The 72,089-nt window shown below is 35.0% G+C and overlaps 2 protein-coding genes across 2 annotated transcripts; both read left to right on the forward strand.

Annotated features, from left to right (window-relative positions):
- Positions 1 to 9,217: 9,217 nt before the first annotated feature.
- RNPC3 (RNA binding region (RNP1, RRM) containing 3) lies at positions 9,218 to 34,912 on the forward strand. The gene is made up of 15 exons (XM_044672176.1): positions 9,218 to 9,488; positions 11,028 to 11,075; positions 12,684 to 12,802; positions 14,580 to 14,663; positions 15,290 to 15,401; positions 18,247 to 18,315; positions 22,127 to 22,269; positions 25,925 to 26,050; positions 26,872 to 27,008; positions 27,515 to 27,673; positions 28,720 to 28,814; positions 28,907 to 28,965; positions 30,658 to 30,790; positions 32,279 to 32,351; positions 34,705 to 34,912. The coding sequence occupies exons 1-14, from the start codon at positions 9,297 to 9,299 to the stop codon at positions 32,336 to 32,338; spliced, it is 1,536 nt and encodes a 511-aa protein (XP_044528111.1). The 5' UTR covers positions 9,218 to 9,296; the 3' UTR covers positions 32,339 to 32,351; positions 34,705 to 34,912.
- A 17,725-nt stretch (positions 34,913 to 52,637) lies between these two features.
- LOC123247098 (pancreatic alpha-amylase) lies at positions 52,638 to 71,363 on the forward strand. The gene is made up of 11 exons (XM_044675899.1): positions 52,638 to 53,822; positions 59,490 to 59,703; positions 60,508 to 60,654; positions 63,161 to 63,358; positions 64,702 to 64,932; positions 65,311 to 65,444; positions 66,158 to 66,280; positions 66,387 to 66,486; positions 68,825 to 68,943; positions 69,165 to 69,290; positions 70,948 to 71,363. Exons 2-11 carry the CDS (start codon positions 59,536 to 59,538, stop codon positions 71,135 to 71,137), a joined length of 1,536 nt encoding a protein of 511 aa, XP_044531834.1. The 5' UTR covers positions 52,638 to 53,822; positions 59,490 to 59,535; the 3' UTR covers positions 71,138 to 71,363.
- The last annotated feature ends 726 nt before the right edge of the window (positions 71,364 to 72,089 follow it).

The raw sequence follows: 72,089 nt of genomic DNA on the forward strand, positions 1-72,089 counted from the left end.
CTATCCACAGCACCTTCTATCTGCCTCTGGGTATTGTGGGGAAACAAAGAAAGAAAGTATTCAACCTTGTTCTTAAGGAGCTAACAGACTAGTGATAGGACCAGTACAAAAATAACCAACACAAAATGGAAAATAAAAAGTATAAAGGTATAGTGGCTAAGAATGCTAAGAAAGATCACCTGGAGAATGAGATAAGAACTGATATGAGGAAGAATAGAATGACTGGCTTGTTTCTGTGAGAGTCCAGATGAGATTAGATAACATGTATTTATGAAGGATGTAGTCAACTAGGTTTTGTAACTTCCCCAGCTCCATTCATCAGTAGATGTGAAGGAGTAAGGGCAGATTATTAGAATAATATAGATTGGGGTTTGCCTAGGCATGGTAGGGAAAGGGGGCAAAAAAAAAATCACAGTAGAAGATAGGACAAAGTTGAATTTGAATCACTAAGGGAATGGAAAAGGAAAATAGTATAGCCAGTGAATGGGGTGATGAGCTAGAAAAGAATTAAGGATGAAAAATAAGAAGTTGTGATAAGACAGAAGAAAAAATGAAATAAAAAAAAGATTACAATCGCATCATGACTCCTTGTGACCCTCTGGAACATAGCACACCAATACTGTCCATGAGGCTGTCTTGGTAAAGATACTGGTTTGCCATTTTCTTCTCCAGTGGATTAAGGCAAACAGACATTAATTGACTAGCTCAGGGTCACATAGTTAGTAAGAGTCTGAGACTTGATTTAAACTCATCTCTTTCTGACTATAGGCACAGTGCTCCATCCACTGAGCCACCTAAATGTCTCCTAGAGGTCCTTGAATATGGAAGTGGAACATGATTGCAAGACTATGAGAAAGATCTCTATTTATCGCTGAGGTCAATTGTAAAGTAGGGCAAGGCACTGAGGAACTGGGAAGTTATGGAAACTGAGGGAATCAGTATGTATACTGAAATTCCATAGTATAAAGACAGGGATTAAGATATATAGAGCACTAGCTCTATATTTTTGGGGGTCCTGAGTGGCATTTAGTGGCGTCGGAAACAGGAAACAGAAACTGAGAACAGCCAGACTAGTGGTTAGCCTATAGCTGCTCCAACTTCATGGAGTTTTGAGTTTATTTTATACTGGTTTCAAACAAAGAACACAAAGAGTCACAGCTATGAAGGGGTTACAAATCATGCAAAACCCATTAAAGTCTAAAAAGTAGAGAGATAGGTCCAGGGTCAAAGGCCAAATTCCAACCACCAATTAGTAGGGGGTTAATTCTGGGAGCAGAAATATATTTCATAGAGTTTTTTACTAATTGAGTCCTGTCCAGGACTGCACCTGGTCAGATAAAGTCTTGTCTCTTGTCTGTCTCTGGCCTTATCTAAGTAATATATTTTTTAGAGTTCAGGCTTCTTAATTATCAAGGAGAAAAATGGTTAACTCAGTAGCTGCTGGTCTGCTAAGGAATCAAAGCTTTCCAATAAGAATATTAAGAAAAGGTGGGGATCTGAAAATGAGTCAAAAGAAGAGTCTCAGATTTTTAGCTTAGATGGCCCATTCTGTCTGCATCCTGACATGCAGTGCAGAAAAAATCATACACACAGTTTTACTTGCCGATGATTTTGTAATGGGATCCAGATAAAATATCTATTACAGACTCTATTTCTCTAAATGACTTCCAATAGCCTCCTGGAGGGGTCAAGTTGTTTTTTGGATTAACCAGCCTGCTGGTACCAGAGCTTTTCAGGGCTCAGGTGACCAGGACCAAACACAAAGACTGCCTCAGCCTGGATTGGTCATGTAGGGAATCCAGATAACAGGCCCTATTTTGGCCCTATTTCTCAAATAGGCCTTCTACAAGGATAGTGTGAACTGGGCACTAAACTTATAGAAGACGGAAGAAGAATGTTAAGTGGAGGAGAGATCAGTAGATACTGGCAACTACTAGGATATATATTGATTGGTAAATCTGGGGAGTGTAAACCTCAAAGGAAAGATGGTGATAGTCTAGTGGCAAAAGGAAGAAGTATTGACTTTCCAAATATGAACAGTGAGTTAGGGATATGACAGAAAGCATAGCCAGTATTGAAAGGGTGGCAACAGATGCTAGATTAACAGGAAGGGGCAAGATCTCAGAGAATTCCAGAAGACAAAAGAAATGAGAGATGAGATTTCAGATGGGAAAAAGTTTGTTTATTTTTGTAAACTTCTTAGGCTAAATCCCATTCCCCTTTAAAAAGTTAATATTTCTACTGTGTGAAATTGATGATTAATTGTTTAGTGTTTTAGTGAATCACTGTAACTAATATTTACAGATCAGATTTTAATTTAAATATATAGGCCTTAGTAGAAGAGTATGTAAAAGCTTAAGTACTCAAATCTTAAGAGCTATAAGCTGCTCCTATTTCTTTAGGGAGATAAGGAAGATGAGTGACAGATGAGTCAATTTGATCAGATGTTTTGCCTAGCACTGGATCTCTCTGGTAGTGCTCATTATGGGACTTTCCAAATAATATTACCTCAACTCTTATGTTTTCCCTGTTGCTATGGACTTTGGAGACCCCTATTGCCAGATGATGTGATATTTAGCCACTCTTCCCTTTCTTATGGACTAATCAATCTTAGTTTCTGTAACTGAACTTTATGTAACCACTGAACTATAAAAAAACTATTCTGATTATAAGGTGTGCTCCTTGACATTGAGGAGCCATTGACCTCTCTCATTGGCAACTACTAGCCTTGCTAATAGATTATGCTCAGAATTTTGTGCCTCAAATTCAATTTACTGCAGATTTTTATCATTACTACTATATATGTGCTTCCTTTTATAAGAATTAAAATCCTGAGACTGGCCTTAAATTAGTAGTTTATTAGAATCTCTTAGATAGCTAAAAGATAAGAAATAAGTAGAAAAGTAAGAGTAAAATAGTCTCTAACTACCATGTGAGTATTCTCAGCCTGACATCCAGGAGCAGTCACCTTGGTTGGTCACCAGATAGAGAACACTTCCTCAATCTTCCCTTTTATCCTCTCTTACTTCCAGGTTAAATTCAGTCATGTTCAGAACCAAAAAACTGCTGGTTCTTATTTTCCATATATGTATGATAGTCAAGAGTTGAAATTGGATTTAGGAAAATAATTTAAATCTTGTTTCAGGTACTAATAGTATGATTAAATCATATAACTTCTCAGTCACAATTTTGTCATCAATACAGTGAGGATAACCATTGGTTAAGTGATAAGGAACAAATAAGATGTCTGTAAAGTAGTGTGAATACATTAAAGCATATTAGCTATTATTACTTACTACTATTGGCATTTTCCTCTTCCTTATGGACCATATCCAAGACCACCAATTATTTATTTCCCCTACACCAGGGAGCATTTTTATTCTCGCTCCAATTTAATTGTAGAAAAAACATTTTCATAGGCTGACAATTAGTAGCATAGTATTCTGACTCTCTCTTCAACTGCAACTATACTAAACTATCAATATTTCTTCCTTATTCTGATATTCTAAAACTAAAACTTTTTTTTCAGTCTTAACTTCCCATTATTACTAAAATACCGTTACGTATATCTGGTTTGCAGGAATGGATTCTTTTACATTACTTTTAAAAATTCAATCCTTGGCTAAAATATTTGTAAAATCTACAATTCTCCCACTGTGGTCCCTTCTCCTTGTTATAGGCAACGCTTCTACATGTACTTAACCCCATCTTTCCCAGCAGATGCCACCCTCATTCCAACTCTTTTTTTGCAATCTATCCTTAGCTATTGGATCATTCCTAGTTGTTTAAAAATATTCCCATTTTCAATCCTTAAAATCCCCTTACTTGATGGGGTCATCCCCACAAGCTACTATACTCTCTTCCCATTTACAATTGAAATTGAGAAAGCTATACTGGATACATCACTTTCTTTTCTCTTATGCTCTTTCAAACCCTTTAAGGTTTGGCTCCTGGTATCATCATTCAATTAAAACTGTTCTCTTCAAAGTTACCAATGATTCTTAAATGAAAAATCTAATGGGATTTTCTCAGTTGTTTTTTTTTCCCCTTGATCTCTCTATACCATTTGACACTTATTAACAGACCTCCAGTTTGTTACCAGGTTCATGCTTGGAGTCTTTCTAGCCAAAAGATCTTGCATTCTGCTAGCTTAGCCTTCAAGAATCCCAATTTCAACAGCAGGGAAAATAATCACCATAATTAATCAAATAAAAAACACATAAATTACATTAATGATTACACAATTACATCAATAGGTGCAGAAAAGGCCTCTGGCAAATATATAATATTCATTTATTCATAAATAAAGAATTTTTTTAAACAAAGAATAAGTTTAGAAGGGCATTTTCTTAAGATGTTCACAAGCATTCATCAAAAACTTGCTAATGCTATTTATAGTTTACCTATACACAGGTGGTCTGATGTATATTAGTCTTCTTGACCTCCTAGGCTGATAGGAGAAAAAAAGTGCACTTTACCTTTGTGACCTTGGGAAAGTCACAACTTCTTTGGTCCTCATTTTCCTCTAATGTAAAAGGGAAATACTAAACAGTGATAAGCTCGGATAAGAAGGAAACATGGAAAGGTAATGATAGAGGTCTTTTTTGCACTTCTCCTGCTTTCATCCTACCCTGGTTCTCTTGTACTTTGCCATTAGGACAATCAAACCAGACAAGTTGGTGGCAGTAGTTCATTCTCTAATATATGATCTGTAATTCTGCTTGTATCTGAAAATAAGCATTTTAGAAAGTAAACATTTACCAGGGTTAAGAAAGAAAAACACTTTTATTGCCTTTCTTCTGAGATTACTTTCCATTTGAATTCCATATGTCCTGCAAGTACAATTTTTCTCATGTTATCCTTTCCATTACAGTGTAAGCCCCATGAGGTCAAGGACCTTGGTTTTGTTTTTCTATGTAAACCCAACACTTGGAACAGTGCCTAATGCTCTTTAAATGCTTGTGACTAAGTGCTTGAATGATAGCCTTAAATATCCTCAAAGATGATAGAGGAATAAGCTTTCTTCAGAGTGCCTTCTGCACTAGAAAAGTTAGCTATAGTAGTAAGAGAGGAAAATGTGTGAAAGGATTAATCATTGGTAACATTATCTCTATTTAAAGACAACTTGGTTTATTTAGAAAACTAATGAATCAATTAAGAAATTAATTAACAATATTCTAGAGTCAGCAAAGTCACAGAATGTAAAATAAAACTTTAAAATTCAGCCATTTCTGTATATTTTGCATATATTCATGAATGAGATAAAATTCACTGTGTCCTCTTCAAGGTAAAGCATCCGTCTTGTCCCACCCCCCCTTCCTAATCAGGAATGAAATATATAAATAAGTATGTTTTTAGTTTCAAGGCTGTCTAGTTATTTTAGGACCAGACCTTTTAATCTCAATTCAAGGGCATCGTCAGGGCTCAAGAAGCAAGGAGAACAAAGTCACTTAGCCCAGCTGCAGCTGCCTCCTTATCTCTTCTTACCCTTGAAAATTTAGGGTGGTACTCTTACCCTTACCCCTCTCATATAATGAGCTCATAGTATACTATGTGTCTTGCTATTTTCTGATTGGGGTAGACTTCATACCTAGATTGTAAGTCCTGGGAGGATGAGACAGAGGAGGGTGTGGGGGAAGTTTTGCATGAGGAACCTATAAAATGTTTGTGTTTGCACCCATGCCTGGCATTTCTACCTCACTTGGGGGGGGTGCCCTTTTTCATGAAAAAGAATATATTTCTGTCTCTTTTCTCTCACTTTCTGATTCCAGGTTTGTTTGTTTTTTAAATTTGAGGGAATGGGACATTTATGCTTGCTTTTATCTCATTCATTCAGATATATGTGTGTATATACGTATTTACATATGTTTTATATGACAAAATGGGAGGAAAATGTAGAAATATAAATACAATTGGAGATCATAACAAAACACGTAAGATCTGGAATTTGGCTACCAATACAAAAGCAGGACTTATTCCCCCTTCTCCCAGTGTTACGAATAAAAAATTAATCTTGGAAACTACATACTAAATTTATAAGTATTTATTGGTAAAGAGAAAAGAAAGTGAGAAATTAAGGTTTTTTAGCCTTCGAAGTAAGAGCAGGTCCCCATTTCAGCCTGGTAAAGTCCCTTTAGAACTGCTGCTTGCTTAGATAAGCAGGTTGCCTGACAGCTCAAAAAAATGTCCAAGAGAGGGAGCCAGAGCTGAGAGTACTGAGAGAGCTTCATGAACTTGCTTTTGAAGCCTCTCTCATACCCTTTCCATGGGTCCTTCAATTGGCCCATGGCCTCCATATGTCATAACTCCTGGTCTCTTGGCCTCCATGACTTCCTCACCCTGTGCTGGCAGATCCAGACATGTGACTCTGTGACTCCTATGTTCACCCACTGTGATGTCTTCTGGGGATTGTGTGTAAATAAAATTAGCTCTAGTCCATTCTATAGTCAAAACTCTACCTACCTGAGATGAGGTCATTCCCACCTCCCTTAGTGGGGAGGGGAGACTGAGTTACCAACACGTAATAATAAGTAACAAATCAAAAACAAGGGACTGCCCTTTAGGCAGTCCAAATCAATGTAGAGATTGCCATTTGTCCGCTTGAATTAGAGGTGGACCCATGGGAAGTGAGGGAAGACACTATCTCTTTAAGTATGTTGGTTACTTCCTGTGGAGCAGTTCTGCACTTGGTGCTGAAGGATCTCCTGAGACCTCAGGCAGCTTCCCCTCTGAATGGTCACGTGGGTGAGTTAGGCTGACTTCCTTGGCCTACCTAGGCGGCTTCCAAACTCTGCCTTAAGTAGGCACTAGCCTATCTGGTTGCTAGGCCTTGTGGCTTGCAGCCTAATTTATTTAGCCTTTTAACCTTCTCTCTTGTCCAGGCCTCTGAAGGTCTTGGACTAGCCGCTCCCTTCCTCTTTATTCCCATACCTTTACCTTCCTAAAGGTAAATAAACTGCCTAACTCCATGCTGACTTGGGTCTGGTTTAATTACGGAATCAACCTGAATTGTTGATTCCTGGCGGCCACACTTTAAATACATATCTATAAAATATCTAAATTTCCCTCTTACAATTGAACTGGGCTGGAGGTCCCCCAGATATTTAATTTACTATTCTATTATTTCACCTTATTTCTTTAATTTTTTCTGTTACATGTAAAACAATTTTTGACAATTGTATTCTTATATTTTAGAATTCAGATTTTCTCCTTCCCTTCCTTTCCTCGTCCCTCAGTAATAAATAATCTGATATAGGTTATACCAATGCTTTCATGTAATACAAATTTTTATATTGCTCATATTGTAATAGACATGTATCACTCTTTTCTTGTTCTCCTTCTTCCTTCCCTAAGGATAAGACACATTTCTATAGCTGAATGTGGATATTATTCCTACTTTGCTCATGAGAATACTCTAGTGAGAGTAATGTTGAAGCATTGCCCACCACACACTCCCATCTTCCCTCCACTGTATTGTTTCTTATATACCTGCTCGTGATATTTGCCCAATGTATTACTCTTTCCTAATCCTTGATTTTTAAAAATATCATCCCATCATATTGTCAACCTTGAAAAACAGAACCACCAAAATAGTTAGAAAGAACAAGTCTTTAATGCTCTAATGGCCTCCACACAGAGTCATGCACAAAATACCACACAGACACAAGTTCTAGTACTCTGGGAACACTTTTATCTGGGAAAAATGCACCTTCTATTGATTTTCCAATGAGCTGAAGAACTTGGGGTCTTATATACCTTTTGAGAAATAAAGGACAAGAAGGACAACTGATTGGTTTACAATGGAGACAAGGAGGATTCCAGCCTGAGGCTGAACTACCTGTTAGAGTCCTACATACAATGGAAGAAACTTCTAAAACAAAAGGGTAGTTAAGATTTGATTATATCTACTATATAGAAAGTGTAATATGTACAAAGAGGAGATCTAAGCAAACATAATGACATTTTTCATTTTAGCTGACAAGGAACAAGGAAGCTTTCATAGTAAAGGTGGTACCTGAGTTTAATCTTGAAGAGTGAGGAACTTCACTGGAAGTGAGATTAGTAGAGAGGAATGTAAGTCCATCCCAGATACAACTGATAATATGGGTAAAGGCACATAGCACAGAGCCTAACACATAGTAGGCTATTAATAAATGTTATTTAGTTGTATGTTTTACAGTTTTCGAAACATTTTAATTGGCTTAATTCCGTTGTTTTTCAGTCAGTCTGAACTCTTATATGGCACAATGGACTATAGCTACTCATGGGGTTTTCATGACAAAGATATTGGAGTGGTTTGCCATTTCCTTCTCCAGTGGATCCTTTTGTCAGGTTGTGAGTTGCCCAGGTTCACCCAGCCATGCGGTGTCTGAGGGCCAGATTTGAACTTAGAAATAGGAGTCTTTAATTCATTAAATCGTATTGTTCTCATTTTACAGACAAGAAAAATGAGGAGAGAGATGAAGTGATTTACCCAGTCACAGAACAAGGCAGTCAATGTCTGAGGCTAGCTGACCCACACAAGTTTTGCATAAGAAGTACACAAACCTCTTAGGTTTAAGGACTTAAATGGGCACGGATTTTAGCAGTCATCAGGTTTCTCATTTAACAGACTAGCTCAAAAGCACGGAGGTTAAATGAACTGGCCAGGTTCACATAACTAAGGTCTGTGGCAGGATTTGAATTCATCTTTTTGACCCGATTCCATGTCCAACACCCTATCTAAAAGGACACGCATCTGCCTCAAACGATTTGGGGGATCTTATTTTCCCAACATGCAAGAGGAGAAGTTCAGAACAGATTTCTAAATAACTTTGCAGACTCATTCAAAGCCTAAGTCAGAGAATTAATCTAAGAGCTTCCTGGACAGGAGAAAGAGACAGAGAGAATGAGAGTGTTAGAGAGGTACGCATGCGTAGTCAGTCCGGCCCACGGGGGAAGCATACCCAACCCCCTCAGCTCCCTCACTTTTCGGTAAAAGCAAAAAGATCGTTTTTTTCCCCTCCGCTTCTCAGAAACCTGGGATGTGTTCAAATAGGAATGTTTAATTAAGGTCAAGTTGGGAATTCAGCTCTTCACCTTTCGTTTCTGGCCACTTTTTAGTCATAGTCGCAGCCGCTGGAAATACCCCAAAGCCCCGTCATTACTCATGCGCAGAAAAATAGTCGTAGAGGATCCCGGGAGACGATGCTTCCTGAGGCCGCACTTCCGGTCGTCGTCCTGGAGCCGCCCTCCGTGTTTGTCCTCTCCGGTTTCTGTCATTGCCGCTTTCCCCCGAGATTTCGGCGTCTTCAGGGATGATGGCGGCCCCCGAGCAGGTACCGCTGTCGCGGGGCTGTCAAGGCCCCTCTACGCCGCCGCTGCCGCGGGCCAACAGGACCCTCCTGGTGCGGCATTTGCCAGCTGAGCTGACGGCGGAAGAGAAGGAACATCTTCTGAAGCACTTCGGCGCCCAGGCGGTGCGGGTTCTGTCTGACAAGGGCCGATTGGTAAGGAAGGGTGGGCGCCTAATCCGATTTTAGCGGAAGTGCTTGGGGGAGCTGGGGATTATTTGTTAGGGCGGAGTGAGGAAAGCTGCAAGGCCCAGGTGGAAAACATGCTGTCCTTGTCCTAAACTGACCGGCATAGAGCAGAGAATCCCTCTACCTTGAAACAACATGAAAACGTCCGGGAATCCAGGATAAAGAATAAAGAAGCTTTTAGATTATCTGGACCAGCCCCAGAGAGGCAGATGGGGGTAGTAGTTTAGGGCGACAAGCGAAGTGACCATGAGCAAGTCTCTAAACTCTGCAAGCCAGTTCCGTCTTCTTTAAGAGGGGGATAATTATCCCTGCTGAAGTTCCTGGTCCACTGGTTCTATGTGAGGCTCAAATGAGAGTGTTCAGCACCTCTGGTATGAAGGCTTCTTAGTCCCTTTAAGGTTGTCTACCTTTACCTAATTATCACGTGGCTTTAAGAAGCTATATTGGCCACACCTCCGTAAAATTGTCTTGTTAAGCTATGTCCCCCAAACAAGAGATGGCTTCCCTCATAGAATGGATGGATAGGAACATTTTGTTACCAATGAGGTCAACTTTAAAACAGGTGCCACGAAATACTTATAGCTTGATCAGACATCAAAGATGACTGCCTACCAAACCATCACCAGTTCTCTTTATTTTTGTTATTCCATTAGACTAATATGACTCTGGGAGAAAGTGAGGCTGATGACTTTGTACAACTCTTCCTCATTTAAATCTAACTCCCTGGGAAAACCAAGACATTCCAGTGACATTATTGATCCTCTTCTAGAAAAATAGTAGAACATGAATTAGAACCCAAGTGCTCCCACTCCAAACACCACTCTTTCTGCAGCTCCTATATGCCTTTTTAGTTAAGCATATTTTTAGGATTCAAATCCATCTCCCCTCATAACCTCTTTGACCTTAATGAATGGGAAATGTTGAGCCCAGAAATACTAGCCTAGATATTTTAGTTCAATGCCTGTTTTTCATGTGACTAGATAATACAGTAAGTTGATATTTGCTGCTTTCTATGTTTTCTGTCCTTTTAAACTTTAATTTTTAGAAGTAGAATTTTCCCATGAAGGCAGAGCAAAAGGGTATACATTTAAGCAATGTCATAAGGCAGGGGTCGGCAACATATGGCTCTCCAGCAGTATCTGGCTCTTTTGAGGGCCAGATATGGCTCTTTCTGCAGGAGCCATAGTCAGTTTTTTTCAGGTGCTGTTACAGGAGTGCGTACTGTGAGCACTGTATGGCTTTCACGAAATTACATTTTAAAAAATGTGGCGTTTATGGCTCTCACTGCCAAAAATGTTGCCGACCAGTGGCTTAAGGAATGGTTTTTCTACTAGTGAAAATTGTAATGCTTTGCAATTGAAAGACATTAAAATACAACTGGTATAGTTTAATAGATGATCGTTTCAGATTTCCCTGCCCGTGCTAATTTTGTGTCTTTTAAACATAAGTATCTCTTGCTTTTGAGTTTACTTTGATGCTATTCAACATACCATGATTATCTTTCAGAAACATACTGCTTTTGCTACTTTCCCTAATGAAAAAGCAACGATAAAGGTATGTGATATTCTCGACACTAAACATTTTATCTACATTCTTTCATTTCAACACTTTGATATGTAACATTTATATTGTTTCAGGCTGAGGTCTATTGATATATGTTCTTGACCTTTTCTTACACTACCCTTTTCATTCCTTCCCTCTTTCACCTACTTAAGTACATAGAAGTAACCACAAGGCTTACTTAATAGTAAACAGTAGTAGTAAACAATAATAAAATAGTAAACATTTTCAAGTAGTTCTTTTATTTGAATTGCAAAATTGGAACTGTTTCAAAAAATACTTAAATTTAACTGAAAAAAAGTACTGCCTTGCCTATGTGCACTAAAACTCCTAAAGAAGAAAGAAAAAGAACAATTTGGGCAAATTTCTTTTTCTCTGAAGACTATGTGGTCCTGATTTGTGCAGTAGATCTGCTTATGGTGGTTTATGTTGTCCAAGGTAGAAGGCCTCATCTATTTATTAGGAGGAGCAGATTGAATATAAGCCAAAATTTGAAGTAAAGTTGAGCCACAAACCCATGTGACATGTGACTTATACTCCTGTGATATATGCCAATATTAAAAGAAAGAGGAATAATTGCACTAACTAATCAATTCTTAAGCCATTATTAATCATAGATTAGGTGCTAAGTACTATACTAATTACCAGAGACAAAAAAAAAATACACAATCCCAGCTTTCAAGGAGTTAGCATTTTAGTTGGGAAGACATAACAAGTACATTACTAAGTATATATAAAATATATATAAAATGGTTTTGAGAAGAAACAGTATGGCAATGAAAAGACCTTATGTAGTAGCTAACACTTGAGTTGAGACTTAGAAGAAATGAGAGATTGTGAGAAACCAAGGTAAGGTAATAGGATTAATAGTAATTACAGTACAAAGTTAGTGTGCTTTAGTTAAAGAGTTTGATTGTGGAGATTCTAAGTCATAGTCTGAGACGCACAATAGTCACCCAGTAAATCTTTCTTGATTTGAGTGTCATTGATGGTATTTTTTAGTTCTGCCACCAAAAATAAAAACTTGACAAAGCATCCACATGAATAAAAGAAGCCATTATTATAAAATTAGATGTTAATAACTGGTATTTTTAAACTAATGTTTGAAGAAATATATTTTTGTTCATTTTTGGTTGTAGTAAGTTAAATGTTATGAATCAGAGATTGAATATTTTATCTTGTTACTATGAAAGACTTTTTTTAGGATGATTGCGTACTTAAAATTTTTGTCTGTTTTAAGAATAGTGACTTGTGAGGGCAGCTGGGTGTCTTACGTGGATTGAGATTGAGAGCCAGGCCCAGAGATGGGAGGCCCTGGTTTCAAATGTGCCCTCAACATTAACTAGCTGTGTGACCCTGGGCAAGTTACTTAACCCGCATTGTCTAGCCCTTACTGCTCTTCTTCCTTAGAACCAATACCCAGTGTTGATTCTAAGATAGAAGGTAAGGGTTTTAAAAGAAAAAAAAAATTGTGATTTGGAACTTGAATGATAGAATATTTGGGATAGAGAACACTAATTAATAATATATTACTAACAAGTAAATTTGAAATGTTAGTTACACTTATCAAATTTAGCTATTTTACTTTCTGTCATTTTGAAGGCATTATCAAGACTTCACCAACTAAAAGTTTTAGGTCACACTTTAGTTGTTGAATTTGCAAAAGAGCAAGACCAAGCTTCCTCCTTCTGTCAAACTTCGTATTCAGAGAAAAAAAAAAGGTATGTGGTTTGTTTTTTTTGCCTTCATATTTTTAAGAGTTATTTTGGAAGAGAAAATTATGCTTTTAGGGAAAATAATTGTTGAATAAAGCTTATAGCTGTTGAAGCCAATAAGTAAAGAGAATTCATTTTATGGAAAATTTTGCTAGCCAACGCATTCAAAATTTATTATTTCAGTTCAAGCACTTATTTAACTGGTTTGAAGTAAAGCATGAGTGAAGAGGGAGTTTAGTTGAGGTCCTTTGCCTAGAGGAAATTGGGGGGTGCAATTTATAGGTGGTTTGAAGAAAGAAGAGTGGGTTTGTAATTGCTACTGTGAAGAGGTCTATTGGGAACAATCAGAGAAGAATAAAAGACTTTCCATGTAGCAGTGAGGGTCCTATTCAGGGTAAATAGCATACATTTGTAGTAGACTTAGTTTTCCTAGCTGTATAATTTTCTTCAATGTTAGATTGCTTGGGAAAAAATTTCCTGGATGATTTTTGTATGTTGTCTTAGAAACCTAACATCACTAATAATTTGATAGGAAATGTAACAGAAATCAACACTGAAGTTACAAATAAACTTTATGTCAAAACTTGTTAGTAAGTTAAGAGTGTCCTATAATTGTATTTATTGAAAAATAATTGACTAGAAACTTGGCAGTAGAGAGGACCAAAATGATACAAGTTATTTTTCTAGAGATTAGGAAAAGAAGATGAGAGATTAAGTTACTTGACTAAATTTTCATAACTAGTAAGTGGCAAAGCCAGAATTTTAATGATTTTATTTTTATCTTTTTCCTCCTTTCAAACCTCTAACTTCTGTGTTCTATGGAAGCTCATTTCTTACCAAGCACAGACATGTGCTATTGAATAGAGCTTGAGGGTCTTGCGGATTGAATACCCTATAAATTCATGGTTTCCAAATTTATTTAGACTGTAACTTATAGTCATGGTTTCCAACTTTAATTGGGTCCTGTACTCTATAAATTCATGGTTTCCAAATTTAATTGGGCCCTCATTTCATAAGTCCAATCCATTATTCTTACCTGATTTCCTCCTTGATTACTTCAGCACAAGGTATACCAAATCTTCTCAAATTTCCCAAGCTCTCATACCTTCACCTTCCCCCTCATCCCCTAATATTTCAGCTGAAGACTTCACCTTTTACTTTACTGAGAAGATTGAGATTCTTTCCCCTTATCTTCATCTCAGATACCCTTGACCTTATCCTTCACCCTCTGCTCCTTTCCCCAGTCTGATTATGATATGGCTTTTCTAGCCAAGGCAAGTACCTCTCCATTTGTTCTTGATCTCATCCCCTCTCATCTCTAGAAAATGGCACTCTCAATAATCCCATTGCTCTAATCTTCAGTCTCTCTTTACTCATTAGTTACTTCCCTACTGATTTTAAACATAAAAAGTGCATTAATGTTTGGAAAGGATGTCACACATTTTCTTATTTATTACTTGCATTTCAATAAAGTAGTAGCAGTTGTTATACCCATTTCACATAAGATGATTCTGAGGATTAGGGATTCAATGACTTGCCCAGGTTTACATACCAGCCAAGTTATTCTGCCTAGCAGGCCTTTTAACTCCTACATTGTACGATTACAGTTTTATAAACATCTTAAAGACAAGGGCTATGACTTATTCATCTTTCGTATATTATTTAGCATCTAGCACAGTGCATTTTTGTTAGATGAATTAACTTTACATGTCATAATTTAATACTCCGTATTTTTTTAACAAAATTTTGAAAGTAAAACTAGTTGTGGTCTTTCATTTTCTAGATCTGATGAACCTGTGGAAGAAGATAAAGAAAAAAAAGAGCCAAGTTGTTTGACCATAGAAAATGGAATTGCACCAAATCATGGGTTAGCATTCTCTTTTTTCCTACAGTCTTGTTCTTTTTTATGAGATTAATGAAAATAAGATAATTTTGAAGTTAGAGATTATACTTCAGTGCTTTGTAAGATGGAATAGATATATTTATAAATGAGTATAAATTAAAAATTGGTTACCCTAACAATTGGAGAAATACAAGTTAAAATAATTCTGATACTACTTCATACTCTTCAAATTGACAAAATTGAATACAATGAATTGAATATAATGAAAATGCGGAATGGTGGAGAGGATATGGAAAAATAGGTTCATTAATGTAATGCTAGAAATGCTGCGGATCGGTCTAGCTATTCTATTGAGCATAAGTTTAGCATGCCTGTTTTTCTCAACCCTTCTAATATTGATTTTTTCCTTTTTATTTTTACCAGTTTGATAGAGGTAATACTATGAGTTGTTTTAATAGATTTTCACTGATTATTAATAATAACAAGCATTTTCAAATGGATGTTCAATTTTCTTAAACTGCTTATTACATTTCACCATTTATTGATGAAAAATCTTGAAAAATGTTTTTAATTTTTTGAAATATGTTAGTGATATTGAGTAATTTATAATAAAATTTTATAATAAGAATTTTAAAAACATTTTCTCATAGGCTAACTTTTCCTTTAAATTCGTGCCTCAAATACCTATATCCACCACCTTCAAGCACAATACTAGCCAACATAGCAAGTGCCTTGGCAAGTGTGCCTAAGTTCTATGTACAGGTAAGTGAAGGAAATTTGTATTTTTGAAATGATAAATTTTGCATGCAAAATTTGGATACATTTAGTCAAACTTAAAGCATGAAATGATAATTCTGTAACATGAATCCTTAAAAATCTAGGAATCAATGGACTATATAATGAATCAGCAGTATGATATGGTATTCCAGAAAGCTTGTTTCAGTCTTGGAAGCACTGAAGTATGGGTGTTCTGGAGCAGCCTGGTGGCTCAATGGATAGAGAGTTAGGCATGGAGTGTGGAGGTGCTGGTTTCAAATCTGGTCTTAGATATTTCCTAGTTGTATGACTGGGCAATTAATTCACTGAACCCCACTTGTTCATTCCTTACTGCTCTTCTGCCATGGAACCAGTACTTAATTTCAATAAGGCAGAAAGTAAGAGTTAAAAAAAAAAAAAAAGAAACAAAGTGTATACTAGATCTGGAAAGTGATAGTTCCACTGTTTTCTACCTTCATCAGACCACATCTGGAGATTTGATTTTTTTTTTTTTTTTTTTTTTTTGTTTTACAAATATATTTGTATGGCAAAATCACTGGAAATAACACACATGCAATGATTGGAAGAAATGGATAAATGGATTCTGACATTTGAATGTAATGGATGGTATTATGTTATTAGAAATTACAAATACTAGAAATAGAAAGAAAACATGGGAAGTAAATTACCTCCATCCTGAGGCACCCCAACAATGGGTGTTACAGAGTATGTCATATCTAACTGCCTGGCTTCCCCTAGTGTCCCCGTGAGAATCAACGTGCAATGGCTGCCACAGGGGGAGGAGCTAGTGGGGTTTAAAATGTGAGCTTGGGAAGGAAAGGAGCTCTCGACTTCTGCTCTTGATCTATAAGGAACTGCCAGGCTGCATCAGGGACAAGGCCTCAACCTGCCAAAAGAAGAATCATTTCAATTCAGGCTGATACCTCTTAACCTCTCAATCTCTCTCTCTCTCTCTCTTTCTCTCAACCTCTCTCTCTTTCTTTCTCCTTTTCTCTCTCTCTCTCTCTCCCCAACCCCTCTCATTTTATTAACAAATGATTACAACTCTGGCCAGACGACCCTTTTATTTGTTACAAAAATAAGAGAACTATATGAAGAGATGAAAGGAGAATAAAAGAAAATAAGGATACATACTAATACATTTTTAAAAATAAGTCAGAAAATCAAGAGGAAAAAAGTATCAAAATAAAACAAATCCAAAGGGAACTCAACAGCAGAGGATGTTTATATTAGCACACATATATAATTTACATAATTTTAAACAAAATGTAAACAATGTTGTTTGTGGTTTTGCATGTAATTTTTCATGCATTTATTTAAATGTTCTTTGTTGATAGTGGTGATTACTAAGTATATAGTTTTTAAAATTGAAAAAATAAATTTTAAAAGTGATTACAGATCTCTTAGAAAAGGGTTTATTTACAAATTAAATTTTCATATTTTTGTATCTTTCGATTCACTCTTCCTATTTACATTTTGTCCTGACTAGAATGATTTTCCTATTTTAAAAGCTATACCTTTGGTAAATTTCAAGCATCTTTTAGATAAGTTTAAAAGTATAATTTTTACTCTTAAATTATCACTTAAAAACTCAATTATACAAATTGTCATCTCTGTCTTATAGACTGGGAAGAAATACTCCAATCTATACTTCAAATACTAAGCAAAAACAACGTGACCCTCTCGTATTTCAAGTTTAGTGACAAACCTGAGACACTTTTATTTTTTAAATCCTTGAAAGTATTGCTCCTCTGTCTAAAATTCAACGTCTAAATCTGGCCCTATCCTACTTTTTCAGTCGTGTCTCACATTATGCTCCTATTATCTACTCTATCCACTGAAAATCCCCTATGATTACCCACCTCCATGTCTGTATAGGCTGTTTGCTCCCTATACTTGAAATTTCTCCCATCTTTATGGAGATTTGATTTTAAGCACTATATTTTGAGAGATAAATTAATAACCTGAAGATCAGAGAGCAATTTTAAGATGTCAAACTTTAAGAATATACCATAGGAAAATCAGTTGAAAGAGCTGAGGATTTACAGTCTAGAAAAAACTTGAAATGGGAGACATAATGGCTATTTCCGAGTTTGTAAAGGGCTATCACACGGTAAAGATTACTGTGGATGTCCAGAAAGGCAGGACTGAAAATAAGAGTTGCAAAAACTACCAATTTAGGTTTTAAAAAGAGGAAAAACAATTCATATCTTTTAGTGCTATCTGAATATATAATGTACTGCCTTAGAGGGTACTGACTTACCTTTTCAAGAGAATTTTTTCCCATCTTTTTATACTTAATCAGGATTTCATTACTATATTTGAGTTTCCTTAAATTTTTGAATTAACTATTAATGTATCACTTCCTTTAGAATAGCAATAATATTTAATGTGGGTCTATAAGGTGTTTGGCTTTATCTTGATTATGATTTTTTTCTTTACTGGCATGAATTCATAAATCAGTGTTATCTACTAAATTTAAATGCCTCTATTTTAGCACTACTTTCAAAAATAACAGTATTTTTCATTCAGCAAATTTTAAAGAGACAAATGCACTTTTACAATGGAATAATTTATTACCAGGTCATGTCTAACTAATAAAAAATTAACAAATATATTTTCTTAGAAATACATTAAAGCTTTAATATTGTCTTTAGTTTGTTTTCTGTGTATTATAGTAAAGTTCTTTGGTACTTCAGTAATTAAACCTCTGGATGAAGTTAAAGATGAATTTGCTTTTTAATAAATGTTACTGAAAGGTACTTATATAGTGTTTTATACATATTAAATAATTATTTTAATTCCAAATAATTAAAAAAATTTTTTTAAGGTGCTTCATCTTATGAATAAAATGAATTTACCTACACCATTTGGACCAATTACTGCCCGACCTCCCATGGTAAGAATATATTTCTCTAATTTGTAATCTTAAATATTTTAAATTTGTTATTGTAATTAGAACAAAGATCAACAACTTTTTTTCCCCTGGATTCATCTATTGAACTTAAATAATGCTAATAAGATGGGGTTAAAAAACCTAAGATTTTGAAAAGACAGAAAAAGAATGCAAACAAAAGGAGATGAAAGTTAATATCTAAATAAATTTGAGAACAAGAGAAAAAAACAATAGATTTCATCCATGATAATTGAATCATTAGTTACCCTCTATCACCTTATGCACATTGATAGTTATTAAGTATTGTACTATATGTGTATGTAAGAGTTCATTAATTCTTCTCATTTTTAGAATTACCTTGAGAAGTGTTGTTCGAGGCACTTTTCAGGAAGATGCTGAGGGCAGTTGTTAAAATAAAATATTCAAATTTTAGTAGATAATAGTCATGTAACAAACTATATCATAGAGTTATAGATTTAGAGCTAGAAGAGACCTTACAAATTGTCTAATCCAATGCTTTAATTTTTAAATAAGAAAACTGAGGCCCAGAATACTTAAATACCTTGGCCATAAATAGTAGTAGTAAAAAATAAGTAGTAAATAAAGTAAAAAAAACAGTAGACCTAGGAGTTGAAACCACATCCTCTGATTTCAAATCCCTCTTTTAAGAATTATGGGAATTTTTTTTTTTTTAATTTATGGCCATCCTTGTATAATAAGACTTGAGACAGATTTTGGTTACTAAGCTACAAATAAAAGAAAATATTCTTGAAGAAAATAACTACTCTCCCCCCCCCAATACAGAACACACTTCTAAATTCTGTTGCATTCAAAATTTTGAGTTAGAGATGCATTTTTCAAAGGCATTGCTTACAAAACACAAACTCTGGCTTCCAGTCAACTTTATTTAGAGAAACTTGTCATTTTGACTGGCATCGTTGATGCATTTTTTGACCCTGGCTACTCTCAAAGATCTGGTAGTTTTTCGAGTTACTATATTCTTCTGTATAAGTGGAAATTTTATATCTTTTGAACTATGTCCCCCAGAATTCCTTTTAGTATTTTCCAAAATTCCCTTTAATCTCTCTGCGCCTCCACGTTTGTGTGGTCACATTGTTTTATAAGTTCTGTAGCTCCTCCCTCTCGTGCTCTTCTCTCTTGTGCTCTTTTCTTGGAATGAGGGCAACTGTGAACTTGGGACTTTTGGACAAGTAGATTAGCCATGGACATGTGTTTTTATTTTTTTAGATAAATACTTTTTTATTCCTTTACTTCTAGTGATATAAATAAATCTTATAAAATATAATATTTGGGGGGCAGCTGGATAGCTCAGTGGATTGAGAGTCAGGCCTATAGACGGGAGGTCCTAGGTTCAAATCTGGCCTCAGATACTTCCCAGCTGTGTGACCCTGGGCAAGTCACTTGACCCCCATTGCCCACCCTTACCATTCTTCCACCTATGAGCTAATACACAGAAGTTAAGGGTTTATTAAAAAAATATATATACATATATATAATATTTTAAGTTATTATTATATATTCATTTTAATTTTTACACTTCATGGTGGAAGAATAAGTACCAACACTGGTTTGAGTTTGGGTTAGTGAACATCACAATAGCTGGAAATTCAAAACAGGAGATGCAAAAAATAAATCATAAGCAGTATTACCTCATAAAACTTTGAAAAGTAAGAGGGAAAAATGAACTCATAAATATCTTGTTTTACAATTTTAGCCAGATCATTCCAAGGAGTTTTTGACATGAAATTAAAAAGATAATAATGATGGGAAGAAGGTTATATTTGGAATAAGAGAACTTGTATTTGGTTTATAACTCATTTCACCTATATTAAGTCATAATCTCTATGAGTCTTTTAGTTTATTAATAAAATATCAAATAAAAGATAACTTCTGTGATTCTTTTCATCCACTTCAATTTAAAAGTATTATTTTTAAGGCTATTAAGACATTAGCAACTATAAATTCATATGCTTTATCTCTAAAACAATATGGGAATGATCTCTATACATATATACATATGTATATGCTTAATGATGCTGTGAGAAAAGAACAAATTTTTGTGGTCAGTTTTACAGACCACATTTTGAGTTTTGCAACTGATTCAAAGATTTTATCTCCAGTGGTGTTTTGCAAATTAGTCTAAATTGGTAATAGTCTTCCCTGCCATGTCTGTTGAGAATGGAGATTAAGGTTTACTGATTCCATCTTTTCTCCTTTTCCATTATAGTTGTCATGACCATTCTGGAATAGTAATAGAGTTATTATTTTAATTCATTTTCCATTTTTTAAAGTTCAGCTAGTTTAATTGTGCATTAAAAATGCCTTTTATATTTGTATCCAATATTGTCTTCTCATCTTTATCCTTCCATTTTGGTATTAATTTTACTTTTGCTTTATCTGTTTGATTGCTGCACACAGAAGATTCAGAAATAGTAACAATTTTTTTTCTGTCAAAATATAAGTGTTTAAACTTTTTTTGCAGTGTTACTCAGTGCTTTCCATCTCTGTGACTTTCATATAATCTTTGACAGAAATAGTAATGATTATAGAATTACTAGAAAAGAACCTTGAAAGTCCAACCCTCTCATTTTACAAATAAGGAAGCTGAGATAAAAAAAGACTAATTTCCTAAGATTGTACAAATAGAATAGTATGCTATAATTTGAACCCATAACCTCTTATTCAAAATTTAATATTTTACAAAACTTTGACCTCTTTCATTTTAATCCCAACCTATGTTTCCCCATCTTCTGAATTCGTTTATCTGTTAACATCAACAATTATCAGTTTCTCTATTTCTTCAACCCTTTCAACTTTCTGCATAATTCCCTTGTCAACACTTACCATTAACATTTTAGACAAGGTATTTCTCATTTTCTTTTTTTTAACCCTTTCCATCTTAGATTCAATGTTATATATTGGTTCCAAGGCAGAAGAGTTGTAAGGACTAGGCAATGGAAGTTAAGTGACTTGTTCAGGGTCACACAGCTAGGAGGGGTCTGAGATTTGAACCCAGGACCTCCTATTTCTAGGCCTGGTTCTATATTCCACTGAGTCACCTAGCTGCCCCTACTAATTGTTATTTCTTTTGGCATGTGCTGACATCTAACTTTGCCCAGTCTTTTATTGAGCTTATAACTTACCTGTGTTTTCTGATTTAATTTATAATCAGAATGCCTGATGTAGGTCCTGATTAGGATAATAAATCCCCTGAAGCAGTCCTATGTATTTGAATTCACACTCTTTAAAGTTATAATTATGCTAATCGTGTTAATTGGTTCCTGCATAAAAGAAATATATGGTGTGAATTCAAATAATAAGACCACTTCAGGAGATTAATTATTCAAACTAATCAGGACCTAGTTGCTATTCTTCAAGTGACATTATCTCTTTGATCATTGAACAAAGTTTTCACATTAAGAGTTCTAACAATTAGTTGATCCTTATCACCTTGAAATACTGAAGACCATTTTCTATTTGTTTTATAGGTTACTGTGGCCAAAAAAAGAGCCTAAATTAGTTGCCATTATGTTGGTGACTAATGTCTTTGTACTTTTCTAAGATGATTGTTGGACAGTAGGGACTGTACTCAAAGCCTTTCCATCTTAATAGAATCTGCCAGAGCTTGAATTCTGCTGGCACAACCTATGATAACACTGTGCTGTTTCCATATCAAGCTAAGCCATTGATGTTCTTTTAGTAAACTTTTATGAACTTTTAGTTCATATCTGTCTTTTCTAGTTGAATTTATAAATCACATTCTATTATTATACTTTCTGTTTCTTTGGGTTAGTATGAAGAGTATATGCCAGTGCATGTGCCTCTTCCCCCTGTACCTCCTTTGCCACCTGAAGAACCTCCCATGCCAGAAGATGGTGAAGGATCTAGTGGAGAAGAATCAGAATATGAAAGTGGTGATGATGAAGCCCGAGAGAGGTTTGTAATAAATACATTTTAAATGTGAGAAAAGTGAAATAGAGTATCATTTTTCCTTTTAAATTTTTACTTTGTATAATAGAATATGTCACTAATTAGGAGTAATACGATTATTCAGCTAATAAGTTATCGAGTAACTGTAAATAAGGCAGCATGGTTGGATCATGGGCTATCTGGAGGAGAGAAAAGTACAAGAAATATAATTAAAAAGATAGGAAGGGACTGGGTTTTGAAGAACAAGAAAGAAGGAAGGAGGGAGGAGAGCATAACCAAAGAGGAGAGTTTATAGAGATTATAGGGAATGTGATATAGGGTAGAGGAAGAACAGTTGGCTTTGTTAAACTGAAAAATCTGCTCACTCTTTGAGACTTGCACAGAGGAAGAAAGAATAGAGAAAGATGGGCTTTTGAGGTTAAGTGCTTCCAGGAGTAGCTATAGCATATTATTTGAATTTAGGAGTTCTAAGGTGTCATAGGCTAAAGCCAAAGGAGTGATCTGTCACCAATACATTGGTCTCCCTGGGAGTAGAAAACCTTCAGGCTTCCCAAGGACAGATAAGTTTTAGGTCAGAAGCAGAGCAAGTAAAAGCTCCTGTGCCTATCATTTGGGTTGTCCGTTGAGTGTCAATTGTACTTATAACCTCATTGAGAGAGAAAAACCAATCTCAAAAAAAATTTTTTTTAAGGAAAAGCTTCTGACATAGCTTCAGTTTTCCTAATAACATATATGTTGAGGTCCTTTGTTGAGAGGGAGTGGGTTGTGCAGGTGGCTTGAGAACAACAGAAAGTTTGGAACTGACATGACGAAGCACAATTTGGAACCTACATGAGAAAAATAGATGGAATCAATTGAGTTTAACATAATTTTGTAACAGATACAGTCAACACCAATCAAGTAGTTTGACTCACCTTCATTGTGTTTGGCAGTTTATGAATAGGAATATAGAAAGCATGTATATAAGAGTAATCTGAGTTTGGGGTCTGCAAAAGGTTAGAACAAAGGATTCAAGAATAAAGGACCAGAAGGTTTAACCACTTAATTAAAACACACTTAAATATTGGTATTTTTATTTTTAAAAGTATCATAACTAGCAGTGCAATGGGAACAAAAAGAAGCAAACAGAAAATGTAAGAAATAAAATGTATAATGTTAAGATTAAAATTCTCTGGAAATTGTCTCCTAATCTCCAGGATGCTCCCCTTCTTTCCTCAATGAATTCAATACTTGGTTTACAATCTTTCTCTTCTCTCCAGCTTCTGACCTGATAAAAGGGAATTTCAATGTACATATATTTAACTATGAAATATCCTATCCTCTTATTTACTCAGCTTAGTCATTTCCTGTGGCCTTGCCTTCTAGCCTACCTTAGCTACACAGAGATAGTCATGTCCTTAGTTTTGCTATTACTCATTAATGTACCACTTCCATCTTCTTGAACGCTGAAATTCTGTGGTCATTTTCTTCCTCCCACTTATTCCCTGTTCCCAGCCATTACCCACTGGCTATACTGACTTCTCTTCTTCATTTTGACCCATTAGTGTGAATTATTTTAACTTTACATTGTACTCTTCTCTCCAGTCATCCTTAGTTCCATTATGAATTTATGTTACATAATATCAACATCAAAGCTCTTTATGTGTATTTCTCTAATTAACTCACTATCCCATTCTCCATAGCAATTTTTCCAAACCTTTTCATCCCTCAGACCTTTCTCTACCCCTTTTGCTTAGCTGAAAACTTTGCCTCATATCTCACTAGAAAAATTGAGACCATTCATTTAGAATTCCCTCTTCTCCCCTCTTCCCTTATTACACATCACTCAATTCTTTCTTCCACTGTCAGCTCCTTCACAATCCTATCTCACATAATGAGGTGACCCTTTTTCTTACCAGATTATCTTTTCTTATTCTCCATTGCTTTGTTTATCTTCATTCTCTCATCTTATATTGGCTGTTTACCAAAAAACATGTCCATATCCATCCTCAAAAATCTCTCATTTGAGCAACCTGTTCTTGATAGCCATTGTCTCATTTGTCATCTTTTTTCTCCCTTTTGATTAAATTTGAGAATATCTACAATCATTCTCTACTTTTTTTCTCATTCTTTTAACTTTCTACAATCTGGCTTCAACCCATACTTCTTTGTCCATTGAAAATATTTATTTACAAATCAAGTGACCTTTACTCAGTCTTCATTCTTGACATCTCTGCAGCCTTTGACATTGTTAGCCACCCTCTTCTTGACATTGTCCTCTCTAGGTTTCTGTGACTCCCCTATTTTGATTTTCCTATCTGTCTGATCAGGAATCTTTACTGGATCTTTGTCTATGTTACATCTTCTCTTTCTTGTTCCCTTTTCTCTTCTCTGCCTGTACTGTTTCACTTGGTTCATAATATTTTTTCATTAATTAATTCCCATGCATTCTATTATCATCTCTTTGCTGATGATGCTGAGGTCTACTTTTCCTGCTCTTTTCTAACATCTAGATTTACATCTCCAACCATTTATTGTACATCTCAAGCTGGATATCTCATGCACTTTTAAATTCCAAATTTCCAAAACTGAACTTAACTTCATAGACCTCTCTCCTTTTCTAAGCCATATTGTTATCATTGGGAATACACTATTTTCCCAATCACCTGGGTATAACCAAAGTGTTACTTATCTCCTTAGTCTTATCCCTCATATACAATATGTTGCCAAGACCTTTTGATTTTAACTTCATTAGAGTTCTCATTTTACTTTCTCTCTCTTTCTTTATCTTTTTCTCCCTCTCTTCCTCTCTCTCCCTCCCCCCTGACATTATCACCACCCTGGTGTAGGTGTCTTCTTCACTCTATGCCTAGATTACTGCAGTAGCCTGCTGGTTGTCAAATTGTTTTTCTAAAGATTTGACCATGTCACCCCCACCAATCAAAAAAATCCCAATGCCTCCCTATCACCTCTAGGATCATATACAAAAAAAAACCTATGATGTTCAAGCCCTTTGTAACCTGATCTTTTACTACCTCTCCATTTTTCTTATGTTTTACTTACCCCCACATAATCTTCAATACAATGACATTTGGCACTCTTGTTGTTTTTTCTTTAGCAGAACTCTCCATCTCCTGACATTTTCACTGCCTGTCCCCTTTGTCTGGAATGTTCTCCTTCCTCATTTTGTTCTCTCAGCTTCCCTGGCTTCCTTCAAGTCTCAATTAAAATCTTACCTTCTACAAAAAGCTTTTCCCAATCCCTATTAATGCTTGTCTTCCCTTAATTGATGATCTCCAGTTTTATACTGTATATATCTTCTTTGTACACAATTGTTTCATGTTGTCTCCCTGATTAGATTGTGAGCTCCTTGAGAATAGGGACAGCCTTTTGCCTTACTTTTTAACCCCTAATATTTAATACCTTGCCGGGTACATAGAAAGGATTTAAGGGCTTTAGACTCACTGACAGAAGTATTTGATTAGAACAGTATTTTAAAAAATGCTTAGGTTAGAATTTCTTTTGAAGTTGTAAGTAATTCTACTTTTCTTTTTGTGGTATGCCTAATTTTGAGTTGGAATTTTCTTAAAAATTTCATCTTGGAAAAAGAGATTTAAACAATTTATAGATGATGACCTATAGATAAATCCAAATAAGGAATATACATTATTTTCTAATTTAGGATGACAAAACTAATGGAATTAGCTAATTTTCAACCCAAAAGACCAACAACTGCAAAGCAGCGCCGTGTAAGGAAAAGGCAAAAGATAAAGGACATGTTGAATATACCTACATCTACTTCACATAGGTAATTTCAAGTTTCTGACTTTTTTGTTGTTTTTCAATTTAGACTTGGGATTTCATTATTTTCTGGGTTACACAATAACATTATGAAATATGAGTTATATCCTTTAAAAAACTTGAAATAGTCATGCCTTCTTTTGTAGGGAAATTTCATCAAAGGTGACTAAAATAAACTGATGGCATTCTACACATTTTCATTATGTTGATAATAGAATTTAATTCTGAAATGTTTGGGTTTCAAACTTATTTTTAGATTCTTTTAAAAATTTTAAATCTTGAAGTTTTTGTTTTAAGTGAAAAAAGACATTTTAAAAGTTGCATTTTTCTTTTTATTTCCTCACTCTTTTACAGTATTATTACCCTAGACTTCTTATTTGCTTACTTTTAGGTTAACTGACCCAAAAGTCATATTTAAATGTTTTTATTTTCCTTTTATTCAAATTTCCCCTGAAGGATTAAGTAACCAAAAGATTTGAGGAACAGTTACTGGTCAAGACAAGTCTTAATAATCCTAATTTTAGGAATATAATTTTCTTGTGCTTGATATTTACAATTATCCTGTTGTCAGGTTTTATATTTCTGTCTTTGAAGTTTTACCACCATTTTTAGTTCACTTTAAGTATAATATATTAGAAAGTATTTTGCCCTTGTAAAAAAAAGTATTCATTTCCAAAAACCAAAATAAATACTGTTAATGCTAAATAGTTGGAGTAAATGCAGAAATCAGTAGTTAGAGAGACTTTGGGGATGACAATCCTACTTTGCAGCTGGAAGAGTTATTTTTCCTCCCTTCAGTGAGATTAATCTGGTTCTGTTTTTAAACAGTAATTTACACCCAGCACTGTTGCCTTCAGATGTGTTTGAGCAGCCACAACCTGTAGAGCATAAAAAAATAGAATTCAACATATCTTCAGGGATACCAACTTCATTTGTAAAAGATTTAGAAGGAGAACAAAATAGTGGTAAGGAAACCTTATAATTTTATCTAATACTGTGTAAAATCAGGTTATATATGTTTTCAACATATTTTATGTGATAAAAGATAAAACATGTATATATGATTTCTTCATATTTTTTATTCTTCATTAAAATCACTGAAGAGTATGTATATTGTAACTTTTTGCCAGACCTAGAAATTAATTTGAATGTTAATATTTTTTGAATGTTAATATTTTTAAGACATTCAAAGCTGTCTTTGAATAATACAGATTTAGGCCTAGGTATCTATGTCACAGACTTAAAATATTATAGAGCTGGAAAAGGCATTAGATGTATTCTATTCCCTCATTCTGTAGAAAGGATAGAGATCTAGAAATATTAAGCACTTACCAAGGTTATGTAACTTTAATTAGTGACAGATCTAGCATTAGAATTTAGCTTGGTAAAGGTACCATCCCATGTACTTTTCTTTTCAAAACTTTTCTAAATTAGGAATTTATAGACTAATGTTAATATCAAACTACTTTAGATTTGTCTGTTCCTGGAGATACAACAAATGAGGGTTTTGGAAAGATCTTTCCAACCCCTATTCTGAACGACAAAGAGGAGATTCAAGAAGACTCAGATGAGATACCAGCAGAATTTGTCTCTAGAAAAGAATTGGAAAAGGGCAGAATTTCTAAAGAAGGTAATTATTGGGTCTATTGCAAAATATTACTACTTATTATTTATTTCATTTTTATTTTATTCACTCTGGTAAAAATGAATAGTCAAACTCTTTAGTTCAAATAGATAATTACCAAATCCATAATATGAATATAGTATACATAATTGTACTGGAATTTCACAATAAAATTAAGAAGTCATATTATAAAGACTTGACTCAGCAATTGTAGAACTAAATAGGTAGGCACTGGTAGTTGAAGCTCTGAACTCTTCAAGTCATTTAAACTTTTTTATTTCTTTATTATTAAACTTCTATGAATAAAACCAGAATTACAAAGTATAGTGTTAGGTATGTAGTAAACACAGTTATTAAACTAATACAGAAGACCATGATAGGAATATCTGTATTATTCAAGAGAAGAAACTTTCAAATATGATTTCACAAAAACAATTGACTTGCTAATTAACTTACTTTCTTAAAACATTTCATTTAGCAATGTCTTTTAATCACTGTTGGCTGAATTTGGGCTAATTTAATTTTATGAGAATTAACAAAAACTCCAAATAAATTTGGCAATTAAAACTACAGTATTTTCTGTAGTTGATTTAATAATAATATTATAATATAATAATGATGATGATGATGTTGATGATGATTTAATAATAACTGACATTTACATAACATACCAGACTCTATGCTTTTATAGTTGTTATCTAGTTTGATCCTCACAACAAACCTAGAAGGTAGGTTTCCCTAGCTGCATGATCCTAGGCAAGTACTCTTATGTCCCCTATTTTATAGATATGGAAAACTGAGGTAAACAGAAAGGACTTAATCCAGGGTCACACAGATAAGTGGCTGAGATCTGATTTGAACTCAGATCTTCCTGAATCTAGGCCCAACACTATCCAAATATACTTTATAGTCTCTATCCATTCTACATTTTCCAACTAGGTACTGAATGTTTCATATTATTTGCAATTGGTTACATTTATGACTTTACATTCATTTTGGAAATTGATTAAAGCATCATGATTTCCCCTTTCTTTTTTATTCATTGCTCCAAGAAATGGAAACACTTTCAGTTTTCAAAAGTTATGAACCAGGGGATCCAAACTGTAGGATTTATGTAAAGAATTTAGCAAAGCAAGTTGAAGAAAATGTAAGTAGAATTTTCTCATTTGACCTTTTAAAAATTTTATTCTTTTGGCTTCTTTGTGATTTTTCTCTTTTTCCTTTTTGATAAAATTCTAGGATCTTAAGTTTATTTTTGGAAGATATGTTGACTTTTCATCCCAAACAGAACGAATCATGTAAGTCATCTCCAGCAAAGTTTTACATCTCATTTATTTTCATTTCTTCCCTAATACTTTCTCTTTAAAAAAAAAAAGAGAGTGAATATTGCATAACAAACCATAAGCCTTGGAGGTTATGATGTACCTTGTTAGTATCAGCAACTTCTATTAACCTCAAAAACCATTTCTCCAGTGACTTTCAAAGTTAATGACCTCATTTTTTGGAATATCACATTCCTTTAGTTCTTTAGCAGTCGTTTTTGGCTTAACAGAAGATTACTTTTTTTTCTTTTAAACTCTTACCGCCTGTCTTAGAATGAATTCTGTGTATTGGTTCCGTTGCAGAAGAGTATTAAAGGTTAGACAATAGGGGTTGTGACTTGCCTGGGATCATGCAGCTAGGGAGTATCTGAGGACAGATACAGAACATTACTTTTAACCATAATTGTGTTTGTAAGAAACATTTGGAGGTGTTGAAACATGGTACATGGACGATTTCCTTTAAAGTTTCAAATTTAAGACTTAAATTCTTTAGTTCAGGGAAACAATCCAACCTTTCAAGAACTAGGAAGGCAGAAGTAAGGAAGAAGTGATGTGACATTTTTAGGAGAGAAGTTGTTGAAATTAAGGAGTTTTCTCTCTATTCCTCTAACTTGACCTTTTATTTCATCTGGAGAACACAAAGCATATCATTCTTCTTTGAGGGATCTTTTCTATCAGTAACAATTCCTTTTCAAAGGAGAAAAAAAAGATTATATTATTTGAGAAAAACATAATCCTTTATAATACTGAAGAGAGAAATTAAGGGGGAAGAATCCACAAGTAAATGTTATATGTTGAGCTAATAACTTAGTGTTAAAATTTGATTTTTAGAATTCTCATTAGTTTCAGAAGTGATTTCCTGGCAATGTAGTTTTAAATGCTTTTTTACAATGAAGGTGCACACCATCAGCCTCTGCACATCATTGTCCTTAAAATAAGATTGAAAGCCAGTTATCTTAGCACTGATATCAATCTTATATATTATTTACATTTGCCATGATTTTAACTTTTTAAGAATAAAAGATTTTGAATATAGGATGCTACAGACACCTATAATGCTAAGGTTTTATATTTGCATGCCAAGAGTTTTAGCAATTTAATTTTTTGCTATTTTCCAGTATCCTATATTTCCCAGTGAATTTAACACTAGATTTCAAGAATAAAACTTAAATTCTGTCATTGGTTCTTCAAAGAACCAGCTTGTGATATTGGTATAGTAATATTGCTTACTTAATGAACCTATTTCCTCAATTGTTTAATGAGAAGGCTAGATCTCTGTAGTGTCATTCAGCAGGTTTATGGTTATTATCTTCTCTTATGAAAATCAGCATTCTTTCTTTCCTTTGGGGGTGAGTAGTACTCTGTCTTAATCAGAGTGAAGTAACCCCATTTATTTCAGTAATGGGAAACTGTTAAAATGGAATAAAACATTCTATTTTAGTTACTATTTTTAGAGTTTCAAATGTATTCCTAAGTTAAAAAAATACAACAAAATTAGATGAGTTATCATTAAAAACCTTTTTTTAGAACAAAATGTAAATATATGGTTTTTGAATATAACTAATGAGATGCCTGGGTGACAACAGATCTTTCCCATTTCGGGCAATTAAAACAATTTTGGTTAATGTTGATTAGAACCAAAACTATATTTTTAATAACTTTTTCTAGGTTTGACATACGCTTAATGAAAGAAGGTCGCATGAAAGGTCAAGCTTTTATTGGATTTCCAGATGAAAAAGCAGCAGCTAAAGCTTTAAAAGAAGCTAATGGATATGTACTTTTTGGAAAACCCATGGTGGTGGTATCCTTTTTAAAGCTACTTATGAGTGCTTTGTTGTTTAAGTATCAGCCTGTGCAATTAAATCTCGTGGAGTCCAAAATAGGCACTAGTTATATATCTGGTACTCAATTATAGGATAAAAATGGGAAGGAAAATAATATTCTGTTTAGGATTTAGTTTAAAAAACAAATCTGTTAATATGATAAGGATAGTGTCAGACCAGCGGTGTGTTATAACAAGTAATGTTCTTTTGATGTACCTTAGGTACCGTATTTTTCAGAGAAAGATTAGTTTTTTGGGTGACTAAAATCTTAATCTAGGTATAATTTATATGGAAAATATAACCAGTAAATGTCATTTACCAGGACATATAATAGACTAGGTTATAGGGCTAATGTTGGCTTCCGTAATACAGCAGGAATCACTGGAATCAGTCAATCAAAACAACTTTTATTAAGAGCTTAGTATGTACCAGAAATTGTGCTAAATGCTGGGCATACAAAGAAATATAAAATAACAAGCCTTACACTGGTTTACATCATAATTGGAGATACTACATGTAAGTAACAACTTCAAAGTTCTTTCCATTATGCTTATTCCTCGTGACAGGGTGAACTTGACAATTTTTAGGCCTTATTTTACTGAATTAGTATAACTATTTTGTAGTATACCTAAACATTTGGCAATAGCCATTTAAATACTTGGCAAAGATCTTACATTTTTCTTCTTTTCCTTAGTCCTAATATTTTTGAGATAATATTTTTGAGATAAGGAGAATTGAGGTGTGTATTCTTTAAAACTATCAAGGAGAATTCTGTAGAGGTGTTATGTGCATAGCATTATCTTTCAGAAGCTAATTTAACTATTAAAATGTGTACATATTAGACTAGGAATAAACAGAAAATGAGGTGCTGTTGTAATTCTACAAACTACTACTTCTCAAGGTAGTAATTCCCAAGATTATAGAATTTAGAGCTAGAAGGGATCCTAGTTGTCTATCCTTTAATCCAGCGATTAACCGTTTTTGTGTTTTGTGGACTTTATGTTTTTAAATATATATTAAACAAAATTATCAAGATATTGAACCAACTTGATGGACTTCAGGTTAAGAACACCTAATCTAGTTCGTCCATTATGTTTTTAATACAAGAAAACAGGCCCAAGGAGAACAAATGACTTGCCCATGGTCACCATCTTTCCTAAGTCAAGGTTGGAACCCAGGCCATCTCTCCAGTCCCTTTTCTTGATCCTACTGTATAGCATGTGGTATAATTAGATTTGCAAGAAAGTGTGTGTAGTGAAATAGGGCCAGAATTTGGAATGAGTAAGATTTCTAAGGGATAGTAGGAAGAAACAGCCTTACTATAATACAGGGTTATTGTTACTAGGAATTTATAAGAATTGGGTGAAAGCCATTAATTAATAGTAGAAGTTAAATCAGTATCATTGATCCTTATTAGCAAATATAACTTTCATTTTCCCCTCAAGAAATCCTTAATATACTATTAGCAATTTGCTCGATCTGCTAGACCAAAACAAGATCCTAAAGATGGAAAAAGGAAAAGATAGATAATTGCTAAAGGTAAGTGTGGACTTTTATGTAACAAAGGGAAATCATTATTCTGTAAAGGGAAATTAAGGGGAAAATTCACATTAGAGTAGTGATTAAAATATCTCAATTTTCTAACCTTTTTTTGTTGGGGGGGGGACTCTTGCTGTTCATTTTGAAATAATAATTATGGAATCATGTATAAAAACTCATGTTTGCAAGGGAAAAGATTTAAAAAACAAATTTTACATTGAAGAAAAGCTCTTGCAAATTGTTTCTTTACATGATGACAAGTTAAGGTTTCATATTGTAACCAAATAGAAAGCTAAGTTTACTAAGACCAGTGGTTTAAAAAAGTAATCAAAAATATAATTGCATAATAAGTCCTATATGGAAAAAATTATGAATATTTCACAAAAGGAAAGTTAGGCATAATTTATGAATTGATAGATATTTTGCATATGTCAAGATTGTATTTCCATGATACTAATCTGTTTTTAGTAAAATAAAAGCAAAAATGGTACATATAAAGCCTTATGAAAATTATTTGCTTACCAGTAGCATTAAACATTTTTAGTTAAAAAATCTGTTTCAGTGGTTTCAGGCTTGATCTTCTTGTGGAAAAAGAATAATGTTAAGAAGTAGTAACCCTGAATCAAAATGTAGTCCTTTCGTTTGCTTTTAAAAACAAAAGCAAAAATCCAACCCTACCTTTTGAAAAGACTAAATGATGGGCCAAAATGACCAAAGCTTTCAAATGGATGAAATAAATGAAAAGTTGCAACATTGCCTAATAGTCACTCATTAAAATTCCTTGAATATTTGTATTTTATTATCCCATTATTGTTGTAATGAGAAGCTTTCAGATACCCTAGAGTGAAAGGATTTAGCTTTTAGCAATCAAAGCATATTCATTTATGATAGGATATCAATTCTTTATAAATCTAATGCTGAAAAATAAGGAAAATTAAACTACATTCTGCTGTTCTTCTTTAGAAGCATTCCTGCGTAAATACTGCAGTAATACTGTCATGCAAAGTGTATCCTTTCTTGTTGTATCCTTTTTTGGGCAGAAATCTTTTATTTTAATCTTTTTTTCCCTGATGTAGATTTGAGATTAACTTTGCATTCTAGAAATAACATTTTCAAAATTGTTTGATGTAGGTTGAAGAAAATTTGATATTCCTTCTAGATTTGTTTAAATTTGTCTATGATGTACTTTATTTTTGAAAATTCATTCCAGGGAAAGTTAGTGAATCAGGTCATCAAATTTACTAAAGAGATACTAACAGTTGCTTTAATTCAGTATATGATGTTAGCTCTTGATATTTGTCTTCTTCCAGAAATTTAATTATTGTAATTTATAGACTTGGTGGTTTTGAAGTACCTGGTTTGGGTCTTTTAAAATATTTTTTGCAGTGTAGTACATGAAATACATCAGTACTGATTGGATGAAAAACTAAAAAATTAGTCTTTAAAAGATATTACAGAAAATCCATGCAGAAGTTGACTTCTAAAGATTGTCTTCTTAATGGCTTTCTAAGTGTTATAATTGCCAAATGACACTTGCTGTTCACCACCTCAAACCCAGGGTGTCAAATTCTTGAAATCCCTACTTAAGTAAATAGCAAGTAGAATCATCCATTACTAAGAAAAGAGATAAATGGAAATGCCAAATTCTTCTATGGTGGATACATAGTTGAAAGAAATAATATAATTAATCTGCTTATGTTGATTAATGGTGGCAGTCACAATATGTCTGCCAACATGTAGTATATAATAATAACCTATCAGTTGCCAAAACACTTTACCTGACCATTTCTTAACCTTAAAGGTTGGTCAAATAGAAGGTATGTAATCTTTCCTTGCACCCAGAGTCTAGCACAAAGTATACACTTAATAAAATGCATATTGATTTAATTGGCAAGTATAGTGAACACTGTGCTTAATAATTGTTTGTTGAGTAAAAACCCACTTTTTCCTATCCTCAACCTCTTGAAGACATTGTTAATACTCATCAAACCAAACTTTTTTAACTGATAGCTTCATAAGTTCTAAAAACAGACTAGGCTGTAGTTGTTTAGTTGTCCCTGAAACATTTAGTAAGGGGAAAAAAAAGACCAACATAGAAAAAAATAAATTTAATTCATAGTATTTATTTACATTGCTTTATGAGAACCTTAAAATATATTTAATTTTAGTACTTTAATTTACAATTTAATTTTATATAAACTGATTACCTATAAAAATTAAATTTTACTGTCAAATTGACATGATTCACTAATTTTCTGAATATTGAAATTTTAGCTTTCTAATATATTTATAAAATATAAAAAATTTCTACTAAAATAATTTTCATTTTTGATGGGCTTTTATGGTGTTTTAGGTTCCTTTTGAATTCCATATCTTTCAAGCATTCTCCAGCTTTGAGAAGAAGAAACTTGACGATCTGGACTCTTGAATTGTGCGTAATAGCTTTTAGAATATATTTTAAAACTAAATGAAATGCATTTAAATCTTATTGGAAGATATGCAGTAAATGTGTTTTAGTCAACTTTCTATACCTCCAATAAATTATTATTTTCTTTCCATTACTATGTCTTGATTTTTTTTGTGTTGGGACCAAAGGAATAAATGTATTATTATTGGAGAGAATTGCCTATGTGTGATCCTAAATTGAGTTTAATATTCTAAGTAGTATACAGTAAAAATCACTTTAAAATTCCAGACATCAGTTTCTATTTTTTTAACTGAATCTGTTTTTATTATATGGAAATCACAGAATGGAAATGCCTTCTCCTAGGGCAATGGTTGGCAACCTTTTTGGGCAGGAAAGCCATAAACGCCTGAGGAAGGAGGAGGATGGAGGCAGAAGGCACTGGAATTTGAGGCAGGGGCTGAAGGGCCCCCTAGGACACATCCTGGGGCTCTGCCTGGACTGGCCAATCTGGAAGTAGAGCCAGATATGGCTCGAGAGCCATAAGTTGCTGGCCCCTGTCCTAGGGGATATCAGCAGATCTCTGACATAGCCTTAGAGACTTTACTAGGGCACTGAGGGGGAATGGTAAATGGCTTATGTAGAGTCACATAGCCATTTTGTGTCAGATTTGACAATTGAATCTGATTCTGAAGTCATTTATTATAAATTTTGTCATTTATTACTTTTACATGGTTTTACATGGTTACTAAATATTTAGGTACATATTAAGAAAAAAACTTATTCATAAACTCTTATTTAAATTTAGGAATTTGCAGGGGCAGCTGGGTAGCTCAGTGGATTGAGAACCAGGCCTAGAGATGGGAGGTCCTAGGTTCAAATCTGGCCTCAGACACTTCCTAGCTGTGTGACTCTGGGCAAGTCACTTAACCCCCATTGCCTAGCCCTTACCACTCTTCTGCCTTGGAGCCAGTACACAGTATTGACTCCAAGACAGAAGGAAAGGATTTTCAAAATAAATAAATGGGGGAAACAAATAAACAAACAAATAAATAAACAAACAAATAAATAAATAAATGGATGAATGAATAAATAAATAAATTTAGGGATTTTTAACATGCTCAAATGGAATGTTCCAAATATTATCCAGATTTCACTACTCAAAAATTTTCTTGTGCTCATTTTCCAATTATCTTATGAAAGGTTAAAGGAAATGGTATGAGAAAAGGTTATAAGAATGGTGCCATTAAAGAAATGATGATGATAAGCAAATTTATAAGTAGAATGCATAAGAATGAATAGTAGAAAATAAAGATTATTAATAAATAAAGGATAATGGTAGATAAAACCCAGAAGTAAACATGAGGATAGAAAAGGATGTGAGAAAGAAGAAGCAAAACATACTGAAGTCTGTTGGGGTACTATTTCATATCCCAGTAGTGAAATGAAGAATAATAGATTGGGGTGATAATGAGTTTGCCTTTTAGACATGTTAAGTTTGAGATACCAGTTTAGTATCCAGGAAAAGATTTCTGGTAATAGCCTTAAATTCTCTGATATTGAAATGTAGGAATAATGAGGTGACCATTGTGAACAGATGTAGTATAGTAGGGAGTATTCTACAATGTTCCATACCAAAAATTCTTTTGTGGAGAAATATTAGTGAAGGGTCTTAGTGGAATGTTGGGAAACTATTTATAAATGAAAGGAAAAGATACAAAGACCCATTTTATAACTGCTAATTTTTCCAAGAGGATGATGAGGGAAGACCATTAGAACAAGTAATATTTTGAATTATTACAAAATTTACTTTGCCAATAAGAAGTTGTTAAGGATAGTGAAATGTTATGCAAATAATGATAAGCTGTAGAAAAATCCTTTAATTAAATAAATGCAGAAAATGTTGATCTGTGAGTGAGCAGAGATATAAATACTGGAATGAGTGTGATATAAGTGAGAGTTGTTAAACTAGATTTCGGAGGATAACATTGAGAAATTTTATCAGAATTAATTATTTGAAATCATGTCAGAAAAATCCAGTGGCCAAAAATAAATCATAAGAGCATAGACTTCAGAAGACATTCTTCATTTTACCAATTAGGAACTAAGATACAACCCACTTAATTGATTTGCCTAGGTTCACACAGCCAATGTCTGAGACAGAATTGGAACTTGGATCTTCCTGACTCCATAATGCAAGAGAGAGTTTGTTTTTTTGTTTTTGCTTTTTTTTTGTAATTCCAGCTAGGTTTTTTCACTGTTCATGATAAAATACATATTCCCCACTGTGTCTTTTTCATTTATCATCTTAATTCCTCCACTCCATATCCTCTTACCTTTCAGAGACCTTGCCTCCTACTGAGAAAATAAAGGTGACTTACAAAAGTTCCTCTTCTTTCCTCCTTCATAACTGAAAGTATTTAATTTCTGTTATCTTCTCCATTCCTGATCTGGGTTCTATATTCATTCTCTGAAAGCTTATTCCCTGATTCATCCCTCCTTGTCCCTCCCCTGCCCCTTTTTTGTGTATTCAGAATCAACGAGACTTTAGGCAAAGGCTTAATGCCATCCTGAGTTTGGACCTGAAACACCAGGCCTGGAATCAGAACGATGGGAAAAGCACGTTTTCCAACTTAATTCTCTTATATCCCATTTGAGTGATTCACTCATTCTGTCACTCAGTCCCTCACTTTCTGTCCTCCATTGTTACTGAACTCCCCTTCAGCTTTGGAGTTTTTATAATTTCTTTTTTCTTTTTTAAACCCTTACCTTCTGTCTTAGAATCAATATTGTGTATTGGTTCCAAGGCAGAAAACTGGTAAGGTCTAGGCCAGTGATTCCCAGAGTGGGCACCACCGCCCCCTGGTGGGTGCTGCAGCAATCCAAGGGGCGCAGTGATGGTCACAGGTGCATTTGGGGGCAGTGATTGTATATGACAGGGGGCGCTAAGTAATATTTTTTTCTGGAAAGGGGGAAGTAGGCCAAAAACGTTTGGGAACCACTGGTCTGGGCAAAGGGAGTTAAGTGACTTGCTCAACGTCACACAGTAATTTTTCATTTCTTATACTAAGTGAAATTGACTGCTCCTAAAAGATGCTGTTGTATTCCTGACCACACTCACTCCAATGCTAGTTGCCAATTCATTGGTCCCCTGGTCCTCTGGACTAAGGAATAATTGATTTACATCTTTCTTCTCACTTCTTCTTTCATAATCTGCTCCTGCTACTATTTCTCAGCACACTCCTCTGGGAATCACTCCAGTTGTCTATGTCCTGGTTGTCCAGATCTTTGCTGCTGAGATTTCCTAGCTTTTCATTCAGTCTCTTTTCTTTCAAAAGAAGCTGGATACCTAAGTCATTCTTCCTCTCCATCTCAATCTCTGCACTTATGCTGGGAATCTAGTATATAATATGTTTGTGTCCCTTACAGTACCTTGAGATTTGAATTCATCTACTTCCTAAACTCTGATAGCTTCTTTCTATCCCCTACCTGCTCCTAAACTATATCTTCTCTCATCAGCCAGTTCCCTTCAGGGATAATCATTTATACCTTAGATCTCACCATCACCGATAACTGCCACTACCGTGTTCCTATGTGAAATTTTGAAAATCTTTTCTCATTAAAATCTCCATTTTTCCCCCGCTGTGGCTCCTTTAGAACTTATTCTTCCTCGTGTAATTAGCAGACCATTCCTCCCTCCCAGCCTGTCTCTTCTCAATTTTCTTTTCCTAATTTTTACGTTATAGGTAATAGGATATTAGATTAGAACATTATTTTGTTCATTCTATTAATTTTACAGATGAAGAAACTGAAGCCCAAAAACCTTACCTAGGGACACACAGATAATGAGGGACAGAGCTGAGGTTTGAAACCAGGCCCTTTGACTCCATATCCTTTGTTAGTGAAGATTCTTCATGGGATATTGGGAAAAGAGATTATATATAAACTATAGGAAAAGATACAAAGATCTGTTTTATAACTGATAATTTTTCCAAGAAGAGACTGTACAACTGTACACTATCCTCAACCCTTGATTTCAATCCTCAACTCTGTATCACCCCTACAATACACCTTTTCCTCTCCTATCCCTAAGAAGCTGAACGTCATTGGAGGTAGTCATACTATCAGACTGACAGGGCCCAGTTCAGAGTTTTTAACTATAACTACAACCTTCAGAGAACAACATGCGTTATTTAATGTGCAATTTCAAGCCCACTGGATTCTCTCCTTTAACATTGAATGAAAAAAATTAAGTAAAATCTACCACCATGGTAGCCTTTTCTGATAGCATATTGTAGAAATAATAGATAAATAAAGGTAATGGAGGACACCAGGGATGTTAAAATAAATCTAAATGATTGTGGGTACACACACACACACACACACACTGGGTTGTTGGAGAGACTAGACCAGGTTGGGAGACCAGAGCAGCCAAGCTGCTCCTAACTGACAAAAATGGCTGCTGATCAACTGTCACCCTGGGCCAGAGGCTTTGAATCCAACGGGCAAGGTAAAAGGTGTTAACAGGTTTTAATTATGTACAACTAAAAGGTGAGAAAGGGATTTCTATACTTAAAATCTAGAGGGCAAAACCACAGGGCAAGGGGAGGACTTTTTTTCTACACTAATCCAAGTGATCTAACAGGCAGGGCCTAAGGAACAGTGCAGTCTGGGAGCTGATTCAAGCCTGGTGCCAGCCAGACTTGAACAGCACAGCATGGATCAAAGGGGTGTCTTTGAGGCTCTCACAGTTTTCCAAAGAGGTTCACAGGATGCCAAAATAGGTGGTCCAAGATATCCAAGAAGAGTGAGTGAACTTGAGGTGCTGTCCACCAGGTCTCAAATTCCTCCTCTGCTTGGTTCTGCTCTGTATGTCTTCTTGCTGGAAATCCACCTCCACTCAGGATCCCAAGGAAATCAGGAAGTAGGGTCTGAGATCTCCCTGGGCTGGCAGCAGGTTTGTCAACCCTTAATGGAGTCTCTCAGGGCACACACACACTTCCTCCTCCTTCATTCTATCCTAGAATGCTCCAGGCTTCCTGCTAGGTCAACCTTAATACCTAATCAATAACTAATCTTCCTCACAACAGTTCCCCCCCTTTGCACAAAGCCCAAATTAACAAAATGTTGGTATTTGTGCACTACAAACTAAACTAAAATTCTAACCCAAAATAACAAACAACCTACACTAACTCTATTCTATCTAACACTATCCTACTCTACCCTACACTAGGGATTTTAACAAGGAAAGGTAAAAGGATAAGTACATTGAACAGTTACATAGTTCAAAGCATAAAGCAAAAAAATCAACGCATAATTTCCAACAAAATCAACAGCAAATATGAAATATCAACACAAAAGTCAAAACAAACATCAAACATAACTCCTAATTCAGAAATATCCTACCAACTAATAAATGCAAACCATTTTTGAAAATACATTTTAACACAACATTGCATAAGTCTTTACATCAAAATTACAACAAAACATCAAACTCCCTTATGCAAATTACATTTGAATGTTTGCAACTGTTACATCAAAGTATTCACAGAATTTACATGTATACACATACATATGATACATGCATGTAACATAATATATGCATGTATGGTATACATATACATATGTGTACGTATAATATACACATATCAAATATACATTTGTACGCCCTTTACATATATACAATACTTACACTATAATACAATTTACAATATACACCTACTATTTACACAACTATTTGCATTATTTGTGATATGTGATCTGTAGTATGTTATATGTTCTTCATGTAATACAATTTTGTTATGTTTGTTGTATCTGCACTGTAATGTACATTAGTACCTTATCCTCTAACCTAATCTAATACCATATCTATTCCACTAAACTATTCTAAACTATCCATATTATATTAGTGTATTAGTCTAGCTACATCTATCTAAAAACTAGCTAATCTTTGTTAGTAACTATCTCTTGTTAGTACTTATCCTGCAGCTAATTCTAATTTTGTTAGTATTTATACATTGTCTCATTCCATAAGGAACACAATGTATCCTAACATGTGATGTGTTATGTTGTCTCCTTGCTATATTGTGTTGCAACATGTTACTGATGGATACATGATATACCTACCAAAACTCCAGATCTCCTGCAGATCTCCTTTCTCCTTATGATATTCCATTCCTCTAGGAAATCTTCTCTTCTCTCCGGTTTTCCTCTTCTCCTTTTCTCCATTGAAGGTCTTGATAGTTTTATGCGCAATGTTGGATGCATATGAGTATGTAGTGATACTATATACATTACCCAAAAATACTTCCAAACCATGTAATCCAAATTGTCCATGATTAATCCTCTTCTTTAAGAAAATCCTTGAAAATGAAGTTTTTATCAGTTCAATTCATAAATCCATCAGTCTTAATACAAAGTCCATAAATCCTGAATCCTGAATCCTCTTCATCCATGTCCTCTCCCATCTGAACGTCCTCTTCTGCTGGAATGGTCCTCACCTTACTGAACTTTCTGACTGCAGACTCTAATTGACTGAAGATCTCAAATTACACAATTTCTTCTTCTTCTTCATTATTATTAACAATCTCTACAGTTTCATTATCTATTCCATGTGCTAATTTAATGTGAGAACAATGATACCACGAATCTCTACCTAAAACTTTTACAGAAGGTGGTGAAACTAATACAATCATATAAGCACCTACCCAATTTTGTTCTGTTGCCAATGTTTTGGCAAAATTTTTCACATAGACCATATCATCTGGTTGAAAATTATGAAGAGAATAATCCAATAGACCAGATTGAATTAATACTCCCATATCTTGTAATTCTCTTAGCCTCTGCTGTAAAGCACTTAAATATGAAGCAATTTGGCAATCACCTCCTAAGAGTAATGCATAAACAGCCTTACAAGTTTTTGCTTGTAGTGGAGCATGTCCAAAGAGCATCTCATTCGACGATATATGTAGATCTGCTCTTGGTCTTGTACGTAGGTAAAACAAAGCTATGGGAAGAATCTCTGGCCATTTAAGATGAGTTTCAGCACAGAGTTTCCCAACCATAGTCTTGAGTTCCCTATTCATACGCTCCACCTGACCTGAACTTTGTGGGTGATGAGGAACATGATATTTAGGTGTTATTCCTAGATTCTCATAGACTCTTCTAAGGATGTCCTGAGTGAAATGAGATCCTTTATCCGAATCTATAGTTAAAGGTACACCAAATCTAGGCACAATTTCCTTAAGTAACACTTTCACCACAAAACTAGCTGTATTGGTGTTTCATGGAAAAGCTTCAGACCATTTAATTAGACTATCGACTATCACAAGACAATACGTGTATCTTCCAGCTTTAGGCATACAGATATAATCAATCTGTAAACTCTCAAATGGACAATATGCTAAAGGTCTACCACCCAAACCTTTCTTTCTGAATGCACTTTGATTGAACTTTTGGCAGACTGGACAGCTATTACAGATCTTATTTGCAACTGTACTTATTCCAGGAGCAACCCATTGTCTCCTGATGGAATCCACAACAGCTTGTGTACCAAAATGACCTTTTGTGTGGATGGCTTGACACAAATAGGTATACAAGTCTTTTGGTAACAATGGTCTTCCTATATCAGTAATCCATATCCCATGTTCTTTCCTAGCTCCAAATTTGTCCTTCCATTTCTCAATATCTGAGTTTACATAAGCTTTCTCTAGATCATCAGAATCAATAGATGTTAAATTCATTACATAAATTGGAGCATTCTGGGCTGCATACTTCACAGTGACATCAGCTCTGTGATTTCCTTTAGAGAATGAATCTCTACCATGAGTATGAAATCAGAGGACCAATCCCTGTTCCTATATATGACCAAAAACCATTACCTAATAGAAAAAGCATCCAAAATATGAATAAAGGTTTTTCAAAGGAATTCTAAACCATCATAGTCATGTGAAAAAATGGGAATTGTTAAGTGTTGGAGGAATGGTGGGGAAACATTGGCAAAGTAGGTACACTATTAGTGAAACTATGAACTTGTCTACTCATTTTTATAAGAATTGAAACTTCAAGAAAAATTAGTCTACAATTAATACTCTATGATCTAATGATCCTGCACTTGAAAAAGACTTCAAGGATGTCAAAAATATGAAAAAATCCATATATGCCAAAATTTTGTAGAAAAAAATATAGAGAATGAGGAAAGCTAAACATCTCATTGGTATGTGAATTTAATGAAATTATATTCTATTGTGAGAAACAATGAAGATTTCAGATTAACATGGAAAAACTTGTTGGAACATATAATGTACAGTGAATTAGAACTAATAGAATAAGAGAAAAGTAAACACAAGAATTATAATGATACAGATGAACATTAACAGGTAGCCAAACCATAGGACCAGTTTGGTCCTATAGAAAAGATAATGAAACTTTCTTTGCTATTTTTATGAGAGGAACAGATTTCAGGGTTTGCATACATTATCATAAAGTTTATAATGACAGTAGTTTTACCTTAGTTTATTTAATTTTTACTGATTTTTAATGTATGGTAGCAGGTTTTTGTTTTTTTTTAATTACGGAAGCAGATTCAAATCTGAAGGGCAGGGGTAAAGTAGGGACATATCCAGAAATGAATGTTAAAAAAACAATGTACAAATAAAACATTAAAAAGCTTGAATGGAATTATTCAACAAATATTAAATATCTTGCATGTATAGGCCACTGCTGTAGAAATTGGCAGAGCTAAAAAATTTATATAAAACTTGGCCCATGCCCTCAAGAATACATTCTAATAGGGGTTATAAATCACATTCAACTATTTTTATAATTGTAATACAAATTAAATGCATGAGGTCCAAAATGAAATTTATTTTATAAATGGGGATTTCTAAGCTGAGGTTGTTTGGGAATTGGAATAAAATTTTAAATGTGTCCTAGTTCAACTTCCAATCTAGCCAATCTTATTTTTCCAGTTATCTAGCTGAATTAATTGAATCTAGTTGGAGTTCTTGATCCTAGAACAGAATACCATGAAATGTATAAGGTGGGAAAAATTGTTCTTTTCTTATAATAACCCTTTAGAAGGATTGGATAAACTTAACAGTTACAACTAATTTTATAAAATTCAATTTGCAAAATCTAATTTGTCATTGTTATCACCCATCACAAAATGTTAAAGACATGTTTGATCTTTACAAGTTTTATAACTGCTATCTTTTATGAATATACACGAATCGACATTGCTTATTAGAAAATGTATATACATGTCATGGATAGGGAGGTATTAAGCCCTTAACTATATACAAAGCACTGAGAATATAGACTAAGAACAATGAGAAATCTCTACAGATGTATGGAAGACTTCAGCTTTAAGTCACATGTAAGAGTCTCATGGTTCTTGAAGTGTAGTAGCAAACAGATGGTAATAACTCTCCTTAATGTCATTTCCCCTGATAAAAATTCTATCAGTTTCCAGTGTTTAAGCATTTGACAGTGACTTTGGAACTCTCTTTTATTGGTCTTGAGAATATTTATGCTTGCCTACAATTTTCAGGCTATATCTCCAGAGGAGGTACTTCTGGAAAAGATAGCTGCAGACACTGGGCTAGAAGCATCGCTTGCTATTCCTAAAGCTCCGGGCTCCAGGGTCCTAGGCCAGTGATGGTGAATCTTTTAGAGATGGAGTGCCAGGCCCTGCCCCATATCACACCCCAAACTGAGTGTGGTGCCTGTCCTCCCTCCCCCCAGAACACATGCTATGTCCCTCCCCACCACTCCATTCTGGGTATGCCCTGCCCCCTCCCTTACCCCACACAGGAGAGGGAGAAAGCTCTCCCACTGGGCTGCTGGATGGAGGGGCGAGTAATGTGAAAAAATGTCATCAGGTGTGGTGGAGAGAGGGAGGGGTGCAGCTCTGCCAGAGTCCCTTTGCCTTTCTAGTGATGAACTCTGAGTGGGGGAGGGCAGCCATGTGCCTATAGAGAGAGCTCTATGTGCCATCTTTGGCACCTGTGCCATAGGTTCACTATCACTGGCCTACACTGTCTCCATTAACGTCTGAGGGGACCCACTTCTTGAGATGGTGATGGTTCAGTTCATTCGGGACATCCCATCTCTCCCCTACATCTAGGCTATGTTGCTTAATTGTATGTCTATTCAAATCAAATAGTATCCTATCTAGATTGAGAAGACAAGCCATTTCTGAAATTTAGTTGACAAGCATTTATTATGCTCCTAAAATGTGCCTATAATAATGTTAAACACCAAACAAAAATAAAAATAATCTGTTCCCTTAAGTTGCTTACATTCTAATGGAGACAACAAATAAACAGGTACCTGCAAAGACAAGTTCCAGAACATTTACTTAATACTTAGTTATGCTCTAAAACTGATTGATTCTCTCACAAATCAGAGGAATGAGCTTCTGAGTTAGTGACACAACCTGCATATTTATCTGTCCATGCAGTACTATATTTTTGCCATTGCCCTCAAGTTATGCTCCCACCTTGGCCCCTTCAGCTAGCAAAAAGGGATATCCTTTGACTCTGCTGTTTGTACAATCTAGACGTCCTCTGATGGTTGAGATTCTTATAGTGGGATGCAACACTGCAAGGAGATCTAGTAGAATGCTATGACCTAAGAACCCTCAAAAAGTGTTGATGAAGTTCAGAATTGAGGCAATTTTATCACTTTGGGAATTTGAAGGCCAGTGTGCTAACAGCCAAGCAATTAGAATTAATTGAAGCAAGGAATTACCTGCTGTTCATAATTCAGCATTTTACAAGAAAGCAGCAATTGCTCTTACCCAGAGACTTTTGAGGGTAAAAGAGTCACTTGACCTTAATTGGTCCAGTTAGATTCAACCACAACATATGAACATATTGGCAACTGCTTATTGGCCCATTATATAGATTCAAAATTTCTCAATATATGAACTACTATGCAAAATTTCTTGAGTGAAGCCTGTTTATTGCATATAATATTTTAAAGGTTAGAGATTGACTCAGGAAAGTCAAGGTGAGTCAAAATTTCAGGTTAACATGCAATGATAGCTTATCCCCCTTATAAGCTCAAAGCCAGATGTTTATGGGAATGGGCTCATTGGCCCCAGGAAAATTATTTGGAATATAGCCAAAACCATAAGAACAAGCTGCTGAACAGAGCCAAAGTCAGTTATGTAAATCAAACTCTCTCCTTTCTCTCTACTATCCATCTTCCTTTTCCTTTTACCCCTTAACTAGTTATAATACCCTGCCCCAAAAAAGCCAGGTCAGAGAGCAGAGGCAACAGATAACACTGTCATTTCGCCAACTAAGAAAAACTAGAAGTATCAGAGGCAGGACCTTTATAATAAAACAAAATAAAAGGAAAGTTGGCAAAATTGTCGCTGCCTTATCCACATGAGCTGATCAGATAGTAGGTCACCTAGACAGCTTATGTAGGTTTACCACAAGCTACCTAACTCCCATGAGACCCCTATCAGCTATAAAGAATATCTTTCAATAAATCTCAAATAGTTTATCTGTTGTATGTAGCCTGTCTTTTCCTTTTATTATCATCGACACAGTCACTATCACTGATTTGGAAATTCATTTGTTGCTCAATTTGTTGCTAAAAAGAACTTGTTCAATTAATTTAAAGATAAATCTTATGGCACAAGTGAATTAGTACTCATTATCTCAGGAAAATGTGAAATAGCCATCTATCTTGACATCCTCTAATCTTTTCTATGCTCTCTCTTATTGTCTAGTTCTATTCTTCCCAGGTTGTCATTGTGCTCATGGAAATTTCAAAGTTCCTAATTTTATACCCCACACAAGGCTGTCAAAACTCCCAATGTTCCCAAATCCTACCCCACATAATGAAGACAATTAAAAAACAAAAAACACTCTTCTTCTCTTAAAAAAAAAACCAACAGAATTCAAATGGGCATTAGAAGAAAAAGGTACCCTAAGTGAACCTTCTAACACTAAAGTATTAATGAGAAATGACCCTTTAACCCTTCTGATCCTTAAAATTTTTAAAGTACTTATATTAATACAATACGACTGCAATTAATAAAATTTCAAACAGTAGAACAGATTATTATCCAAATTACAAATAAAAATACAGAGTAAATATAGGTAATTTTTATGAGATTCTATTTGATATTCATTGTCTATGATGACTTTTAGCAAAACATAGCTTACTTGTTTATATCTTTTAATTTAATCACTCTATTTTGGGGGGGTTAACTTTAGACTAAGTTCACACTTGCAACCCCCTGCCTTTTTTTTTTTTACTTCAATGGAACCATAAAAGATTTTGTTCCACTCCATTATTTTAATTCTGTATGTATATTTTTCTTTCAAATGTGTTTCTCTTAAGCAACATATCATTGGATTCTGCTTTCTAATCTACTCTCTTATCTTCCATTTTATAAGTGAGTTTATCCCATTCACATTCACAGTGAATATATATATATATACATATATATAAAACACAATGAACAATATAACAGTTAAGCATGTATTTTCCTCTTTCCTTTTTTTAATACTTTTCTCAATTTTTTTCTCAACCCTCTTTATAATTTTGCTTTGTTTAACACTAAATTCCTCCATTAACTTGACCTTCCTTGTTTCCCTACCATTTTGTTGTTTCCCTATTGAGTAAAATGTATCTCCAATTATGAATATTTCCTTATATGAATTCTTCCCATCATTTTTCATAAAATGTATGGTTTTTTTTTCTAAATAACAAATCCCAAGAATAATCAGTAGAGAAATCAGGAAAAAGTGTTAGTTCTCTTGTGAAAATTAAAGGTTATAGCAATTGACATAGAGACATTACTGTTTCCGAGGAGCTTTCTGACATCCAGTTGAAAGCAAGAACAGAAAACATAGTCAAAAGGTCAACATTTCCAGGGTCCAGGACAGAGCATGTAGAAAAGACATGGTCATAGTCTAATCAGTCATTGTGGGACATTTTGTTGCCATATCATAAGTTTGTATTTGTGAGCCCATCTACTGTAAAAATGAGTTATTCTTTCACATAACAAATATTGCTAATTATATATATTATTTTTACAAATCCTATGGGTGGTATTCCATGAAATGAGTTTTGGCAGCAAAATCAATCCTTAAATGGGCATTTTTGACTTGTGATTCTGTGTGTTGCTATTAACTTTATTATGAGATTTGAATGTTACTTTATTTGAATACTACCTAACAATATTTGCTGGTGTTTTCTAGTTTTTGAATATTCACTTCAGTATTTTGTAAATATAAGCTTAATATTTCATTTTAAGAATGGTAGCTATAAAATATTAAAATTTTGTGGCATTATTGTTCAATTTTAAAATTATTTTATTTGACATGTATGTTGATATTCCTTTTTAATATTTTCTATAATAAATGTCTCTCAGGTTGAGATCATTTTATGTTATTGAAATATGTAATATTGTCACAATATTTATTCATAATAACTAGACATCTATTTTTAAAAATCTCTGAAACACAAAATGATTTATTTTATGTCACCTTATTTTTATTTTAAAACATGTAAATAAAAAATGTTATGAAAAATGCAGAAAAAAACCATGATTCTGAGAATTCCTGTGAATTCTGGTTTCTTTTTTCTTAAGACTAATATCTGTCTAGAATTTAGAAATCTTTTGTCTATGTATTCTTCCTTCTGACTAGTTCAGATGAATGTGAGGTTCAAGTGTCTTCATTTCTTCTATCCCCTCTTTATTTAAAAAGACTTCTTGTGAACACAATTTAGATTTCCTCCCCCCCCCCCCATTCTTCCAGTGTATCCCCTTTCCTTTCCGATTTTCTTTTAAGATCATTGAAACATAATAATACCACTCCCAGGCCCTCGGTCTAATTAAATCTCCTCTATGACCACAGATGGTGATAAAGTTCTGAAAGGCTACATGTATCATTTTTGTTGTTCAGTGGTTTTCAGTTATGACCAACTCTTTGTGACCCCCTTTAGGGTTTTCTTGGCAAAGATTCTCTAGTGGTTTGGCATTTCTTTCTCCAGCTCAATTAGGGTTAAATAACTTGCCCAGGTCACACAGCCAGTAAGTGTCTAAGATCAGGTTTGAATTCAAAATTTGCATTTAAATCACTGACAGGTTTAAGTCTTATCAGTTACCTTCAACCCGATTTAGCCCATCTGCCAAGAGAGGGTATGTACAAATTACATACATAACCAAGGGAGGTGATCTATTGTAATGAAATATAGGTTAGCTTTAGAATAAATAAGACCTACATTTAAGTAGTGCCTCTGACATATTTCAGCTGCCTGATCATGGGCAAGTGCAGAGAGAATTTACATACTAGATTTTCCCTACATCAGTGAAATCACATATAAAGCAGATGGTCGTGTATATCTAATATAAACACACACATCACAGATGTATTGTATGTATATGAGTACATGTATATAAATTCATCTATGTATGTGTATATGTGTGTGTATGCCTTTAGGTATATAATGTGGTTGTGCATTATTGGCATAAAAATTTAACCACAGAGAAGATTATTGTGCCTTTAAGTAGATGATAAAAGTTTTTATGGGGGAAATAGAATAAATAATAATAAAATAAATAAATAAATGGAAACTTTAGACATGGTTAGTATTTATAGTAGAGAGGAAATATTCTAAGTCAGGAGTTTGATTTGGGTTTTTGTTTCCCAGATAATAAGAAATTAAGCAGTAAAATAAGTGGCAGGTAGTTTTGTTTTGCTTTCAATGATCAAGTAATTGATAAATTATCTTTAAAATTAAATGATATACTACAACCATACAATATAATAAGATAATATTGGAATTATTCCTGTAAATGTGTATATATGTATATTTATGTGCAAGCTGATAAATGTTTAACAACTGGCTCTGGACTAAAAGTACAAATGACACATTTAAATTAACTCTCCCTTGTTAACATTCTCTTCACCTAATCTAATTTAAAAAAAAAAAAAAGAAAAATCAAGTTCTGACTTATAACATTTGCATATTTCCAAAGTGAAAATGTTCCTACTGAACATTTAGCAAGCAGGGAGAGTTGGTTGGCGTTGATTTTAGCAACCCCTTAATATATACCAGGTGATAATGTTTACTTTCTCCTGATTATCAGCACAAGGAATGACATTTATCTTGTTTTGTAGTTAGTAACCAAAAAGAAATTCATCAGATATGTTCATGTCCTTAGAATATGAAGCATGTTTGTAATTACTTTTGAAATTTTTATTTCTGAGTTATAAAGGATTAAACATCTGTTCTCAGATTAGAATGGAGTACTAAACAACAGCAAAACAGATTTTTCCCCCTTCAGTTTCAATTTATGATATTTTTATGTAATTTAAAAATTTATGACATCTGGATAAAAAATTTTACTAGATGTTCTAATCAGTTATAGTCTCTAAAGAACCTTTAGATTCTTCCTAAATTTTATGACTCATGCTAGATTAGATTATTTTGCTTGGTATTGGAAAACAGAGTTAGGAGCAATAAGGATAAGATATAGGGTGGTATATTAGAAAGAAAAAATTGCCTAAGAATTACAGCTCTCCAAAAAAAAAAAAAATGGAAAGGGCTGCTTTTAAAAGTAGTGAGTTCTTGGGGGCAGCTGGGTAGCTCAGTGGAGTGAGAGTCAGGCCTAGAGACAGGAGGTCCTGGGTTCAAACCCAGCCTCAGCCACCTCCCAACTGTGTGACCCTGGGCAAGTCACTTGACCCCCATTGCCCACCCTTACCACTCTTCCACCTATGAGACAATACACCGAAGTACAAGGGTTTAAAAAAAAAAGTAGTGAGTTCTTTATGATGGGAACTGTTTAAACAAGAGATGGATGATCAGTTTTGTAGGAGAGTATTCATGTTTTAACTATAGGCTATAGTAAGAAAAGCAAAATATCTTAGAATTCTTAAAATTCTGAATTTCTGTGGATTTCTTCAAATCCATTGAAACTCTAAGGACATCAAAGAGCTACGCTATATATCTATGAATGAGTTTTACAGCTAAGTTTGTTAATGCCTAAAGATTCATCACCTCATCACTACCAGCTCTGTGCCCCAAATTGGGGGGTAGAGCCATGAACTCTTAAATCTTCATTTAAGGAAGCAGCTTAGCACAGACATGTCCTCCTTTCCCATCTACCTTCATTTCTTTAGGACTTCTCCAACTTCTCCATCATGTCCCAGAAAGTTCATTACTGAGAAATCCGTGTCATCCAGCAAGATCCAAACAGCCTTGCTACTTGCTACCTTCTATCCCTCTGAATGGAAGGTGGAACCATAAACTCTAAAACCTATTTAAGAAGGGAGCTCAGTTCAGAAAATTTCACTTCTTATTGGATTGTATTACTTTGAGACTTCCCATAATTTCCTGTCGTGCTCTTAGTGTCGGTTCTGTCCCAGCTCTATCCCTTCCCTCCACCCTCACTCCTCTTTTTCATCTTCCCATTCTGTATAATTTTCTTCCATGAGATTTAAACTCCTTGAAGGCAGGGACTACCTATTTTCACATTTGTATTTTCCAGTATTTAGCATGTTTTTTTTAACACATAGTAGATGTTTATTAATGTTTGTTGACCAATGGACTAAAGCCTACAAAGATATCCTAGAGATGTTAGAGGAGCCTATTGTTAAATTTTTTAGTTTGAGTATTTATACTTAAGGAATATGGTACAAATCTAGGTTTGAGTGATTGTTTTGTTGATGTAGGTAGATCAGTGATTCCCAAAGTGGGCGCCCACCACCCCCCTGGTGGGTGCTGCAGCGATCCAGGGGAGCGATGATGGCCACAGGTGCATTTATCTTTCCTATTAATTGCTATTAAAATTTTAAAAAAATTAATTTCCAGGGGAGCTAAGTAATATTTTTCTCTGGAAAGGGGGCGGTAGGCCAAAAAAGTTTGGGAACCACTGGTCTAGACTTAAGAAACTGGTAAAAAAAATGTCAATAATGCAGATAAGGTTAGAAGAGTGTCTTGTGTATATTAAAAAAAAATCTAGTAGTTAACCACTTACTAGCACACCTCTGCATGAAGCTAATTGTCTTGGGCATGTGGACGACTAGCCCTTTGAGGTCCACATGCTTTCTTCATGCTATGTATGCCTTTTTTACATTCTGATTTGGTAAGGGTTAGGCAATAGGGACGAAGTAGCTTACCCAAGGTCACATAGGTAGGAAGTGTCTGAGGTCAAATTTGAACCCAGACTCTCCTGTCTTTCAATCCACAGAGCCACTAGTAGCCCCCTATGCTTGTACTTCTGGTCTTACTATATCTAGGATTTAGAGATTAAGTTAATCTCTACCTACTTCCTGTCAGGCTTCATATTCAAGTGTTATTTTTTGCTTTTCCTTCCCACTCTCTGAATTCATCTGATCATAAATTTAGAGCTAGAGGAGCTTGAATATCATGTAGGTTAATCCTCTCATTTTATGAATGAGTGTTAGGGTCCGAATGGATTGCCACCCAAGGAGCACACCGAGACAATGCAATCCAAGCAAAGGAAAGTCTTTATTTCTAGTGCCTAGTGCACTCGAGGGAGCTCAGCAAGAGAGTTGGGGGGGGGTGGCGCATAGTCAGAGTAAAGATTATATATGTTTGGGGTGGCAGAAAAGGTGGCAGGTATCGGCAGATTCAGGGGAGCCCTATAGTTCTTGAAGTAGTCTTTGTAGTTAATGGTTTTCGGCTGTCTTCCCAAGCATGTAGGGTCTTTATGCTACTTTTGGGTGCCTAATGTTAGTGACCTTGGATTTCTCTAAGACATCCTGACCTGTTAGTAACTTTAGGTTTCTCGGAGCCATCCTGATCTGGGAGTCCCTAGCTTGTGTTTGCTTGTGGTTGCTTAGTTTCTGTGTCATAACTTTGGGGTTCTACATGAGGAAACTGAGGTCTGCAAGCTGTAAATTCCTGGATTCAGAAATAATAAGCATTTATGTTACTTAGAGGCTTACAAAGTGTTTTAGAAAAATCATTTGGTATTCACAATAATCTAGGGAGATAGATGCTATGATGATCCTTTCTTCACAAATGAGGAAACAGAGGCAGATGGAAGTTAAGGGACTTGCCCAGAGTCACACCATTAGTAGGTTCCTGAAGTAGGATTTGGATTGAGAACTCCCTGACTCCAAGCCCCATTAATTGACCCAGTCCGGGATGGAGTAGAAAAGAGTTTAGGGAAATTTTATAGGAAGACACGTCAGTGTCTTAACTCAGCTCTACTGGCTCACTTGTGCTGGTCTTTCATACTGACTCCCTATTTCTTAAATTAAGCTCCATAGTTCCTTGTTTTTGCTCCTCTTCCTCTAGGAATGAATGTGCAGGTACATGAACCCACAAACCTCTTCCTGTTCATTGTCTCTTGTGAAGTCCAGAATGTTCTACTCTATTCTTTTTTTTTTTTTTTTATATCAACCTTGCTGAAGTCAAGTTCCAGTATTGTCCATGACCCTCTGTATACCCACGTCTCATTCTGAACCCTTCAATCGCTTTTTAACTTCATGGACCATGAAGGAACACAGTAAAATCGAATAAGAGGGACTGTTCCTGTGCTTAGAATTCTCCCTCCTTCCACAAGCCATCCCCCTCTGCCTGCAAAGCATTGCTTTTCCACGTCTCCCTGGCAGAATTTTTCTTTACCTTCAAGGCTCAGACTGTCACATCCCCAGTGAAGCTTTTCCTATTCTCTCCATTAGACATGGTCCCTCTGTCTCTGTGCGTCTCCTCTAACTGTCTCTTTCTGGCTCTGTCCCTCTCTGGCTCTGCTTCTTCAGACTTATTTAATTAGGTTATTCGTTCACTCTGAACGCCCTGTTGGGAGCAAAAGGAAGGGCTGCTAACCACCTGACTGCTGGTCTCCCCTTATTACTTTACACGACTAGTCCTTTAAGGGATGGAGGAAGGGTCGGAATTCTGATGGGCAGGCAGAGAGAGGAGGAGGGAAGCGCGCACATTCAGGAACCCGGGCAGTACCTTCTTAGCCGGCCAAGTAAAATAATCTGGGTGATCAGGTATCCGAGGCTGCCAATTAGCGGATGAGGCTGCAGATCCTTTGGATCCCTGCTCCGAAGAAGGTGAAGTAGGGGGAGTTGTCTAAATGCCCAGTGCGTACAGACCCCGTTCTGTTAAAATCAGTTGTTTCTGTGTATGCAATTTGATATAGTTCAGTGTTTTGAAATTGATTTCAGGCTTGTTGGCAGCTGAGTATTTGTGCTGAAGTCCAGGAGCACAAACAGAACTGCCTGCTCCTGCTCATAACACCTTTGGTCATGCCCGGGTTCTCTCTGACCTTGCTGTCAAAATTCCGGGCAGGGAATTGAGTCTTTACACCTTTGCACACAATGGATCACCCTGGTATAGGTTCAGCCTCTCTGCTGGAATCTGTGTTTTGTCTAGGAAGTTCTCCGTGGCGTTGAGCATTCCTATAACTTTATTTATTTATTTATTTATTGGGGGTAGTAAGAGTGATCTACAGGCTGGCATAGTGAATTGGGTAAGTCACTTCAATTCTCTGGATCTGTTTTCTTGTTTGTAAAATGGGGTTAATAGCTACTGTACCTCTCACCTCACAAGATAAAAAAAATAGTTGTGTAGCATTTTGTAAACTTTAATAAAACTATGTTTATAAGGTATTATAATGGCATTTTAAAGTAGGAAAATAGTTATTATTAAGTAGAGAAAGCTATAGATGTTGCATTTCCTGATTGATTAGACTGAAAGCTCCTTGAGGGCAGGTTCTGTTTCCCTTGTATGTCTGTGTGTCTGTGTATCTGTCTCCAATGCCGAGCATAGTGCCTGGCACATAGTAGGTTCTTAATAAATGTTTGCTGATGGGTAGATTGTTGACATAAATAGAAAGTAAGCCCTTTGAGGACAGGGACTATTTTATATTTTTGTTTTCATACCATGAACAGAGTGCCTAGCATATACTAAGAGCTCAATTAAAACTTGTTGAATTTAAGAGGAGGAATTTGGTAGAGTGTAAAGAGTGCTAGACTTTGGCCCTGAAGATCACTATTCATATTCTCCCTCTGACATCATTAGTTTTGTGAGCATGGGCAAATCACTTAATCTTTCTGGAATTTAGTTTCCTGGTCCATAAAAAGAGAGGGTTGAACTAGAGAGCCTTCCAATTGGAATTCTATGATCCTAATGAAAAGCAACGTGTTTTTTTTTTTTCTTTCTTTTTTTGGGGGGCGCTATATGAGAAAATCTTACAGTGAAGGAAGAAAGGATGGAAATAAGTACAGATCAAAAACTGATACACTCACTATGGCATTACCTAATTAAGGAAGCCTCTGGAGAGCAGCTACGAAGTTTATTGGTGTCCCTATTGATTAGTTTGATAAGAAAATCATTCTGTCTAGCACTCACCTAGACAAAGGGTAAAATTAGCCGTTTGCCAAGAGGAAAGCTGACTGGTCTGGAGGTTGTCCTTGGAGTCTCAGCTCTTTGCCTCCATGCTTCCTGTCAGATATTCACACTCACACACAGACACAGCATTGTCTGGAAGATGTACAGATTCCTGGGTTTTCTTGATGCTGTCTTGATGGGGTGAAGATTGGGAGGAAAAGAGGTCCTGCCTTCTTTTTCCAGTTCTCACTTGGGAAATAAAAGATGGCTGTTTCTCCAAAGAGAGAAACGGAGACTGCCCAGCACAGTGAGAACTCTTAGTGTGGCTGTGTGTTTGGGGTAGGTTCCAAGAGGATCTATTGGCCTCTGACCTGGGAGCAGAGGTTGGCTCTCAATATAAGCCCTGTACACTGGTTTACATGGGAATGTACATAATATTTTCATTAAATTCCTGATAGATTTTTTATTATTAAAAGTTGGTTTATATTATATTTTTAAAAAGACTAATGATGAGCAATACAATGGTAATGTAAAAAGATATTTTCATGATTGGTTCTCATTTAAGACTGGGCCAAGTTGTGGATCAGAAAGAGGAAAAAGCACTATGTAAAACACTTTAATTTCTTGTTGTGGGAGAAAGTATGGTTAATAGTTATTCTTCTTTTCTAGAAGTATATTCTTAGAAAGTTTTCCAGAAGCAACTTGTGTCATCTTGTTGACCTTTTCTCTGGTCTTTTAAGAGAGGATCATTTTTCTTTTATTAGCTTAGAAGAAAACTCAGACTGATTTTTTTTAAATTTTAATTAATTAAATTAAAATATTTTTCCATGGTTACATGATTCATGTTTTTTCCCTCCTCTCTTCATTCCCCCAGCCTCAGAGCCAACGAGTAATTCCACTGGATTTTACATGTATCATTTTGTTCAAAATCTATTTGCATATTATTAATATTTGCAATAGAGTGATCATTTAAAGTAAACTTCCCCAATCATATCCCTTTCAAACCATATGATCAATCATTTGTTTTTCTTTTGTGTTTCTACTTCCACAGTTCTTTCTCTGGATGTGAATAGCTTAGAACTAATTTTTTAAAGGAATATGAGGAGTGTGAATTAATAACACTTATTATATTAAACAGGCTTCTTAATCTGGGGTCAATGCATTCTTTAAAAATATTTTGATAACTGTATTTCAATTTCATTAATTTTATTTTTAACCCTATGTATTTTATGCATGTAAAAACATTATTTTGGGGAAGAGATCTGTTGACTTTCCCAGATTGCCAAATGTACCTGTGACAAAATAATCTGCATAGGTTAGTTCATTTGACCCTCACAACTTATGAAATGGTTATTATCATCATCATCCTTATTTTACATATGAGGAAATTGAGGTACAGGAGACTTATCTAGAGTCACACAGCTAGTGTTTGAAAAAGGATTTAAATTTGGGTCATCTTGTTTCCAAGTTTAATTCTCTGTTGGTTGATTTGTCTAGTTTGATTTCTCTGTGAGACATTTTTCCATTTCAGTAACTTAATGCCTTTCAAATAACTGTTATAAAGCCCTGGATGACCAAACTTTTGCTAGAGCTCTAATGGACAAATATTAGAGTATTCAGGTTAGAATATTATGTTTTCTTTTCTCCATCTCCTCTCTCCCCCTTCCTCCTCCCAAACCTAGCCCCACAAAACACACATTGCTGTTTAATTTTCAGAAAATATTATATATACAAGAAATTATTCTAATTATTGCAGTTTACAAGGAAAAGGAAGAAGGGATTTCAGAAGTGCAACCTGGGAATTTCAAGAAACTCTTGCTTCGTTTAGGATACCTGCTTCCTGGTAGGACATTTTATAGCTCTCAGATGATTAAAAACAGTAGACATTCTGATAACAAACTCCTTTTTATTTAATCTTTGTTACAGGACCCTGTAAGAGATCACAAAGTTCTCTATGTTCCATGTACATGGATGTATGTATGCATGTATATATTCATACTTGTACACATGAGAATGGCCAGAACTATATCTGTCACTCCCCTCTCATATTCTGACAACTCTAGAAAAATAATCCAAGAGAAAACCAGTTTCCACATCAGTTATTTTTATTTCCCTAGAGAGAGAGAATTCAGACACATGTGCTGGAGTCCAGGCAAAGCCAAGTTCACCTAGGAGAAAGAGGCTACAGGGTATAGAATGTTCACTTGTGGGGAATTGGAGAGGGAGACATCCGGGGCGAGTAGTCTACTTGGAGGAACTATAATTCATACAACAGGAAATGCTTATCATTTATTTGGAATGTTATGTACACAGCTCAGATTGCTTATCAGAACATGGGATATAGTCTTGATAAGATAAAAAGGAACAGCCTTGGAGCCATTTGTAAGATTTAGGGTCTTCTTTCAGGGCAAAGGTGGCATTAACTCTTGTACTGGATTTATGCCCAAGACTGGCATCTCTGCTTTATCTTTAAGTTTCCTCCCCAGAGTCAGTAGAGTGGAAGAAATTAAAAGAACTAGGCCAAATTCCTGAGCCAAAGATCTGACTTCAATTTTATGGTTATAAAATACAGTAGCCAGAGGTCTGCAGTCATGCTGTTTTAGTGGTCTGAGACGTCCTTTGTCCAGATTGCAAATGTTTTATAAGCTTGGGCAATCACTCAATAGAGGTTATGAATAGGGTCAAGTGTTCAGACCAGAAGTATGGAACACATTGATGAAATGACCTCCTTTTTTTTTTAATAGATTCCAGTAATAGGGGTTATGACCGGGGCACCCTCCTTTTCTTCTTCCCCTTCTCTGGTGACTTAGTTACGACACTGAAAGATCAGGGTCCTGTTGTCCTCGTGTTACAACCTCCAGAACATGTGGCAAGGGAAGTGTTTCAAGCATTTTCTAGCATTACAGAAGCTCTCAATTTTGTTAGTTACTATTATATTCTAACACACAAAGCTATCTACCCTTAAATGCTAATGATTAATATTCTGTACACAGTAATTTTTAATAACTAGGTCTCTTTTTATACATTATAGTTGCAACTCACCATGTAGAGGATTATTTAGGATCGTTCAGTTTAGGATGAATGGTATTAAGAATCAATAAATGGCAATTTCCTTTTCAGTAATTGGATAACTCTATACTTCCTAGTGTGTGACCCTGGGCAAGTCACTTAACCCTCATTGCCTAGTACTTGCTGCTCTTCTGCCTTGGAACCAAAACATAGTACTGATTCCAAGATGGAAGATAAAGGTTTAAAAAAAAATAATGGGATGACTGACACCAGGCCATTTGGTACAGGATCAGTTAGAGATGCCTGGAAAAGTGTATCCTGTGGAGACTCATTCCCACACTCATTATCACAGTCTCAATGCTAATTTGTAAGAAAGTTTTGCTCGGTTTCATTTTTCTGACATCGAGGACCTGTTTGTCCCTCGTAGGATATTCTTTTCTTTTCTTTTTTTGTAAGCATTCTTTTTAGAACAATCAGATCAATTCACAGTTTCATCAAACAATGTATTAGTGTGCCTGTCTTTAGGCAGCCCTTTCATTATCGAGTATTTTCATCTTTTGTCATCTTAGCCAATTTGTTGGATGTAATGTGAAACCTTAGGATCATTTTGAGTCATGTTTTTCTTATTAGTGATTTGGAAAAATCTTTCACGGGAATGCTAATAATTTGCAATTTGTCTTTTGAGAACTGTTTGTTCATAACTATTTGACCTCTTCTTCACTTATATGACTGAACTTTTTAGATTGTTTTTCATGAAATCCTACGACAAACAATAATATACTTACCATTAAAGACTGAACTTTAGCCAGATGGCTTGTTCTAAGTATAAAAGGAGCTACTTAGATATACAACTGTGTTACAAATTGAAATAAAAAAGAGTATAATCTTTTCAGTCAATTCACGTGTGTTCTACTCTGGAAAGATTTCAGAGATTTAGGTGAAGAACATTAAATAAGAATGAACTAATTTTTTACAAAAAAAAAAAAAAAAAAAAAAAAAAAAAAACCAAAACCTCCAGGATCAAGTAGTTTGTTTTTCAAAAGGATCATGACTTTAGAATTTTACTAATACATATGCAATATTCTCAATTTGCACTAACTTCTTTTCTTTTATCAGAAAAAGGGCTGATCCTGATTAAATAACAGCTAGATCAAGATTGTCTGCATAAATAAAAAGTTCCAGATGCTCAAAATGTCAAATTTCTGAATAAGACAAAACACTAAGTCCTTAAAGGTCATCTGGTGTTATGATCCTGGGAAATTTTGCAGATTATTTTCACCTGTTGAATTACTTGTAATCTTTTTCAGAATACAAATAAGTTTTTGTGCCAAGCAGTCATCCATTCAAATAAATATTTACCAAGAATTTGTTTTTAATAGGTGGATAAATAGCTGCTGAAAAGAGTGCTTACGACTTCAGAGCAAAATGAGGATCTTGCTGTTGCTTTCAGTCCTTGGGATATGCCGGGCACAGTACAATCCTAATACCCAACCTGGTCGAACATCTATAGTGCACTTATTTGAATGGCGCTGGGATGACATTGCTCTCGAATGTGAGCGTTACTTAGCTCCCAATGGCTTTGGGGGTGTTCAGGTATGTTCACTTTAAAATTCATTTGATATTCATGTAGGCATAATAAGTCATTTTAATTTATTCCCGTAACTACAAAAAAAGAAGTTAAATGAAGGGGTTGGACTGGATGATTCTCAGAGATCCCTCTGGCTGTAAGAACAAGGTAGTACCTTATACAGAGTCTGGAAGCTGGAGTTAGAAAGATTCGAGTTCAAATCCAGCCTTAGACACTAGATGTATGATATTGGTCAAATTATTTAACATCTTTCTCCCTAAGTTTCTTCATCTATAGAATAGGGGCAATAATCAAATCTCTTAGTATTGCTTATCTTTCAGTGTTGTGAGAGTAAAATGAGTTAATGTTTGGGAAATGTTTCGCAAACTTTTAAGTGCTGTATTGATAATAACTATTATCATTATTTCCTTTCTTTGTATGTAGTGTAGTATAGTGGCAAAAGCACTTGACCTGGAGTTAAAAAGTCTGAATTCAAATGTGCCTCTGCCATTTTTGATCTTTGTAATGTCAGCCACAATCACCTTAAAACTTTGTGCCTTAGGTGTCTCATCTGTAAGTGGTTGGACAGGATGACCTCTTTGGTCCTTCTAGCTGTAAATCTATGATTCTACAAGTTAAATGTATGTGAAAGAACTTGAAAACATGCTGCTGGGCAAATAAGAGTTTCTATTAAAGTAACTCATCAACCCCTTGTTTAAATTCTTGATACTATATCACAACTCATTATGTCAGTGGATTTTGAAACATTTTGGCATTTAATAAAAACATGATCTATGTGTTATTAACCCTTTACCCTTCCCAAAATGCAGATCTCGCCTCCAAATGAGAATGTAGTGATCCATAACCCTTCAAGACCTTGGTGGGAAAGATACCAGCCAATTAGCTACAAGATATGCACACGGTCTGGAAATGAAGAAGAATTCAGAAACATGGTGAAAAGATGCAATGATGTTGGAGTAAGTGGATGACAATTACTTCTCAGGGATTCTTATTCTGGGGCCCACAAATCCCCAAGAGGTCTGCAGATAGATTTCTGGGGTCTGTGAATTTGGATATGATAAAAATGATGCCTTTATTTTTGTTAAGGGGTCAATGACACAACAAAGATTAAGAACCCCTGTTCTTTGGCGCAGGAGACTACATGTTAACTTTCTCTGCTTCATGCATGCTGCTTCCATGTAAACTGTGATTACTGTGATGGTACTTTGGTTGATGTCCCTGAGATCTCATGCAATTGGAGATTTCCTCCAAGAGCACAGATTTGAACTGCGTATATAAAGCCTACCTTTAAAGCTCTTATTGCTTTCCTGTTAGTCTTCTACAAGGGACTCCATCCCCTGAAAATACATAAACACACACACACACACACATGCATGCACATGTGAACTCTCTAGTTCAGAGTTAATGACTATTGAAAAGTCCTCTTTTCTAAATCATCTTTTGTACTTCATTTATGTACCAGAGAGAACATAAGCCAAAGAAACCTGATGGTGGCAGAGTTGACTTGTATTTTTCTGAGGAGAAAACAGTTAAGCTAAAAGAAAATGCATGATTTCAAAGACTTCCCTCACCCCCTGCATTTAACATCACATGTTGCCCTTTAGTCCTTGAAGTTTAATTCATTCCTTTTTACAATGTATGATGGATTAGTCACCAATTGTATTTCATGCACGGTTGAGGTGGCAAAGGAGTTACGTCATAAGTCTTTCCACTTTGAAACCTTTTTACTTTCTTAACCAACTTGTTGACCATCAGATTATGAGACTATAATAATGTTTTCAAGATGCTACTTTGAATGGGTCTCTCAAATGGGCAGCAAACACACTTAAGCTATGTCTACAGCACACTTGATTGATTTAGTCAGTTTAGCTAAATGGATTTGGTGAAGTAACTGATATATTTCAATTGGCCAATGAGTCCAGTCAAAACAGATTGTTCAGTTGTATGTAGGTATAAATATATTCTCATGAAAGACAAACAAAATATGTTTAATATGTTCTTCTGGGGAATAGCTCTGAGAAAAAGTAGTGACTGAAAAAAAAAAGAGACTTTTATCTCTTTGAAGTTAGGATTATTTAGTTTTGTCTTAGTATCTCTAGTACCTTACTTTGGAGTATTTATTACCTTTTAATTGGAAAGTAGATATATTAAATTATTTTCAATGCCTTATTTAATGTTCAAGGTTCTAGCTTCTAAAAGAAATCATTAGTCCTGTGGAGTGTTTATTAGTACTTGCCATCAACTGGGTGGCTGGCAACTCAGAGAAATGAACCTAGAGTAAGAAAGACCTGAGTTTAAATCAGTCCTCAGATAATCACTAGCTGTGTGACCCTGGACAAGTCAATTAACTTGTCTTATTCTGTTTCCTCTTCAATAAAATGGGAATAATAAAAACCACCTATGACCCAGGGTTGTTGTGAAGATAAAATGAGATAATAATTGTAAAGCACTTAGCACAATGCCTGAAACACGAGTGCTTTATGATTTCTAGTATTTGAAAATTATTATCTATAATTTTATGTAGTTGTATATCTTCCATTTAATATATCCTTCTGGTGTTTAAATGTGGATCTTTTATGTGAGACAATGTGGTATGGTATGGTGAGAAGTACCCTAGATTTACAATCAGAAGATTTGTGTTTGAGCCCTAACTCTGCTGTCCTCTAGCCAAATGACCTTGGGCAAATCACCTATGCTTCTAGGTTTCATTTTTTTTTTCTGTAAGATAAGGATAATACTGTTTACTCTGTCTGCTTCACAGGGTGCTTGAAAGGGTCAAATGAAATAATACACATCAGTGCACTTTGTAAACTGTAAGGTCCTATATAATGTAATTTGCTATTATTTTGAGTAAGACTGTGGGGAGGTGGTGACTTTTTATATCATAGTAATTTCTCATTATGACCTTTTCCCCTTCTGTGAATCCTCCCTTCCCATATTGTAGTTAAATTAAAAATAACCAAGTAAAACCATTCCAAACAATGGCCCCATATGATTGCGCCTGTAACATACTGTTCCTGAATACCCCACCCAGGCTAAGATTGGTCATTACAATTAATCAATATTAACTTTGCTTCGGTGTTCTTGTTTTTATCTTTACAGGCACTGTGTAGATCATCCTTTTATTTCTATTTACTTCATTCTCGAACAGTTCTTACCCCATTTATCTGCAATTAGTGACCATCGATTTTCAGGCCCAGCCTGATTAATTGAAGGTCCAGAGGACAAAGGCAAAGACACATTTTCATGACTTAATTACATAACACCAGTAAGATAGATTTATAAGCTCATTGAAAAAGATATTGCCGAGCTGCATTAGCATTCACTATCATTTCATAATGAGAGCGAGAAGTAGCATCGCGAAGTAGAAAGAACACAGAGCATGGAGTCAGAAGATGAGATTTCAAGTCCTTTCAGTGATGCTCCATCTGCCAAACTCAAACACATGCCTTGCTTTTGCAGGTACACATTTACGTGGATGCTGTAGTGAACCACATGTGTGGGAATGGCGTGAGTGCTGGAACAGACAGCACCTGTGGAAGTTACTTCAATCCTGGAAACAGAGAATTTCCTGCTGTTCCATTCTCAGGCTGGGATTTTAATGATGGTAAATGTAAGACCGGCAGTGGGGAAATTGAAAACTATGGTGATATGTATCAGGTAAATTTTTTGTGATAATTAACTAACAACATTATTTATCTCAAACCAGTTTTTCTCCCCAGGCTGGTTTCCCTAGTTGACCCTATTAATTCCATGTTTTTAAACTTCTTCTCCCTAGATGTATACAAATATCAGTGTCCCCCTCTCCTGGACTATTATAATAATTTCTTATTGGTCTCTCTATTTCCAGTCTCTCCACTTTTTAATCTGTATTTCATAGTGTGTTAGTTAAAATCACTTGGGTTTTCTCTCGTAATATCAGCCTTTATCGTTTTGAATCGTTATAATAGAGTTGCCAAACTGATATTTCTAAATCATGTCTGACCAAGTCACTCACTTGCTTAAGAAACCTCAATGGTTTCCTATTGTCTCTTGGATCAAATACAAATCTTTCTTTGGGCATTTAAAGTACTTTTCAATTTGGCTCCAATCTTTCATTCCAAACTGATTACATATTCTTTGTCCTCACCCACTCGATGTCCCGCTATACTGACCTGCTTACTGTATAAGAAGGTACATGACTTTCTCTCTCCAGACTTTGCCTTTGTCTGGAATGCTTTCCTTCCTACTTCCACAGTTGGAATTCTAGCTTCCCTTCCAGATTCAGCACAGGTACTATCACTTGCATAAATCCTTATCTGGTCCCTCCAGTTTTTAGTGTTTTCATACCCACTCCTTACCCCTAGTTACTTTGCATGTACACTTATATATATGCACACATTTTTTTTTCACCTGGGTAGAATGTATAAATTTCTTGAGGATTGTTTGGTCTTCGTATTTTCTGTTGGTAGCATCATTCCTCACACATAGAAGATAACTTAAGAAATGCTTACATTAGTATAAAGAACTCCCTAAAAAACGTGTAGCCCCTTGTGATTTAGAAGTGTTCACTGAAGCTCCATGACTCATTTAGGATTCAGATTTGAGCTTAGCTTTTCCTGACTCCAAATCCAGAATTCTATCCACAATTCCAAGCTGCCTCTACACATGCATGAAATCATTGAATCAAAATCTGGAGCTAGAAGGGATCATTTTAACCATGTAGTCCAATATTCTCATTTTATAAATGAGGAAACTAAGGCCTAGGAAGGTTAAGAAACTTGTCCCTAATCATGCAAGTGATAAGTATTAGAGGCAGGATTTGAACCTCAGTCTTCTGACTCCAGAGTCAGGGTTCTTTTCATTATATTACACTAAAGGAAAATTAATTTTAAGATTACCCTAGCCAAAATGCTTAAGTACAGTGAGCCTCAGTTTCTCCATTATTTACCAGAGATGTTCAAAATTTGGAGGTAGAAGATAATGCTGCATATGTATCACATAAATCATTATTATTTTTATAGGTTAGAGACTGCCGTTTGGTTGGTCTTCTTGATCTCGCCCTGGAGAAGGATTATGTGCGTTCCAAGGTTGCTGAGTATATGAACCACCTGATTGACATTGGTGTGGCAGGGTTCAGAATTGATGCTTCCAAACATATGTGGCCTGGAGACATGAAGGCATTTCTGGATCAACTACATGATTTAAACAGAACCTGGTTCCCTGAAGGGGCCAAAGCATTCATTTATCAGGAGGTATAAAGATAAAATATGTGTAAAGACTAGCGACAAAGGTTGGGCGACAGTGTAGGCATCAGTGATTTTAGTCATTGTGGGAAAAAAATGATAATTTTGATTAAATATATGTTTTCTGTAGGAGGCCCAATTATGAGCTACTCCTGGTTCATTTTTACAGGATAAGAAAAAATAATTGTCTAGATCATTTGATGTTTTTTTTTTAAATAGCATCCTTCCAGAAGGTATAAATTAAGTCATCCTTTGAAATAAGTAAATTAATTTGAATATTTAATGGCATTTAGAACTGGCGTTATTGACTTCACAATGATAATATGATGTCTAAAATATTTTTAGAATTTCTATGCAAAATTATACTCTTCTTCTGATTTCTACTAGGTAATTGATCTGGGTGGTGAAGCAATTAAGAGCAGTGACTATTTTGGAAATGGTCGGGTTACAGAATTCAAATATGGCGCAAAACTGGGCACAGTTCTACGCAGATGGGATGGAGAGAAGATGGCTTATTTAAAGTAAATGAAAAAGGTTTCCACCTTTGCCTTTTCAATGAAACCTTTCCTTGAGTTTGCTACAATTTTTTGGCATTTATTTTTATATTGCTAGTATTAACTGGGATAGTTCTGCATAGATATTAGTAATCATTCTTATTACAAATAGAGGCATATTCAAAAGTGTGCACTTTCAGAACCCTAAGATAAAAGCACTATTTTTTAATCCAATCTCATAATAAAATGGAAGTATATTTGGCTAATGCTTATTTTTATAGTGTACTAAAATCTTTGAACATTTAAAATCACTGCAATGTAAAAATAATATGTTGCAGCCTCAATATAACACACCTTGCTTTCATTCAGTTATTCAATAGTCTTTTTTCCTGCATGGTCTCTCACAGAGTATATAATAAATACTACCTAAGTATGTGACAGATAGAGGACCCAATAGAAATTCAACTTAATTACAGAATATTGGGACTGAAAGAGACCATAACGTATCAATCTCATTTTACTGATATAGAAATGAAGTCCCAGAATGGTGAGGTGACTCATTCAAGGTTAATCTCTTTGCAAATGGTTAATGCAGACTTTGATCCCATTTCTTCTGACTTTTAGTTCACTTCTAGATAAACTTTCCTTTTATTTATGTTAAGGACTACCCAAAGGGAGAAAAAAGACCAGGAATGGCCTGCCTGCAAGCCATAAGAACAACATTTTATTTCTTTGTATAGGAATTGGGGAGAAGGTTGGGGCTTCATGCCTTCTGACAGAGCACTCGTCTTTGTGGATAATCATGACAACCAGAGGGGCCATGGAGCTGGAGGAGCAGCCATTCTCACTTTCTGGGATTCCAGGTAGGTAATAGAGTCCTTCACCTATTGAGGTCTTTTTAATTGTATCTTCCTAATCATCTCTAGAATTTCCTTCTTTTCTCTAATGGCCATATTTTACATCTTCCAGACTGTACAAAATGGGAGTTGGATTTATGCTTGCTCATCCTTATGGATTTACACGAGTGATGTCAAGCTTCAGGTGGCCAAGATACTTTCAGAATGGAAAGGTATTTTTAATTTCAATATTTGAAAAGTGCCTACTATTTATAGAGTACTGTGGGGAGATGTTAGAGAGAGCTGTCATCAATCAGCAATCCACTGATCTCCAAGCAATTATTGTTTGCTATCTGCCTACTCTGCTAGGCTTCAAGAGTACAAAGCAAAATAAAAATACAAACAAACAAACAAATGAAAAAACTAAGCATAGTCCTTTCCTTTATCAAGTTAATAATCAGCTGGGAATATATAGTAAGACATAACACATAGATAACTATAAAGTGGAATTACACTCAACAAAAGAGAGAAAGCCTAGTCAAGTTCTTTGTGAGGTCTGAGGCAAAGGAAAGATTGTAAATGACTAGAAGAACCAGGTAGGGTCCTATGGTGGAGATAACATTTAATCTGGACTTTAAAGTCAAATAGAGGCAGGATTGGATTCTAGGCATAATGATTACTATTGAGTTCTCTCCCTAAAGCTTAGAGTATGTGGTAGAGAGTAGTAGGAGATAAGATTGGAAAGATATAGTGGTCTTGGATTGTAAAGGTTTGGAATGCCAGGCTAAGAGGTTTAAGTTTTGTTCAATGGGCGATAAGAATTGCTGAGGAGTTTTGAGCAGAAGAGTGACAGAATTTGTCCATGGAATAATAGATTTAGAGCCAAAAGAGACTTTATAGCTTATCTAATTTTCAGATGAGGAAATTGTGACCCACAATAATTTTTTCAGGTTCACATGAGTGGGAAATAGTGGAGGCGGGGCTTAAATCCAGCCTTTTACATATAGTGCTTTTCCCACTGGAAGATGGTACCTGGGCAAGATTCATCTGTTAATGGTATAAAACTGAATTTTGAGAACCATGAGAATAGAGGCCAGAAGCTGATTAGGAGAATAACATAGTAGTCTATGAGGAGTACTGAGTGCATATGCCATGCTAGTGGCAGTAAAAATAAAGAGGGTAAGGTGACTATTTTTAAATTATCTAAAATAATTTTGCTCCTAAGAAAAAGATAAATGCATCATTGTCATATATGATCCAATTAAGTTATGTAATTTTTTAATTCAATAGCCATTATTCGAATGCTTACCAAGCCTACAGTTCTATACTAGGTATGGTGGATACTCAAGAAGAAAAAGTGATTGTCTCAGCTCTCAGGAAACTTAACATGCATCAGGGAAAGAAATGTTTATGAAACAACAAGGAAATCCAAATAGCCAGTTAGATGTAACTAGGGATAGAGCAATGGATCTAGAGTCAAGAAGGCGTGAGTTCAGTTCTGACCTTATTTTCTTTCTAATCCTAAACAAGTTGCTTGACCTTTATTTGCCTCAGTTTCCTTTTTTTTTTTGTAATATGGAGATAATGATGGCTCCTCCCTCCCTCCCAGAGTTATTATGAGAATAATGAGATAATATAAAAACATAAGTAATGTGGAAACAATAAATTGTGTACCTATAATGGCTTACTTTGGGTTGAGAGAACAAGAGTTCGCATCTTGCTTTTTATCCATGTTGACTGTAAGACCCTGAAAAATCCACTGCACCTTTCATTGCCCCAGGCAACTTTCAGATTGGATAAGTAATAAATGGGTTGCCCTCTTCATTGAGAGAGGTAGTGTGGCATAATTTAGACATTGGGGCAATGAGTTTTGAATCCCAGTTCGGTCACTTGATGTCAGCTTTCCATTCACAATGTGCTGCCTCAGTGATGAGTGATGCCCACAAAGAATCGTCATGACATCTTTGGGAAAGGAGGCTAGAGACAGCAAGAGAAGTGGGAGACATGGGCAATAGTGATGACTCTTGAAATAGTGAAGATGATAATAATAAAAGATAGCATTTATACAGCATTTTAAGGTTGGCAAGGTGTTTTACATATGCTATCTCATTTGATCCTATCTAAAATTCTGAGGTAGTTGCCATTATTACCCTCTACCTAAAGATGAAAAATCTGAAGCATGGAATAGTTAAATCATTTGCCCAGGACCACACAGCTAGTACATGTCTGATTCTGGATTTAAAGAAGTTAGATCTGGGGGCAGTTAGGTGGATCACTGGAATGAGAGCTAGGTCTGGAGACAGGAGATCCTGGGTTCAAATATAGCTTCAGGTGACTTAGCTGTATTTAACCCTCATTGTCTAGCCTTTACCACTCTTCTGCCTTGGAAGCAATTCACAGTATTGATTCTAAGACAGAAGGTAAGGATTTAAAAAAAAGAAGAAATTGGATCCTAGGGAGAATTTGGTGGGAAAATCTAGTAGACTTGTTCAACCATAGGATATGAGAGGAGGAAAAATCAAATAAATGAAATTACTGATAATGTTCATGTCTATGTTTTGACAAATTAAGGATATTAATGATTGGGTTGGACCACCCAATGATAATGGAATAATTAAACGAGTCACTATCAATCCAGATACCACCTGTGGCAACGATTGGGTTTGTGAACATCGATGGCGTCAAATAAGGTAGGACAACTTGGTCGCATCCATGTGATGGCATTCTCTTAAGTGATATACTGGAATCTCAAAATTTTAGTACAATTTTAAACTTTAATATTTTAATTAATATAACTAATTAATTAAAACTTCACTAAGACTTTTGCAGCTGTGTATATACACAAAGAGAGAAGGGATGAGGATATTCAAATCAAGTATATTTATCAATATTTTATATATTTCTTTTACAGGAATATGGTTATTTTCCGTAATGTGGTTGATGGCCAACCTTTTACAAATTGGTGGGATAATGGAAGTAACCAGGTGGCTTTTGGCAGGGGTAACAGAGGATTCATCGTCTTTAACAATGATGACTAGTAAGTACCAGCAGATTTTAAATAAGTTCAAGTAAATATATCCTTGACATTGTTTTTTTTCTGATCCCTGATACTATTATTGATATTGAAAAGGATCTCAAAAGGGGCTTAGAATAGCTGTTACTGAGTAAAAAGAGAATAATGAGAAGGAAGGAAGAAGGAAAGGGAAAGAAAATAATTCACTAACATCAAGACTCCATGAGGTACATTCTTGAGTCATTTCTAACAGGAAAAGCTTTGGTATCTTGTGGCCAGGTGATTAAGTCTTGGCATTTTAAAGCATTAAAAAAACCCTGCTTTAATGAAACTGCCCCATACCTGGAATTGAATCTTCTGTCTCCAACACTTTGTCTTCCAGGCTCAGGATTTGAAAAAGAAATTGTTACAAGAATTTTATTTTATTTAAAAAAAACCTCTTACATTCTATCTTAGAAGTAACACTAGATATTGGTTATAAAGTAGAAGAGCAGTAAGGATTAGGCAATGGGGAGTAAATGACTTGCCCAGGGCCATGCATCTAGGGATTGTCTTAGATCAGATTTGATATCAGAACCTGCTGTCTCTAAGCCTGGCTCTCAGTCTACTGAACCATCCTGCTGTCCCCCTTCAAACCATTTTGAAAGCTCCAAAGATTAACCCTACTTCAATTTACCTCTTGTTTTTAGCTCATGTTACAGCTAAATTATACACTTACTAAGTGTACTGCCTCGTTAAACATTGTAGCTGTTAGTTTTCTAATTCATATCTTCCATGCACTGAGACAGCAAAGTATACACTGGATGACTTTGCAGTTCAGTTGTTGAAGCACAAGATGATTTTATTTTATTGAAACGATTTTTGCTTCCTCAAGGAAAAGGTTAGAAATGATCAGATTTAAATTATTGAGAGCAACCTATTTTTCCTAAGCTCTAGTGCATGGATTTGAAATGTTTCTATTTATTGAAGGATCATAATGAAAACCTTGCATAGATATAAATTTTCTAAAGTCTCCACTCATGTCCTTTAAATCTTGATCTTCTAACATTTACCACTGACTAAGAAGTTCTATCCTAACCATAAGGCTTATTTTGCCCCTTTAAAGATTGATCAGATTTATTAGAGACATTTTTCAGTCTGGAGCCTCTCTACTTACAAATTTTTACTTATAGCACAGACATACTCTTTTAAAAATTATTAATTTATTTTTACATGTCAATACAATAATAAAAAAAAAAACTAAACCTTACCTTCCTTCTTAGAATCAATACTATGTTTTGGTTATAAGGCAGAAGAGCAGTAAAAGCCAGGCAATGAAGATTAAATGACTTGCCCAGGGTCACACAGCTAGGAAGTATCTGAAGCCAAATTTGAATTCAGAACCTCCTATCTCTAGGCCTGGCTCTCTATCTACTTAGCCCTTGATGAAATTTTTAATAATTGTTTTCTGACATTTTATGATTCATGTTCTCTCTCTTTCTCCCTCCTTCTACTTTCCCCTCTCCAGGACAACAAGTAATATGGTGTAGGTTATACATGTTCTATCATGTATTACAAAATTCCATGTCCCTCCCACAGACAGACTTGTAATCTAAGCAGCGAGGGCTGCCTTGTTTCTATGTTTTTCAAAACACATTTCATATTTTTGCTTTATAGTAATGGTTTCCCTTTTATTTTACAGTGAATTGTCATTCACTCTGCAGACTGGTCTTCCTGCTGGAACCTATTGTGATGTCATTTCTGGAGATAAAATTGATAACAATTGTACAGGAATTAAAATAACAGTTTCTGACAATGGTAATGCTCACTTCAAAATTAGTAACACAGCTGAAGATCCATTCATTGCCATCCATGTGGATGCTAAATTATAAAGCAAACTATGTGCATAGCATTCCCAGACATAATAAGCAAAAGCAAATGGCCTAATGGTCCATTCCCTCTTCTTCAATATGCATTTGTACCCCAAATCAAAAAATTATTGGCTATATGATGTAAAAAGATTTTGTCAAAAGAAATCCAACATCTTGACATTTAAAGCCTATTTTTGTGTAATAATTACTATGTAATGATTATAGCCTCTATTAAAAGTTACATGGAAAGAATATAAAAAATATTTATGGGTTTATTATGAATCCTATGTTATTCTTCTGTTTTTATTCTTCACTAAGGAAAACATATGACCATGTTTGTTGTAGTTCATGAACTACTTTATTGGGGGAAAATATATCAGACTTGCTTCTACTTTTATCTGTAAAGGACAAGAATTAGATAGAATAGTTCTACTTTTGATAAAATGGTACATAGGCTCATAATGGCATCTCAAATGGAATTATAAAGGTTTCTAGTCCAAATCCTTACCCAACACTTGAAATCCTTCCCGAGTGGTCTTTAAGCATCTGCTTTATCCCTTTCAGTGATATGTTAGATCTCATTTTTCAGATTTGTAATCTGTAAATTTAATAAATATGCCTTCTACTTCTTCACCTAAGTCATTAATAACAAAAGATAGCATTTACGTAATTCTTTAAGGTTTACAAAATATTTTTTCAGATTGTATCCTCATAACAACTCTGAGTTATAGCATTTTGTTGTACCCATTTTACAGATGAGGAAATGAATGCAAATGGAGTTAAGTGACTTTTCCAGGGTCACAGAGCTAGTAATTATTGGAGACAAGGTTTAAATTCATTTTTTTTTACTTTAATCCTAGATCTCCATCTATTGTGTGACCTAGCTACCTAATACTCATTATTGAATAGGACATGGCAGAAAAGGTCATAAATATCATAAAACATCTCCATCAAGTTCAACATAAACAATAAA

The sequence above is a fragment of the Gracilinanus agilis genome, chromosome 4 (assembly GCF_016433145.1).
Source record: "Gracilinanus agilis isolate LMUSP501 chromosome 4, AgileGrace, whole genome shotgun sequence".
NCBI lineage: Eukaryota > Metazoa > Chordata > Mammalia > Didelphimorphia > Didelphidae > Gracilinanus > Gracilinanus agilis.

Coding starts and splice junctions, on each gene's coding strand:
- RNPC3 (XM_044672176.1), top strand. CDS start 9,297: ATGATGGCGGCCCCCGAGCAGGTACCGCTGTCGCGGGGCTGTCAAGGC. Junction 15,402..18,246: donor TGCCTAAGTTCTATGTACAG/GTAAGTGAAGGA, acceptor AATTTTTTTAAG/GTGCTTCATCTTATGAATAA. Junction 27,674..28,719: donor GGGCAGAATTTCTAAAGAAG/GTAATTATTGGG, acceptor CATTGCTCCAAG/AAATGGAAACACTTTCAGTT.
- LOC123247098 (XM_044675899.1), top strand. CDS start 59,536: ATGAGGATCTTGCTGTTGCTTTCAGTCCTTGGGATATGCCGGGCACAG. Junction 59,704..60,507: donor ATGGCTTTGGGGGTGTTCAG/GTATGTTCACTT, acceptor CCCAAAATGCAG/ATCTCGCCTCCAAATGAGAA. Junction 63,359..64,701: donor ACTATGGTGATATGTATCAG/GTAAATTTTTTG, acceptor TTATTTTTATAG/GTTAGAGACTGCCGTTTGGT.